The sequence below is a fragment of the Paroedura picta genome, chromosome 1, assembly GCF_049243985.1.
Source record: "Paroedura picta isolate Pp20150507F chromosome 1, Ppicta_v3.0, whole genome shotgun sequence".
Taxonomy (NCBI): domain Eukaryota; kingdom Metazoa; phylum Chordata; class Lepidosauria; order Squamata; family Gekkonidae; genus Paroedura; species Paroedura picta.
The window spans coordinates 179,203,722-179,275,810 of record NC_135369.1 but is presented as its reverse complement, the minus strand read 5'-3'; positions in this window follow the sequence as shown (position 1 = coordinate 179,275,810).

The window sequence follows — 72,089 nt, the reverse complement described above, 5'->3', positions numbered from 1 at the left end:
CTCCTTTGGGTAGAGAAAAGCGGCATATAAGAACCAACTCTTCTTCTTCCTCCTCTGGTCTTCTCTTGCCTTGAAAACCTTGTGGAATCACCATGATCTTTACCCTACAGAGGTCTTTGCACCAGACTTCAGTCTGGTGTTCAGGCTGGGGCAGGTTGCCCTACCTCTTACTACTCCTGCATGGGGGAGCATTTGGCCCACTGCACCCACACAGCAGCCATGTGGGTGCGGTTCCACTGTGCTGCAGGGTGGCGTGGACTTTTTAAAAATTATTTTTAAGGAAAAAAATATTTTTAAGACCATAGTATTGCATAGCAACGCAATACTGTGTTCTTAAAAAAACATGTCCCAGGCCTGAGACATTTTTTTTTGTCCCTTCAGGCAGTGGTCCCCAACCTTTTTATCACCGGGGAACGGTCAACGCTTGACAATTTTACTCAGGCCCGGGGGGGGGGTAGTCTTACGGGACGGCTGTTCAGACCTTAATGGTAGCTTTTAGTGAATAGCCTGGAGCTGAGGCCCGGTACCGACTGATCTACGGACCGGTACCAGATGGACCAGTACCAGTCTACGAACCGGGGGTTGGGGATCGCTGCAGGGACGCCATACTCAGGCGCGGGTGGGGAGGAGCCAGGCCAGGATGGCTGAACTCTTCCGCACGTGCCTGACTCAGGCCTGACATAGGCCCTGTTGATGCTCAGAGCCCAAAAAGGAATGCGGATTTATCAGCATTCCCTTGCCGTGAGGCAGATGAGCGCTTGAGTCAGCCCAGGCTGGATTGGCACCGACATCATTGTAAAGTGGGACTTTTGTCTGATCCATAGTTAGCTGAGAGTTGGGCCAAATTCCTAGTGTGGAAAAGGTCCAAAAGTTGTCTGAGGATGGCACTTCACATGCACACGCACGCACATACGCATGCCATATATGTGAAAGTGGGTCAAAGAGGAGTTAGACAGCACCATTAGAAATAGGAAGCATTGGTCTCACGGTAATAGAATAAGTACCAAAATGAGACTGGTCAGAAGGTCCCCTTAGCACTTTCCCAGGTGTGGTTCTGGTATTTTACATGGAGGAATCAAAGGTGGAAACCTAACACCCAGCACAATGGTGTCAGGCTTTTGCTGGAAAAACTGCACTGGAGATGATGTTATGCTCTCCAGAGAAACTCTCTGTCATGAGGAGGAAAGCGTACTCAGGTGTTGGTACAAACACCTCATATTTTGGCTTGCTGGCTGCTGAAATGGTGGAGAAATGTTTTCCAGACTCCTCTGACCTTTCTTAAATTATCTGAACGCAAATCGGAGAACCTGGTTTATAAAGCAGCTGATGATGGTTTCATAGGGAAATCACCCTGAAGAGCAAATATAGAAAGAAGAGCCAATATACCTGCTTTTCTCTACCTGAAGACTATTCAAAGCAGCTTACAAAAACCTTTCCTCTTCCCACAAGAGACACCCTGTGAGGTAGGTGAAGCTGAGAGAGCTCTGACAGAATTGCTCTGTGAGAACAGTTCTAACAGGACTGTGGCTAGCCCAAGGTCACCCAGAGCCTGTGAATGGCGGAATTTGGGACAGAGCCTGTAGATGGTGGAGTCTGAACATAATGTGACTAAAAAGGCAAATGGGATTTTGGGCTATTTCAAAAGAAGTATAGAGTCCAGATCACCTGAGATGATGTTACAGCTTTACTCCACTCTGATAAGACCTTGGAGTACGGTGTTCCATTTTGGGCAGCACAATTGAGGCCCATTCCGCACAAGGACCAATGTTGCCAATTGGTCACACAAAGCGGAAATGCTATTTTTTAAAGTCCAATCCCGACGTTACGCATACCTGATTTTTTAGTGGAATCCAGTAGCGTTTCATTCGTTTCCCACAGGTTTCCAGTCTTACAAAAATCGCTAGACAGGAAGCGATTTTTCCTGTGCTTTGTCCCGCCCCTGGCCGTCAGTCAAACGAAAAGCCAATGGGCAGTTGTTATCATGCTCCAGGAAAGCCCCTTTCCCTTTAAGAAAAGTAAAAAAAAAAAAAAAACACCACTATGCAACGAATATGCGTTAATTCGTTGCAACAGAGAGACGCATCTGGCTGGCAGCTGGCGTGTGAGCTGGATTCATCATTGCCACGCTCCCCTGAGTGAAAAGAAAAATCCCCCCTCCCCCGCACGGGCATGATTTTTGGCTGAAAATAAAGGAAACTTGCAAATGGGGCTGTGTTGTGCTTGGTGACTTAGCGGAGCTTTAAAGCACTTCTGTGAAGGGACTGTAGCCGGAGAAGCCTCGCTGGGTGAATGAAGGCTCGCCGGTTCGTTGCTGTCTGCTCGCTCCGAGAAAAAAAAATGGCGATCGCTTCGCCGGAAGTTCGAAGGAGAGAGCCAGGGGGAGGGACTTTGCTGGAACCGCAACAATGAGAACACACAGGTCTTCTTCGCTAGTGTTGCAGATTGTTTGCAAGAGTGTATCACTTTTCGGAGGCTGAATCCACTTTTCTGGATTTCCCTTTAAGCGCTACAACAAATTGCTTTTTGAGGGACTGTTTCAGGAGTGTGGCAGATTGTGTGCGACGTTTTGCGGAACTGCAGATTAGTAGCGTTTACAATTCGCATGCCTTTTCCAACATATAAGTCGTGCGGAATGGACCTGAAGAAGGATGTAGACAAACTGGAGTGAGTCCAAAGGAGAGCAACGAAAATGCGGAAAGGTTCCTGGTATGTTTAGCCTGGAGAGAAGATGACTAAGAGGTGATATGATAGCCATCTTCAAGTTCTTGAAGGACTGTCATATAGAGCAGCGGTAGTCAACCTGTGGTCCTCCAGATGTCCATGGACTACAATTCACATGAGCCCCTGCCAGCGTTTTGTAGTCCACGGACATCTGGAGGACCACAAGTTGACTCCCCCTGATATAGAGGATGGAGCAAGGTTGTTTTCTGTTGAACAGGCTTCCTTGGGAGGTGGTGGGTTCACCTTCTTTGGAAGTTTTTAAGCAGAGATTCTGTGAATTTAGGCAGATTGTGAGTGGGTGGGCAGGAGGGATTGTGTCTGAGCTTGGCTCTTGTGGCCCTTTCTTGCATGTCCAGGGAAATGCTGATCACCACTTTGGGGTCAGAAGGCGAATTTCCTCCAGACCCAACTGACCAGGGATTCAGGGGGTGGGGGGATCATCTGGACGCGGAATAGGGGTCACTGTGGGTGGGAAAGTGGTTGTGAATATCCTGCATTCTGCAGGGGGTTGGACTAGATGACTTTGGAGGTCCTTTCCAACTCTTTGATTCTATGATTCTAGGGGAACTTCTCTTTGTGATCTGAAGATCCACTGTAATCCTATAAGAGCTCCTGACCACACCTGGAGGTTGGAAACCCTAAGTTTATGTGATATATAGCACAGATATGTAGGTGGGAAAGAGGGTTTGCTAACTTCCAGGTGGTATGGAGAAAGCAACCTGTCAGTGGTTGTGAGAGCAATTTGAAGAAGAAATGTCTTTCATTCTTGTTAATATTCAGTCTGGGCCCAGGGCCAGAGAGACCGTCTCTCCGCCTATATCCCTAAAAGAGCATCACGCTCTGCCACCGCCAACTGGCTGGTGATCCCTGGCCCCAACGAGGTCCTCAACGAGGGCCAGAGCTTTTTCCGTCCTGTCCCCCCCCCGGTGGAAAGAGCTCCCTGAAGAGATCAAGGTCTTGCCTGAACTCCCACAGTTCCGCAGGGCCTGCAAAAGGGAGCTCCTCCACCAGGCATTTGCTTGAGACAGGTCCCCTCCTCAGACATCCCCTCCATGGCCTGAAGTAGTCTGACCTTTCTAGGGGGTTTAGCTAAGTTTCTGTTCTTGTTATTTTGTTGTTGTTTGGGATCACTGAAGTTGTGTTGTTTAGAACCTCTGTTGGATTGTTGTTGTTGTATTTGACTATGTTGATTCGTTCCATGCATCCCCCCGTGATGTTGTATGTAGACCACCCTGAGCCATATGGAAGGGCGGTATAGAAATCGAGTGAGTGAGTGAGTGAGTGAGTGAGTGAGTGAGTGAGTGAGTGAATGAATGAATGAATGAATGAATGAATGAATGAATGAATGACGCCAAAATGTGGAACAGTTAAAAGGAGCGTTTTCACAGCTTTCCTCAGTGGCTTCTCTACAATATAAAAATGCTACAATTACCAATAGAAGATTACTGAATAAACATTGCATAAATAAACATAGTGTGTTTAACTTACTTGAGTCGTATACATGTAGCCTTGTACTGGTTTGCAAAAACTCTAGGCAATGTATCTTAGATAAAACTTAGAAAACAATTTTAATCACAGAGTACAATAAAGACATACTGTATATACTCGCATATAAGCAGACCCACATATAAGCTGAGGCACCTAATTTTACCACAAAATCTGGGCAAACATATTGATTCGCATATAAACCAAGGGTGGGAAATGCTCCAACGTCACAGGCTCTCCCATCTTCCCCCCCCCCCAACAAATACAGAAAAGAGGATGAATAGCTGCTGGTTTTTGTATCTCTGCTTTTCACCCACAGAAACCAAAAGAATAGTTGGGAAGAAATGATTAAGAAGAGGAAGAAGTGAAGGCAAAGGGGAAAAATATATCAAAGTCCCTTAGTCAAACCATTGATGTCCTACAAGCTGCCAGAGCAACGATTGGCTGGCTGGAGCAGTCTTTTATTTCAGTTACCGTATATACCTGCGTATAAGCCGAGGAGAGCTCTTTCAGTGTGGATAAAGGTGCTGAAAAACTAGGCTTATACGTAAGTATATAGGGTAAATAGTTGTATGCAGAAAATTGCTTGCAAAGAATCACTTTTTCTGAAGACCAAGTACTGGTGACTTAGCCCACAAAGCTCGTAAATCCTTCGCTTCCAGGTGGTGGCTGGAGATGTCCTGGGATTACAACATGTCTCCAGGCAACACAGATCAATTCTCCAAGAGACAATGGCTGCTCTGGAAGGTGGACTCTATGGCATTGCACCTCACTGGGGTCCTTCCTTTCCCCAAACTCTACTCTCCTCAAGTCCCAGCCCCATAATTTTCAGGTATTTACCAATCCTGGCAACCATACAGGGAAGAGAGGTCAAAATGCCATCTGCTTTAGTCAAACAAATGGAGATATCTGATGAGGCACGTACAAATTGTTGGTGTTTCTTTTTCAAAATAAATTTCCTAATCAGAAGGAGAAACAAACGTGCCTTTCTCAAATGAGAGCAGAAATAGTTGGATACAAATGTTGTGCCAGAGATCAGGGCCTGTTCTGCACACATTGGCTAATGCACTTTCAGTGTGCTTTTGCAGCTGGATTTTCCTGCGTGGAACAGGAAGATCTACTTCTAAAGTGCATTGAAACAGCGTTCTCTAATGTGTGCAGAATGGGCCCAGGCTGAAGGCTGTTGGAACAGCAATCCGCAAGTAATTTGGTGAAGTCAACCTTGAAGGGCTATTAAGGTATTCAAGCAGCTGAGCTGTACCTGGATGCTCACTAGTGCATCAAATGGTCACAAGTGAGGTTGCAACAACACCAAAAAAAACAACCAAGCACATGTCCTGGGGATTCCTTTGTTTAAGGTGGGCTCCCTCCTTCTTCAGGAAGAGCAGATTCTGGAGTGTGCTTTGCTCAAGCAAGAAGCAGACTCCATTAATCTCTCTACTGATGTATAGGCATGTAGTCTGTCTGCAGCCTAGCCCCAAAAGACTTGCAATGTACTGTTTTTGTAATGATTCTTTAAGCTTTTGTCCTCTGCTTTAGTAAAGAGATCAAAGCAGATGAATATGATATATATGCAATAAAGATTCTCTCTTCTAAACTTCAAAGAGCTGTGAGTCTGCATCAGTGCCTCATTCACAAAAGTAACTAATAACGGCATACTTTCAAAACACTTGGTTACTCTGCAGGTTTCATCTGGAGCTTAGCAACCAGACCACATAGGGTTGCCAGCTCTGGGTGGGAGACTTTTGGGGTGGAGCCGGGAGTGGGCAGGATTTGGGCAGAGAAGGACCTCAGTGTATCATAATGCTATGGGATCCACCCTCCAAAGCAGCCCTTTTCTCCAGGGGAACTGATCTCTTAAGTCTGGAGATAACCTGTAATTCTAGTGGATTCCCCAGGTCCCCTCTGGGGACTAGCATTCCTAACCAGTTAAACTTCCACCAAAAGAGCAGACCATTTTTCTCCAGGCTAGTTGGTAACCCAATCTTCTTTCACGGTTTGACCTGCTCTCTTTAATTGAAAACACAGACGGTATTCTGTTAAAAGGCATAACCCTTAAAGTGCACTCTCTTTGTTTTCTAATTAAGTCATTTTGTTAGGGGAGGGGGGGGAGTGCAAGCGACAGGAGGAGGGAGAAGAAATTCCAAATCGATAGATAATAATCAAAACCATGCAGAGGGAGGAATGTAGTCAGCTTACGCCGCTGGAGGAACTTGGGAAGAGTGATTTATCGCAATCCAAATCAGGACCTCGCAGGGGGCAGGTTAGGGTCTTGTTTTGGTTCAAGGGGGATAGCTCGGGCACAGGGTGGGGGGAGCTTAATGGAAAGCACCCTTTCCCATGAGCCGCTTTCTAACCACTGAACTCCCGTATCACCCCGGAGTCATAGTTGCCACCCACAATGAAAACTGGGAGGGTGTATGGAAGCAGAGGAGAGAGACATCAGGGAACATTATTGCAGAAAGTGGGGCGAGAGTGGAAAGGGATATCATTCGGGAGCAGGAATAATAAAATCATAGAGTTGGAAGGGACCTCCAAGGTCATCTAGTCCCACCCTCTGCAGAATGAGAGAGAGAGAAAAGTGTGAATCGATTTGGCTGAATCCCCATTACCTGAATCAATTATTTAGTATAGGGATTCAGATTTGAGGTCGACTGAATCAATTTGGTACCATTACGGTGCCATTAAAATACAGTATTTGCTGGCGTATAAGACTACTTTTTGCCCCTGAAAAACATGCCTCCAAGTGGGGGGGTCGTTTTATATGCCGGGTGCACTTCAGTTGGGATAGACATAGCTGCCCCATAGTGGCCCATAGTACTGTATTTTGAGTGGAAATGTTGAGGGGTCGTCTTATATGCCCAGTCGTCTTATACGCCAGCAAATACGGTAAATGTTGCCTTTTCATCTATTCTGTGGGCTGGGTGGGGGAATTGAGATAGAGGCATCAAATTTGCAGTGTGGCTGCTGGAGCTTCTCCTCAAAAGAACACCCAAGTTTCAAAAATATTACGCCAGGGGGTCCAATTCTACGAGTACCCAAAAATGGAGCCCCCATCTGACCTCCATTGTTTCCTACGGTGGGAAAAAAGGACAAGACTAGAGGATCACAATGGCGGTTGGATGAGGACACCCTCTTTGGGTGCCCGTAGAATTGGACCCCTTGGTTCAATCTTTTTGAAGCCTGCGTATTCCTTTGAGGAGAGGCTCCAGCAGCTATGCTGCAAATTTGGTGCCTTTGCCTCAAGCCCTCACCCCTCCAGACCGTAGTGAAGGGTGGGGTGACTTGAATGATGTCATAGGCCAAAATAGCCTGTTGAAATCAAATCGCATCCAAATAACGATTTGGATACCACCAATTCGGCTGGTTTAAAGTATGATGAGCAATTTGTCCTGGATATGTCCCAAAAGTACCTGAGTCAGCATTAATTTGGCTACTTTTCAGCTTATCTGAACCGAATCTCTCAATCTTAGCCTCTACTGAGGCCCAACACACCCTCAGAACAGGGAAGGAAATTATTTGCAAAATACCATGAAGTTCCTTTCTCAATATGTCAATTACATGTCTTCCCAAATGCCACCTGTAGGATATTCTTTATATCCTATTGAATCATGCGCATCGCAGAATTTGCCTATTCCAACAATTACTAGGAGTTGTTGTTGTTTTGCTTTGTTGCAAGTAACAGATTGGTGTAGAAACATGTTGGCTAGGGTCCAATGTTAAATTCCTTTTTATGGGCAGCAACATCATGTCACTCCTCCATTTCTTACCAAGTCATCTCTTAGCTACAGCACAGCAAGGGTCCCCAATCTTTTTCAGACTTTGGAGTTCGGACATCATGTGGTAGACACAGCCACAAAATGGCTGCCACAGGAGGCAGCCATAACAAAACAGTTGCTGCAGCTGTGGGCCTTCACTCTCACAGTCCTTATGCTGTGGTGGCAGCTGTTGTTGAAGCAACATTTTAAAAAGTCTACACCGCCAATCAAATCTCTGATGGTCAGTCAGAAGCCTTGCTGGGCAAATTCTCCCCACTTTCTGAAAATACTTTGGTGGGCACCGCGTTGAGGACCTTTGTCCTAAAGAAGAAGAAGAAGAGTTGGTTCTTATATGCCGCTTTTCTCTACCCGAAGGAGTCTCAATGCAGCTTACAGTTGCCTTCCCTTTCCTCTCCCCACAACAGATACCCTGTGAGGGAGGTGAGGCTGAGAAAGCCCTGATATTACTGAAGAAGAAGACTTGGATCTTATATGCCGCTTTTCTCTACCCAAAGGAGTCTCAGTGCAGCTTACATTCACCTTCCCTTTCCTCTCCCCACAACAGACACCCTGTGAGGTGGGTGAGGCTGAGAGAGCCCTGATATTACTACTTAGTTAGAACAGCTTTCTCAGTGCTATGGTGAGCCCAAGGTCACCCAGCTGGCTGCATGTGAGGGAGCGCAGAATTGAACCCAGCTTGCCAGATTAGAAGTCCGCACTCCTAACCACTACACCAAACTGACAAAGAGACAGCTTCTTCCTGTGGCTGTTCAAACTGACACCTAATATGCTGGGTGAGTGCAATGCCGTTCTGGCCAGCGTCTCACCTTGAGGAAGCACCTGGCCTCATGGTTTCTCATGCCTTCGCCCCATTCACATCGCCGCCAGGACTATCTGCAGGACTCTAGTTCCAAATCTCTCTGTCGCCCTATGGAATTCCTATCTAAATACAGACATGCAATTCAGATTTCTAATTGCTTTTATTCCCTCAGCATTTGTATAAACAAACAGCTATTGAGCCCCACACACACGTCCTTCCCCACACACCTACCACCCAGCTTGAACTTTTCTACCTTAAACTATTCAGACAGGCACGGAAATGGGCCTGGGGAATGAGTGAGATCATGCCTGAACCACCAGGGAGAAAATGTGTCGGACAGAAAAGCAGGAGGATGGCTGGGGCGGGGGGTAGGGGGTAGGGGGTACGGGGTGGGTGGGCTTGATCCTGAGTCTGCTGCACCACACATATCGATCTTAAGACACAGTTGTGACGGGAAAGGATAGTTTGGACCTTAAAATAACACAGTTAAGGCCAAAACTAGCCTTTCCTATCACAAGTGTGTCTTAAGCTCAATATGTGCGGTATGGAAGACGCAGGTTCAAGCCCCCACACACCCCATACCCTTGGCCATCCTCTTGCTGAAGGAGAGAGCCAAGAACATTACTTTTCTGTCATGCGGAAGGTCTGACAGGTCCTCCTATGTAAAACTTAGAAATGCAACCCTTCCCCTCCTCCCCACCCAAGAAGTCAACCCTGTCTTATTACATTGGGAGGGAAATATTATGCTAACCTCTCCTATCTTTAACCTCTGCGCATTATACTCGGTCTGCGTCCTCTTCGCCTCCCTCCCACAGTCCCTTTCTAGGCTGGTCTTCCCTCGCTGGGAGCAGATTTATTTATTTTCCCTGTAGCTCATAGTAAAGTTATAAAATAAACCAGGAATGTTAGGAATTGAGGAGAAACAGATTCTCAGACTCACATGTCTACAAAAGCAAAAGACATGTCAGAATTAAGGCCCACATCCTTGTCCTGGTAAGAGAGGCTCCCTCTGGATGAATTGTGTTCACATGGGTAATGCCACGTTGTACAAATTACATGAATTGAGATAGGTGTCTCATGCAGACCTGGGATGGGTCTAGGCCTAGCTAATTCAGTGTTGTATGCTGGGTTGTGTGCGGCCATTCTGAGTGTTTGTTAGGGAGATAAAAGAAGAGAAGGAGGGTTATATGAAGAAGAGCTAGTTTTTTGTACCCCGCTTTTGACTACCTGAAGGGGTGTCAAAGCAGCTTACAAATGCCTACCTTTTCTCTTCCCGCAACAGATGCCCTGCGAGGTAGGTGGGCCTGAGAGAGTTCTGAGAGAACCGTGACTGGCCCAAGGTGGCATCAGGTGTCTCAAAGTGGCTTACAATCACCTTCCCTACCCCTACCCCCCACGACAGACACAGTATGAGGTAGGTGAGGCTGAGGGAGCTCTGAGAGAATTGTAAATCACCCAAGATCATCCAGTTGGCCTCATATCGCTCAAAGCGGCTTAAATCACCTACCCTTCCTCCCCCCCAAAACAGAGACTCTTTGAGGTAGGTGGGGCTGAGAGAGCTTTGAGAGAACTGTGACTGGTCCAAAATTACCCAGCTGGTCTCATGATAAGTGGGGAATCACACCCAGTTCTCCAGAGGCTGCCTCTCTTAACCACCACACCAGACTGACTCTCAGAGCAGGGATGTACAGAATTAGGATATTATGGCAATGATTAGTGTTGTCAACCTCCAGCTGGTGGCTGGAGGTCTCCTGGGATTGCAGCTGATCTTCAAACAGCCCTTTTGGAAGGTGGGCATCATACTCAATTGAAGCCCACCCCCTCAACCCCCCACCCTCCTCAGTCTCCACCCCCAAAATCTCCATGTATTCTCCAACCCAGAGCAAGCAACCCTACAGGGCAATGAGACCTCCCTCTGAGAGCCAGTTTGATATAGTGGTTAGGAGTGCGGACTTGTAATCTGGCATGCCGGGTTCGAATCTGCGCTCCCCCACATGCAACCAGCTGGGTGACCTTGGGCTCACCACGGCCCTGATAAAGCTGTTCTGACTGAGCAGTGATATCAGGGCTCTCAGCCTCACCCACCTCACAGGGTGTCTGTTGTGGGGAGAGGAAAGGTAAGCCGCTTTGAGCCTCCTTCGGGTAGGGAAAAGCGGCATATAAGAACCTTCTTCTTCTCTTCTTCTGAATCTGCTGTTTCCCCCAGGGGAAATGGCTCTTGGGGCCATTTTGAAACTGCTTATTTCTCCGTTAAAAGGATGTTGTCAGCTACAGGTTGTTTTTGTGCTTGCCCGCAACATGTCCTAGAGTACTGTGTGCAGTTCTGGAGGCCTCACTTCAAGAAGGATGTTGATAAAATTGAAAGGGTACAGGGGAGAGCGACGAAGATTATCTGGGGCCAAGGGACCAAGCCCTATGAAGATAGGTTGAGGGACTTGGGAATGTTCAGCCTGAAGAAAAGGAGGTTGAGAGGGGACATGATAGCCCTCTTTAAGTATTTGAAAGGTTGTCACTTGGAGGAGGGCAGGATGCTGTTTCTGCTGGCTGCAGAGGAAAGGACACGCAGTAATGGGTTTAAACTTCAAGTACAACGATATAGGCTAGATATCAGGAAAAAAAACTTTTCACAGTCAGAGTAGTTCAGCAGTGGAATCGGCTGCCTAAGGAGGTGGTGAGCTCCCCTCACTGGCAGTCTTCAAGCAAAGGTTGGATACACACTTTTCTTGGATGCTTTAGGATGCTTTGGGCTGATCCTGCGTTGAGCAGGGGGTTGGACTAGATGGTCCCTTCCAACTCTATGATTCTATGATTCTATGTCACATGTGTGTGGCATCTGTCTCAGCATCATCAAAAGCTTAGCTTTATTGACAGCATCTAGCTCAACATAGCTCAGAAAGACACATGATCCCTGAGGGCAGCAGAATTTCCTATGAAGTGAAGTGAAATTTTCCTCAGAGAGAGAGAGAGAGAGAGAGAGAGAGAGAGAGAGAGAGAGAGAGAGAGAAATGATGAATCAGTCTCTTCTGATCTTTTATATTCTGGCAAAATTATTCAGGACCAAGCCTTCGGCCTGCACATTCGACGGAAATTTTCAGTGAAGCATTAGGAAACTATTTGTGACTAACCCTGGCCTACTTTTTAACTGTTGCAGAACCGTCCCTTCCAAATCCCTAATGATTTCCCTGGGCCATTAAATTTTTGCTCTTATTTGACCCCCCAATTCTAGGCCGTGCTAAAGACGGGCATATCTTGCAAAGTTAAAAGTAAAGTGCAATGCGTGTAACCTGTGAGAGGTGGAGGAGTTTTCTTGCTGTGATGAAGATATACCTTTGAAGCCACAATGTTTTTTTGGGGGAAAAGACATCTCAAAAATTCGCTTTTTCTTTATGGAACACAAAAATGTCCCTTTTGCATTCTTTCCCTTCCCACTGTCTGAGATTTTCATTTGCACATTTCCACTGAAATATGTGCGCATTTATAAATTTTATTTACTTCATGTATTTATTTCATTCAACGGGGACCAAAAGCAGCTTACATCCTCCTCTCTGCCAATTTTTCCTCACAACAATCCTGTGAGGTAGGTTAGGCTGAGAAAGTGTGATTGGCCCCTAGTCACCTAGCAAACTCTCATGGCAAAGTGGGGATTAGAAGGTTGACAAAATGTCCCATTTGTCTGACACCTCTTAAATATACCCTCTGCATTCTTGTCAAGACCTTCGTTTTCACTGGCATTTGTCCATTCCACCAAAGGAGTGGGGAGGATGTGACCATTTCTGCACATGGGATATTGTTCAAATTTGCCTTTCTGAAATTTGAGTTTTCAGACACAGACCCAAATTGTTCCTTAGAAATCCAGTTTTCATTTTTTTAAGCAGGGTCTCATAGGGTCTATTTCAGGGCATTCAGTGTCGAAATGCATCCATTCGTATTTTCACAGCACCCGCCATTTTGGGTGTTTGGGCATGCCCCTTTTCTTGTTGCCGTCCTCCCCCCTCCCTCTCTTTCCCATGGGATTAGTGCCCTAGGACTCATGACCCTGTATCTCTTCCCCCCAATAGTGCCCCTTCATTCTGCATTCCTTTGATTGCCTCCCTTCCCCCCAAGGTGGGCTCAGATCAGGGAAGCAAGAGGACCTCCATGTCTCTCCCACCTGATGTTATCTGACAGCTGCCCCATGCAGCATCATGGAACCTTCTCCAATGCTGCATGAGGTTGCATGTGCTCGGATGGGGGAAGTACATGTGGATTTCTCTACTCCTCCTCACCCATTCTTCAGAAGCTAGCTGGGGAAAGTCTGTGGCTGCCTTCTCAAACCCTCCAGTGACAAAAAAGTCTTGCTTGTTACAATGCCATAGCGTTGTAACCTGATAACTTTGTTTAAAAAAAAACATCTTCGGGGGGAAGGGGGGCGATCATGGAAACAGAATCCCAAAAGGAAGGGGCACTATTAAATGAAAGTTGCAAGCAAGCATCATTTTGGGGAGGGGGAACCCTTTTGGAACAGGGAAGGGCACATAGCATTATTGGAGACTTACTCATTCCAACCCTAAAGCAGAAAACATATGGTGAATTAATGGGGGGGGGGGGAGCCCAAATGTGGAACGCAGAGTGCCAACTCACACCATCCAGTCAAAGTCCAAAGCGAGGCTAAAATGAGGTATGTCTCCTAATGCGAAAACGGTCATACTCAAAACCCATCTAAGCAAAACTGTAAAAATTAATGAGAGATTGATATATGCTGTCACAAAGGGCTAACTGGAGGAGATCAAATAAGGTGACAAGGAATCTGTAGCTGAGCAACAGCACCGTCCTCCTCTTCTGCTCGTAGGAGAACTACAGCTGCTTTCCTTCATTGATAGGACCCCGTAATATGACATTATTTACAGTTGTCTAGACAGCAGACCGGGGCCTTGTTTCACGTCACATAATCCATTTCCCATTTTCTTCAGCTCAGGGAGGCGTTTCTCAAGATTAGATAGAAGCGGGTAGGCCGAAGCCTACTAGGGAGTAATGCCACCCGCTGCCTTCTGCTGCCCGTCAGTTGGTCTCCTCAGCTGTTCCCTTCATCCCCTCCTCTTCCTTTCTGAAGTAGTTGTTTCTCCCTCTAGCTCAGAAGTCCCCAGGGTAGTGCCCACAGTAGATGCTCAGGATGCTCAGTAGATGCTTTAGGATGCTTAGGGCTGATCCTGCGTTGAGCAGGGGGCTGGACTAGATGGCCTGTGTGGCCCCTTCCAGCTCTAGGATTCTATGATTCTATGATTCTCACTGACTGCTATTTGTTGGAATATTTGGACAATGTTCCCTAAAGTTAGCAGAATGCACTAGGCTTACAACAGCAGGAGCTGACCATGCAGTCTGTGTGCATGCAAGAGAGAAGAAGAAGAGTTCATTTTTATACCCCACTTTTCACGATCCGACATCCTCATTTCCCAGGCCAACTTTTTATTCACGTTGACGGAAAGTGCTTGTCCCATTATCAGTTTGCGTCGCTCGCTTAGGCTTGCCTGCAGAACATTTTGGCTCTCATTCGTTTAGAATCGGGGCTGCCACTGAGGCGTTAACCTCGGGAAAATCCATGCAATGCATTAAGAGGTTGGGGAGGTGGAAGTCGCAGGCATACCGGTCGTATATCCGTCCTGTCAGCCATTCTGACATGTGAATTTTGCAGGTTTGGTTCCATCCGTGGCAGCGGTATTGATTGTCAGACACAGTATCCCATTTGGGGCCGGTCGGTACGCGGCAACTTCCAGATGGGGACCTCACCTGGGCATGGAGACCGGATGTCGGATCGTCTGGTTTGGGCACCGGGGGTTACAATGGTCAGCTTTGCTTCGGATCGTAGCAGATGAGGTTTTCCATTACGGCGCACCTGACTTTCTCGTGATTCATCTAGGTCAGGGGTAGTCAAACTGCGGCCCTCCAGATGTCCATGGACTGCAATTCCCAGAAGCCCCTGCCAGCAAACGCTGGCAGGGGCTCCTGGGAATTGCAGTCCATGGACATCTGGAGGGCCGCAGTTTGACTACCCCTGATCTAGGTGAAAATGACTTACCTGCTGTGTCAGGCTGCCAACTGAGTACTAATATTGCAGCCTTCCAAGGACCAGGCAGTTATGGTCTGACATGTTAGATCAGCTGGTATGGCGTTCTGCATTGCGGCCTGAACATGTCAATTAGGCTAAACACAAGGCCAACAAAGTTGCCGAGCGACAAGGGTTAAAGTTAGGGGGGGCTGTTATATCTCACCCTGAAATTTCTTTTCGTTTACCGCACATGTTTAAAAAGGATGGTCTACATCTTTCAGATTGAGGGTGCGATTTGTGGCTTTTTGACGTTAGGGGTAGGATTTCTGAATGTTTGTTTTTGGAGGGTTGGCGGGAACGGGGGTGGTTGGGCCCCGTTCGGTGGCGGGTTAACACAGGTAAAAAGCCTTTTGGTAGGGAGGCCCGTTTGCGTACGGGACCCCCTGAGGGAGGGGGTCTCCCTAAGGAGATCGGCCACACAACGGGCACGGCCAACCCGGCTGGGGGGCCAGGGGCCTGTGGCCAGGCAGCTGGGGGTCCCAATGGAGGCGAACGCCGGTTGGCCCCCAATAGTATCTTCCCATGTGATTTACACCATGATGCAGCATGACCTGTTCTCCTGGCTGGGAGCAAAGCAGGGATCCCAAGCATCATGGCTTGATACATCATAGCAGCCGGATGGCTGATGGGGCAGGCTTCCTTACCTGGATGTTGGTGTGCCAACCCTCCATTGAGGGTTGCAATAAATTGGGCTGCGGCCAATTTCAATGCCAGACGGAGTGTCGAGTCTTCTTTGAGCTGATCGCCTCCTGCTAGTCAATGTTCCCTAAAGTTAGCAGAGTGCACTACGCTTACAACAGCAGAAGCTGACCATGCAGTCTGTGTGCATGCAAGAGAGAAGAAGAGTTCATTTTTATACCTCACTTTTCACTATCCGAAGCACTCAAAGCGGCTTACAATCACCTTCCCTGCCTCTCTCCACAAAATAAGCCGAGACTTCTTTAGTCTATTTAAAATAATATAATAATATAGCGCAGGAAAGGGAAAGAGAGTCCTAGGCTGAATCTGCATGGAGCTTTTATTCCAATCCCAGGTCAATTCAATCCCTGCCATCTACACTGAATGCAATTTCCATTTTGATTCTGGGCAATTTAAATTTTCCCTCTGCAGCACGTATGATTGATCCGGAGTCACCCTACCTTTCCCCTGCGATATCCTGGAGTGGAAATAACCCTCGGTATATGAAAAATCTGCATGAGTATAGGTGCAGCTGTCTGCTTTCCCTGAACTAACTTGCTGCCAAGCCTCCAGTGCTGCAGAAAAGCCCTGATTGGCCAGGGCGTCAGTTCAAAGGCTTCCTCATTCCCAGGTTGCGAGGCATCCCTTAAAGGGGAAGCCCTAATTTCTCTTGGCAGAAACTCCAGAAGCCCTAACTTCTCTTGGCAGAGATTTGCCTCTTGGATTTATTTCCCCTTCCTCTGCTGTCTCCTCCCCCCACTTCAAGAAAAGAAAGAGGCTTCTGCTGTGCTTGGCTCCCCCCCCCCCTTCTGAGCTTCCCTAATCACATGCAGAATACTTTCTGTTTCTGCGCCTACATGTGCGCACCGAGTTTCGTACTGGCGGCCGAGCCCCCCTAACCCCGCAGCACGGCGCTGGCTAAATTGGCCTGGAACAGCCAATTTGGATGCCACTGTGCACAACCCTATTCCCAACCATGGTACTCTAGTACCATATGGTACCCCTCAACAGTACCATGGTGTGGAGTTTTTAAAAATGGCAGCCCTCCCACGCATCCAGCACTGAGCAAAGAGGAAAGAAAAAGATCTTTTAATTTAAAAATGTCTACCTCCCAAAGTGGCCAGTGGTGGGTGGACCTGGAGGGGGTATGAAGGGGAGGCCCCCCGGCCATTTAAACCTTTTCCACCTGAGGCTCCTCTCACTTCCAGGGGTATGTGGCAGGGAGGTGTGGCCAGTTGACATCACTTCTTGGTACCTCAAAGCCTGAAAAATATTTCGGCAGTATCTCTATGGTTAAAAGGTTGAAAAAGGCTGACACACACCTTGTTAAGGAGTGGCAGCCATATTGTGGCTGGTTCCATCTCCTCAGGGAGCCATTTTGTGGCAGCCATTTTGTTGCTGCACACATCATGTTATTTAAGCATTCCAAATGTGTCTGCAGGCAAAGGCCGGTTATGTTCTCCTAAAGTGAGACAAAAAGAAGATTTATTTTCTGAGAAGAATGTTGGCTCATTGCAGTGAATGTCAAGTACTTTGCATTCCCTTGTTGGTCCACAACAGTGTGAAGTAAGTGGTCTCAGAAGGGTGTAACTCTGTTTACAATTGCGCTGTTGGTCAAGTTTTCTTCCCTTGAGGAGAGGATGATAGAAAACACTTTCCTCTCTTTCCAAAGGATGGCTTCATGTACTAACGTAATACAAGATAGGAAGGATGTCTGAATATCTGGTTCCCATTCTTGCTCAACAAGAGGGGAATGACCAATCCAATCTCTCCTGAGAAGGTTTTGAGCTGACGTTGATAGGCCATGGTGACATTTTCCATTGCGCAAACAGTTGTGGAAAGTATAGCTGCCTATTTACTGGAATCGCAACATCTCAGACTAATAACTGAGAGGAGCAGAGAGAGTTCTAGACTGTTCTAGAAGAAAAGCCTAAGAACCACATTTTGGTAGCAGATAGGAAGAAGCCCTTTTGCAAAGAAGTACTCTCTGTCTATCTAGAGCAGGGGTAGTCAAACTGCGGCCCTCCAGATGTCCATGGAGTACAATTCCCAGAAGCCCCTGCCAGCGAATGCTGGCAGGGGCTTCTGGGAATTGTAGTCCATGGACATCTGGAGGGCCGCAGTTTGACTACCCCTGATCCTAGAGGATCTTATTCCTTCTCTTACATACACAAGTTATTGTTTTGTGGGACGTGGGTCAGAGGTCACAGGGCTGGGGTATAGAGAAACCCCAGGTGAGCCTACAAGGTGAGCATCTCCATCCTTAATGAGCACAAAGATCTGGCCGAGGGAAAACACAAGGCAGTATTGTAGCAGCAGCAGAATCACTGATTTTTTAATTCTCTGGTTTTTTTCTACCCAAAGATGTCTCCAAGTGGATTACAAAAACCTTTCCCTTCCTCTTCCCGCAACAAATACCCTGTGAGGAAGGTGTGGCTGAGAGAGCTCAGAGAGAACTGTAACTGGCTCAAGGTCACCCACCTGGTGGCATGTGAAGGAAGAGTGGGGAATCAAACTCCAGAGGAACTGGTTGGCCATTGTGTGAGACAGGATGCTGGACTAGATGGACCACTGGTCTGATCCAGCAGGGCTTTTTTTATGTTCTTGTGCTGTCACTGGTGATGCAAGAAATGACATCACCATGCCCTAGTGTTGCTGTTATATTCTGGTAAAAGATATATGCCTGTACTTTGTTCTTTTTCTTATAGTCATTTTCTAAGGTGTTCTATCCTATATTAAAATTTAAAAAATCATTACAAAAGAAGAAGAAGAGTTGGGTTCTTATATGCCGCTTTTCTCTACCCGAAGGAGTCTCAAAGCGGCTTACATCCGCCTTCCCTTTCCCCTCCCCACCACAGACACCCTGTGAGGGAGGTGAGGCGGAGAGAGCCCTGAGATTACTGAAGAAGAAGAAGAGTTGGTTCTTATATGCCGCTTTTCTCTAGCCGAAGGAGGCTCAAAGCGGCTTACATTCGCCTTCCCTTTCCTCTCCCCACCACAGACCCCCTGTGAGGGAGGTGAGGCTGAGAGAGGCCTGATATTACTTCTCAGTTAGAACAGCTTTATCAGTGCTGTGGCGAGCCCAAGGTCACCCAGCTGGCTGCATGTGTGGGAGCGCAGAATCAAGCCCTGCTCGCCAGATAAGAAGTCCGCACTCCTAACCGTTACACCAAACTGATGTATCTCTCTAGCCACTGCTTGAAGACCACCAATGAAGAGGCGCTGACCGCCTTCTTAGGCAGCTGATTCTGCTGCTGAACTACTCTGACTGTTAAAAAAAAAATTCCTGAGATTTAGCTTCAATTGGGAAGCCGTGTTGGTCTGAAGTAGCACGACAAAATTTGAGCCTATAGCACGTCTAAGACCAACAAAGATTTATTCAAGGTGTGAGCTTTCGAGTGCAAGCACTCTTCCTCAGACAAGGAAAAAGCAAAGTAGTCATAGCATCCAAATTAGTCATAACATCCAAATTATGCAGTATGATCATTCTTCGCTTCAAAAGCTAATCAGCCCTTTGGGTTCAGTTGCAGTTCACAAAAATGTTGGAGAAATAAAAACGTCAAGGTTATTAATTAATGGCAGTCACTTTTTCCCAGATGTGAAAAGAAACAATTAAGAGAGACCAGTTGCTTCATCCGTCTCCACCCAAGCTGATCTAGCTGATACCTACGCATAATTTAAACCCATTACTGCAGGCCCTCTCCTCTGCTACCAATAGAAACCGCCCCTTTCCTTGTGCTGGGGTACAAGTCTTATTGTAGCCACACCCTTGAATGCAGAGCATGTCTCTGGTTTGGGGGAGCTGAGATTTACAGCTTGGGAAGAGGCTGCTATCGCTCCTGGCTCACATTACTCTCCATGCATCTGTTCTTGATTTAAGGAACAGCCTCAAAGATTTCTCTGCCGGTTGAAAAAGACAGCAACTGGTTAAACGGTGCCCTTCTAAGCAGCAGAGGTGCGTGATGCCGACCTCTCTTCTCTCCCAGGTTTCGAAAGAAGAACGAGAAGAGAAATTAATGGGCTCTCCTCTATGGCAAGTAGCCAGGGTTCAACGGCATCGCAGCGCAGATCAATACGGAGTTTCTTAAAGGCATAGCTAGCTATCAGAATCCGTGGCAGGGTATTTTGCGAGGATGAGCCCCGTCCCTTTCCCACGCGGAGGAATCGTGACCGTGAGATCCGGAGAAGAGGAAAGAAGCAAGGGCAAAAGTTGAGCGAACGCAGAAGGGTGAACAGAGATCTTTCCCTCTCCCGGGCCCACTTCTGTGTTTCCTTAGATTGTGCTCCAAGCTATTATCTCTGGCTGGCCTCATTCTTCTCTCCGTCCTACATCTTCGCTCTCTGTTTCGGCGATGCAGGGGCAGGTTTGTCAAAAGTGGAACCGCACTTCCTGGGGTGACCCAGTTTTCCGCCAATGATTGCTTGAGGTTCGGCGTTTCCCTTGACCTGATCTGGACCCTCTTTCAGTTCTTCCTGCCCCTCTCCCTCCCGCCCCCGTTCACCCTGGGGCTGACTCGACAGCACGGCCTTCTCTCTACCCTGAACTGCAAAGAACGGCTTGAGAAAAGATTCTGAGCGCTTGGTTTTGACAGGCGAAAATGGGCCTGAGCTGTAGGGAAGGCCTGGAACATCAGTATTTTGGGGTTCATTTCATCAGCTGTAGCTGTACAGAGAAGTGCATCCTTTGGGATTCTTCTGTGTGGCCTGTGTGCTTAAACATAGTTGCCAAATCTTAGTTGGGAAATACCTGGTGGGTTTAGGAGCCTCAGGGTCCACACACCCTCCAAAGCAGCCATTTTCTCCAAGGGATCTTGATCACCTGGAGACCAATCATAAAAGTGGGAGAACTCCATTTGGGATCTGGAGGCTGGCAACCCTACTGTTTGGCTAGGGGTGACAGCCTCCAGGTGGGACCCGGGGAATCCCTGGAATTATAGCCCAACCCCAGACTAAAGAGATCACTTCCCCTGGTGAAAAGGGCTGATTTAGGGGGGGGGGGGTGGACTCCACAGCATTATATAACACTAAGGTCCTTCCCAGACCCAAATCCCACCCACTCCTGGCTCCACCTTCAAAGTCTCCAGGTATTTCCCAACCCAGAGCTGGCAACCATACAGGCAACCCTGGGCCAAAATTTGGGATGCTAGCCTCTAGGTGGACTCTACAGTGGACTGTTGCAAACTTTTGCACGCTGAAGAACATTTTATCCCGGTTTTCTTGCAGCCTTGGACAATCAGCAAAGTGAATTGCACCGCATTCTTCTACTCTGCCAAAGGCACAATCAGCAGGTGGGTCAGTGCAGGATGAGCCAATGTTCAGGCTCCTCCCCCTCCCCCTGCCTCTCGCTCAGCAGATGGGCAGACATGATGCTGCACGACCTGTGGATGGCCAGGCAATGGCAGGTCTCCAGCAAGGCCTGCATCTCAGGTGGCCTTGACCCAGACCCAGAGCATCCTTCATCTCCAGAGGAAGCATGTGTGCCAGGCAGACAATGCCCTGCAAAGGCTTCACTGCTGCCACTATGTCAGCCTCAGCGTCCGTGACGATGTAGCCGTGGACCATGTTGCTGCTGTTCACCCCCTCCCTCAGGTTCTTCTGTATCACGGTGGCAATGGGTTGCACCATGAGGTGTGCATCCATCCCCTACACATGGACAGAACCACTTTTGTAGCCTAAAGGCAGAACTGTTCCTTCCTGGAGCCTGGGTTTCTTGTTGCCTCCAATGTGCAGTGAGGGGGAGTTAGCTGTACTGCTGGTTGCTCCAGAGTTCTGCTGTGAAGGGCATAGTTTTGTCTTGCTCTCTGGAGAGCAAGCGCTTGACCATTGCCACTGCAGAGTGGTGCATGGTGGACAATTCACATAGGCTCATGGTCCGCTGTGAGGGGTCATAGTACCGGAAGACAGGTATTGCAGGTGTTGTTGCTAGCCCCCTGTGACATGACTCTGGTATTCCTTGGATGTTGCTGTTCTAAGTGCTGGCCAGGGTTGACCTGCTTAGTTTCCGAGTTCTGATAGAATCAGGCTTTCCTGGCTATCCAGGCCAGGTTATTTAAACACATGGCATATAGACAGCAATAGATGGCCATGTTAAGATATTTGGAAATTTATGTAAATCTATGTGTAGATCCATCGCCACTATTGCTGTTTTTTTCTTCATGTACACAGACACACATATATCAAATTTGAGGGTTTTTTTTTTTACAAGTGACATGAGTCTAGCAATAGAAGACTATCACTAGTCTCAGATCACTAAGTTTAAAAAATAAATAAATGAGGGGGGGTGTTAAAACGAGCTGTGCAAGATTTAGTTCCTCCTGGTACTGACTTGAAAGGGTGATCACAGAGGCAAATGGCAGTGTCCCTAAGGGGGAAAAAACCCACAAAAGATTTCAGCGCTGCATACAAACAAAAGAAGGAAGAGGGTTGTCAACATAGAATGAAATTGACATGAGATGTAAAGAGAGAGAGAATGGGCTGGGAAGCCTTGAGTTTTGATAAAATTTTTTCCCTTAAATGAATTTAGTGAATGAAGTCTGTGGTGAAAACAATTTTGGCAGTCTCTGGAAACCTAGGGCCATTCCGCACCAGGATCCATATAGCAAATTGTTTGCTGAACGAAAAATCGCCATTTTAAATTGTGGAATTCGTCGTTATGCATACCTGGCTTTGTAGTGGAATCCAGTTGCGTTTCTATCGTTTCCCACAGGTTTCCGGTCTCGGCAAAAATCGCTAGCCAGGAAGCGATATTGCCGAGCTCGTCCCGCCCCTGGCCATCAAGCAGCCAATGGGCGGCCATTATCATGATCCCAAAAAGCCCCTTTCCCTTTAAGGAAGTTTAAAAAAAAATACACGTTGCAACGAATCTGCGTTGATTCGTTGCAACGGAGAGACCCATCTAGGTATCAGGTGGTGTTTGAGCTGCCGTTTCATCATTGCCATGCTCCCCCTGAGTGGAAAAAAAAATTAACACACCCAGCCCCCCCGGCACGGGTGCGATTTTCGGCCGAAAATACAGTGAAAAATAAAGGGAAATTAAACCAGCAAATGGGGCTGTGTGTTGTTTCGTGCTTGGTGACTTAAAACAGCTCTGCAGCCAGGGAAGCCTCGCTGGGTAAACGAAGGCTCGCCGGTGCGTTGATCTCCGCTCGCTTGGAGAAAAATAAATGGCGATCGCTTCGGCGGAAGATCAGAGGAGAGAGCTAGGGGGAGGGACTTTGCAGAAACGGAGAGACCCATCTAGGTATCAGGTGGTGTTTGAGCTGCCGTTTCATCGTTGCCATGCTCCCCCTGAGTGAAAAAAAAATTAACACCCCCCCCCCGGCACGGGTGCGATTTTCGGCCGAAAATACAGTGAAAAATAAAGGGAAATTAAACCAGCAAATGGGGCTGTGTGTTGTTTCGTACTTGGTGACTTAAAACAGCTCTGCAGCCAGGGAAGTCTCGCTGGGTAAACGAAGGCTCGCCGGTGCGTTGATCTCCGCTCGCTCGGAGAAAAAATAATGGCGATCGCTTCGGCGGAAGATCAGAGGAGAGAGCTAGGGGGAGGGACTTTGCAGAAACCGCAACAATGGTAACGCACAGAACTTTCCCGCTAGTGTTGCAGATTGGTTGCAAGAGTGTAGCGCTTTCCAGAGGGTGAATCCACTTTTTGGGATTTCCCTGAAAGTGCTACAACGAAGCGCTTTTTGCGGATCGGTTTCAGGAGTGTTGCAGATTGTGCATAACAGCAACACTGTAGCGATTTCAATTTGTAACCATTGTGCTATTTTGGACGAGTGCGGAATGGCCCCTAATATTAAAATGGTGGATGAATTACATGGACCTTCTGTGAACCAAGAAACTTAAGAATCGCTTGGGATTGATCCATTTGGAGGACAAAGTGTAATCTGCACTCTGCAGCTGACTTTGCACAGGTGCACAAACACACACACTGGCACATATGTTAGCAGCATTGTTCCCCTATATTAGGAGGTCATGTGACTCTCCCATTTTCATAATCCCCATAATACTCCATAACATGGAAAACAGGGCTTCACAACAGCTTGTCATTTTCCTTTTGATGTGGAAACACATCTTATGCCACACTTGGTGAAATGGAAATATCAATGGATGTGAGATCTGTTTGTCCATCTCAACCCTGAGCACACCATAACAGGCAAGGAGGCAAACGGCCCGCAGGATGGCGCAGACCAGGCACATAAGGGGGGCTGCAGCAGAGTGAGCACAGCTCAGCATGGCCTGGGGCCCGGTGCCAAAGATGGGCAGCGGTGGTAGCGCAGCGAGTAGGGCTGAGCACAGCTGCGATCCAGGATGGGCCCAGCTGGCAAAGATGGGTGGTGGCTGTGGCAGAGTAAATGGGGTTCCGTTCCTGCCCTGGCCATCTGCAGCTGTGTCCATTATGCAGAATGTGTTTCCACATAATGGGCAACAATCTGATTCTCGCAATTTTTTAAAAGTCTGGTCAGTTTCAACATCTAGTTTTCCTTCATTTCCTGGGTTCCTTACATTCAACAGTCAACAAACTAATGCACAAATGCCTGCATTCAAATGGAAGGAACTTTCTGGACACTACTGCACAGTTGCAATAATGCAATTGCAAATTAAAAAAAAAGAAATTAGACACCACCACCCCCACACACACACACGTATCACCAATGATGTTCCACAGCAATTTAGAAAAGCTGGTTTTTATATGCCGCTTTTCACTGCCCAAAAGAATCTGAATGCGGCTTACAGTTACCTTCCCTTCCTCTTCCCACAACAGATACCCAGAGATGGGACTGAGATCTCTGGTAGAACAACTCTGCAAGAACAGCTCTAACAGGACTCTAACAGATACCCAGCTGGCTGCATGTGGAGAAAGACTGGGGAATCAAACCCGGCTTGCCAGATTAGAAGCCACCGCACCAGAGGAAAGATTGTAGCTCCAGCATAAATGCAGCAGAGGAAACAGAATGGTGTATAAGGCAGGCAAAGAAACCAAAGTCAAGATTAAAGGCTTACTGCTCTGAAAATCTGCACTATGATATGTGTGCATAATGGGCCACAGTCACGGTTGATTTGGAAAGAGGAAACCTTTCCAAAGCAGCTCCAGCATGGGATTGCTCTCCCAACCTGATCACACCCATCATCATAATCACAGTGTGATGGCCCATCCCCAGCTGAGCTGGAGCTGGAGGTCATCTCCTGGGGAGGGTGGGAGATGCTGGCTGGGCTTGGCACTCTGCCAGCCTAGGAGCTGGCAAAATTCCCCGCTGTGCTGTTATCCGTCTTGGCTGGAGGTCAACAGGACAGTGAAGGAATGTTACACAGTTTGAGCCAGGAGATAGAATACACCCAGAGTCCAGGCAGTCACTACCAGTCAGAGCAGATAGAAGTTAGGAGGGATGTGGCAAGGCAGCATACTTGTAAGGCGGTCCAAGGATCAATAAGAGGAAGAAAAAGCCTATCCCAAGGCTACTATAGATGTTACTAAAATTATTACAGAACTAGTATTCAAGCTCGCTGTATTCTGAATACAGCGGGCGCTAGGCAAGGGAGCCCCCAGCAGCTGGGCGCAGGGCGGCTGGCGGGGGCTCGTTGGGCTGCAGCCTGACGCAGCGAGAGGCGCTTCGCCCCCGGCAGCCGTGCTTGCTGGCGGGGCTCATGGGAATTGTAGTCCATGAACATCTGGAGGACCACAAGTTGACTACCCCTGCTCTAGCCCTCAAGGCTAGCGAGCAGCCAGCTGGTCAGTTCTCCATCTGAGAATTAGGTCTTGTCTCTGTCTCCACCACCATTGCTTGAGAGGTTTGCTACTCCCCCATAGCTCCCTCCTGTTCAAGGCTTCCTGGCTTGTGCTCATCTGAGTCTCCTCTTCCTCCCCTTCTGCCTCATCACCAGCCTCCACAGCTGAATCTTGACACACAGGACCTTTATTAGGCATTTGCTTACGAATATTTTGTCACATTCTTCAGGGGGCAAACATTGAAGATACTTTGGAGCTCACCTAGGTTCCGTGGGCCCACCCCACTGAGCAGTGGACCTCACTTAGACCTCTCCTGTTTTCCTCTCCCGCAAGTATGATGGCACCTTTCTTCCGGCCTCATTACCGAGGATAAGCATCCGGAGCTGCCGGCAATACATCAGACCTCTGAATTTATTTTGAAGCACAAACATTTTTCCTCCTCCTGCTTCGGGAATTAGCTCTCGCTTCATAAATCAACATCCCGCTGTCTTGTTTGCTCGGCAACATCGCCGTTCGGCTTGAGATACCGAGCCAGAGGCAGGCGCTTCCTCTGTTTATCTTCGTGGAAAAGTTGTAAATGCAAAACTGCATTTGGTCTGTCCGATAATATTTCTGCTATTGGGCTTTAGCCAGACAGGAACTCTCTGGCTCGTGTCTTGGAAAGTGGAAACCATTTACTCACTTGGAATTTACCACGTGCCCTGAACTGGGTTGCTTGGGTGACTCTGATCTCAGCAGATCGTGAGAGTTATCCAGAGTCAGCCTTGGCTAATATTTGGATGTGAGACCTCCAGGGAGTACTAGAGTCACTATGCAGAGGCAGTCAATGGTGAAGCACCTCTGAAACCCCCACCAGGGGTCACTGTAAGTCTGCTGTGACTTACCTGCACTTTCCACCACCAAATTAGAAACTGTTTCTGCACGGAGGGGTAAAACACACATAGACTCCTGCTTGCCAATGCGGGATGGTAAACCTCGCATTTGCAGCCCTCCTCACGCAAGAACCTCCTACGTTTTCCCTCTGCCCCATCACGGCTTTTTGCCTTCCGATGTGGCTGCAAGGGAATACAAGCTGAACATTTCTCCCCCACACCCCCCCCCCGCTCCTTGGCTTGTCAATCATAGCAAGCCACCAATCACAGCACAGCGGTTCTCTCATGGACTGAAACTTTCTTCCCCCCGAGCCCTGAAATTATTTTTTTAAGGCACTTCTGTATTATTATGCGGTATTGCTACAACACAGATGCATTCTTAATAAAAATCAACACTGCCACGTTGCTATGGAGAAATGCCAGAACTATAAAGCATCTTCCCCATTTGGGATTTTGGACGTTATTTATGTCCGGGTGGATTTCTGAGACTCTAAACATGGTTCCTGGAGCCCAAAAAGTCATTTTGTGTAAATGGTTGGCTTGAAAACAAAGTGCTCAGACCCCTATATGATCGGGAGAAGGCTGCCTGATCACCCACCCCTTTCCCAGCTCATTTCGCACCTCAAGAAAATGCAAATAGGACTGTGTTTTGCCTGCCTAATCCCAATAAAACCATGGACATCTTGCAGAATATTTTATTTTACCTTTGTAGCTTTGTGGTCACACCACAAAATGGACCGTGCCATTTAAATATATATATATATATATTTGGAGCAGGAAATGGAGGGGGAAGGTGGGGGAAAGGTGGGACAATGCTGCAGAGACTATCGTGCCTTTCCCCCTCCATACAGGCTTGCCTCTGGTTGCTCACTGGTTGCTCACCAATGGGATGCGAGATAAAAAGTGGCAAATCTACTTTTTACGATTTTCCGCATCCCGTGACAAATCTGGCCAAAATGCAAGCCAGCCTCTGGACAGCCTCAGGATGCAGGCAACATCATGTGGAGGGGGGCTCTAAAACCCACCAGTAACCAGAGGCTGTCCAGGGACAGATTCATCATGCAGAAACGGTCAGAGTGTAAAGAAAGGCATGTTACTAATTGTCACAGGGGTGTATATCTATATCTTATTGTAGCCTTTATCAAGTTTTTTACTGTTGAGAAACCCCTGAAACATTCTTCTATCTTCAAGAAACCCCAGCAGTGGTGCAATCATGCAGAATATGGTTGGGAAGCAGAGCTGTGGACAAACCTACCCGGGGCCTTACCACCAGGCACAGTATTGGCCATTTTGGCCATATCACCCAAGAAATGTTTAACACATTTTTTAAAAATAGATCAAAATGTATTTCCCACCCATTCTAGAAACCCCTTCAGGGCCATCAGGAAACCCCATGGTTTCATGAAACCCTGATTCAGAAAGATAGATATTCATAAATCCACACTGATTTTCACCAGAGGAGTGACTGTCTTGGAATATCACATCCAAACCCTTCCCCACTCCCTTTGCCCATCATTGGCAATTTGGAGGGGGGGGAGCAGGTCTACATGACCATACATGGTCATATCACCCAATAACTGTTTAACAAATTTGCAAAATTTTAAAAAAAATTAACTCTCACCCATTAAGGAAACCCCTCCAGGGCCATCAAGATAGCCTGATTCATGCAACATCTTTTTGGTCTTACAAAACAGGAGATTTAAAATAGCTGGAGATCTCATGGTGCCAGCTGGAGGTTGGCAACCTTAGGTTGTAGGGCAAAGGGGGCAGTTGGGAAGGACCCAGCCTTCTGTTCAGATATCCTCTTGTTCTTAGAATTAACAGAAATGCTTCAGTTTTAAAAAGCGACCTTTTAGGTCATTTGCGTCTGTTAGAACCAAGCATGGTACTCTTTAAAAGGTAAACATCTTTTTAGGTAGAGTAGATGGTGGCCTATTTCAGCCGGATTTTCTCACTAGCTACGCGAGTCTTGGAGGGAGAACAGCCGCATTGTTTAGGCTGCATGTGCACACTTTAAATTAAATATTCCAGATGTTTTTTATTTGCATTCCTTAGTGATACCTATGAAAAGTCTGTTGAACGCATCTTGACAACCTTCTCCAAAATTACCCACAAGGTTTACGAGAAGCAATTCTCCCTAGAATTTGCCAGGAGTAGATACTGACCTGGGCGGAAATTACACACCACACGGATGTAATTGAAGAACCGTGTCACAGTGCTCCTCTGTAAAACCAAGGGGAGTCTTTCCCCAGATCTCAGAAATTCCCGGGACAGATTCCATCCCACAGAATCTCATCCAACACAGAAAAAGCGAAGGAGATGTACGGAAAGATATTCAGTGATTTATGCACTGATGCCAGGAGTCAGAGATATTTTGAATGTTCAAATCGAGGAGGGCAGTGGGAGGAACAGAGAAATTGGGCTTCTGGTGGCCATTGGCCCAAGAAGAATTCGACTGGGGCATCGAGAAGGCCGTTAATGGTGAATATTAACTCCTCCCACCAATCATTTTCTAGGCCAGGGGCAGTCAAACTGTGGCCCTCCAGATGTCTATGGACTACAATTCCCATGAGCCCCTGAAAGCATTCCCTGGCAGGGGCTCATGGGAATTGTAGTCCATAGACATCTGGAGGGCTGCCGTTTTACTACCCCTGTTCTAGGGTATCGTCTGGGATGCAGTGCTGCCGTTAGTATATTTTTGGATTATTTGGGAACTTTTTACATGCCCTCAAGGTCAGTCACTTCCCAGTGCTTTTGCTGAGAGTGGTCCTTGGTTGCCAACCTCCAGGTGAGAGCAAGAAACCAACAGGGGGGTTGCAGAATGCGTGGGTATGAAGCAACAGTCACTGTGCAAAAAAGTCCAGCATGAGATATTCAAAATCAAAAATGTCTGTTTGTTTTACAAAAATTTACATTCAAATGCTTAGGGAAAATGTATATACATTTTATAAAATTGCTGTTAATTTCTTATTTTTCTGACAGCCCCCTGGGTGTAGTTCTGATCTGGCAAGCCGGATTTGACTCCCCGCTCCCCCACATGCAGCCAGCTGGGTGACCTTGGGCTAGTCACAGTCCCGATAGGGCTGTTCTCACAGAGCAGTCCTGCCATAGCTATCTCAGCCTCACCCACTTCCCAGGGCGTCTGTTGTGGGGAGAGGGAAGGGAAGGCGATTGCAAGCCGCTTTGAGACTCCTTTAGTTGGTGAAAAGCTGGGTATAAAAATCAACTCTTTTCTTCTCATTTCAGATGTCACACTGTTATCCACACGAAGACCCGGGTCTTTCCTGAATAATTGGGAGAAGATGCATCTAAGAACAGGAAAGACTGTGTTAAAACCATGAGGAATTCTTCTAGGATGGCTGTAAACGGTGAGGTTCCTTTATTTGTGCACCTATCTAGACCCTTGTCCTATTTCTGTAAGGCCACTGAAGAAGCAAAAAACTTGGCAAAGAGAAATTTCAAGCAGCCAGTGAGAGACTCATGGCAGGGATCGGGGGAACCACATCAGTCTTCGCGCACGTTATCTTTCCAAGCACTCTCGGAAGAGTGAAATCACTCAGCATCCTGTTTATTCACTGGTTGTAATTGAGTAAGACATGCGACAAACTCCTGTTTCATTTGTATTACTTTTGAGGCTCCACTTTCTCCGCTGCCTGACACGAACTCATTTGTCTTCCCGGGGAGCCGTCTGTCTCCTGACCTCCCAGCAGCGCACTCCCTGTTAATGGACACACTTTTCAAGTTCCCTTCAGCATCCCCAGGGATGGCTCATGACATTAGCAAAGGCCCTTCAACACCCACGGAAACTGCAGCTGGCCAGAGTCAAGGATGGCCACGGCATTTCTTTCGGGAAATTTCTTTCCAGTGTTCATGGCCAAGCGACCCAGGCCATCTGCAAACGGATTGCTCCTGTTTCTCTTCAGCTCTACATCAGCCTTTTCAAACTTTTGACCATGGAGGAGCCCCTGTAATAATTTTTCAGGCTGCACAGAGCCTCGGAAGTGATGTCAACGTAGGGTTGGGCCCGAAGCAGCTGGTCGCTCCTGATGCAGCCAGCGCCGCACCACGGGGATGGGTAGAGGCATGGGCATTGGAGTGCAGGCGAGCTCTTCTTCTTCTTCAGTAACATCAGGGCTGTCTCGGCCTCCCCTCCCTCACAGGGTGTCTGTTGTGGGGAGAGGAAAGGGAAGGCGACTGTAAGCCTCTTTGAGACTCCTTCGGGTAGAGAAAAGCAGCATATAAGAACCAACTCTTCTTCTTCTTCAGTAATATCAGGGCTCTCTCAGCCTCATCTCCCTCACAGGGTGTCTGTTGTGGGGAGAGGAAAGGGAAGGCGACTGTAAGCCGCTTTGAGACTCCTTCGGGTAGAGAAAAGCAGCATATAAGAACCAACTCTTCTTCTTCTTCAGTAATATCAGGGCTCTCTCAGCCTCATCTCCCTCACAGGGTGTCTGTTGTGGGGAGAGGAAAGGGAAGGCGACTGTAAGCCGCTTTGAGACTTCTTTGGGTACAGAAAAGCGGCATATAAGAACCCAACTCTTCTTGTTCTTGTTCTTGTTCTTGTTCTTGTTCTTGTTCTTGTTCTTGTTCTTGTTCTTGTTCTTGTTCTTGTTCTTGTTCTTCTTCTTCTTCTTCTTCTTCTTCTTCTTCTTCTTCTTCTTCTTCTTCTTCTTCTTCTTCTTCTTCTTCTTCTTCTTCTTCTTCAGTAAATTAGCTGCGTTTTCGAAGAATTTGTAGTCTGTGTCTACCGAACTTGCAGACTTAATAGTTGACAACTTCAGGTTGGGAAATTCCTAGAGATCTGCAGGTAGAGTTTGAAGGTTGTAGAAGGGAGGGTCCTCAGTGGGGCGTAAGGCCAGGAATCCCACCCTCCAGCTCAGCCATTTTATCCAGGGGGTGGATATATGTTGTATGGAGATCAATTGTCATTTGGGGAGCTCTCCAGACCCTGCTAGGAAGTTGGCAACCTTATCTGGCATGCTAACCAGCAGCCAAGCCTACATATTTGAATGGAACTGAGAGCTCTCCTTGGAGGCCAGGGCATGTGGCTAACAGTGACCACCAAAAAGGTGGTGGTGGAGGAAGCGGAGCGAAGGGAAGATAACATTTCATATTGTCCAGACAGAGGAGCCTTGTGGAACCTTTTCCATTCTCTTTGCCAGATGGGGGAAAATACCCGTGGTTAATACCGGAGAAACTATAGATTTCTCTGCTTATTGTCTTCAAACGGCATGAGTGGTTTTAGGGAGAGGGTTAGATTGCACTCTGGTTTGTGTTTGCTGTGGTTCTTTCTTTTTTGCTCCCCGTCTAAGCTTCAGGCATGTACTTGCTAGCCTGAAATGGCAGCTCTCTGAGTGCATTTGGTAAAAAGAATACCCAGGGGCTGTGATTGGGGGGATTCCTTAAAAGTGTGGTTTGCAGATCTTGCTAGAATCCATTGGCACTCTGCAGGCGTGTGGAATGAGCTTCACAGGTACGCAGACCCCCCTGTGTCTTTGGGGCAACAAAGCTGTCATCGAGCATCACTCAACTTCTGTTCAACGTTTCCTCTTTGAGAGCCAGCGAGGTGCAGTGGTTAAGAGCAGCAGCCTCTAATATGGAGAACTGGGTTGTATTCCCCCATTCCTCCTCCCCATGCATCCAGCAGGGTGACCCTGGGCCAGTCACAGTTCTCTTAGGGATCTTCTCTCAGAGCAGTTCTCTCAGGGCTCTCCTAGCCCCACCTACCTAACAATGTGTCTACCGTGGGGAGGGGAGGGGAAGGCGATCTCAAGCTGCTTTGAGATTCCTTCAGGTGGAAGAAAGCTGGGTACAAAAAACTGAAGCTCTTCCTTCTTCTTTGCCATCAAATCACAGCGGATTTACAGCGACCCCGTGGGCTTTTCAAGGTAGAATACTTTCAGAGGGGGTTTGCCATTGCCTGCCACTGCGTAGGGACCAGGGGTGGCCAAAGAGAGCCAGCTTGATGTAGTGGTTAGGAGTGCAGATGTCTTATCTGGCGAGCTGTGTTTGATTCCCCACTCCTCCTCATGCAGCCAGCTGTGTGACCTTTGGCTCGCCATGACACTGATAAAGCTGACGGAGCAGTAATATCAGGGCTCTCTCAGCCTCACCTCCCTCACAGGGTGTCTGTTGTGGGGAGAGGAAAGGGAAGGCGAATGTAAGCCCCTCTGAGACTCCTTTGGGTAGAGAAAAGTGGCATATAAGAATCAACTCTTCTTCTTGGACTTCCTTGGTGAACTTCCATTCAAATACTGATAAGTACCAACCCTGATTAGCATCCAGAATATGACTACACTGGGCTAGTCTAGGCCACCCAGGTCTGGGCTCCTTTTTCTTAGCTTCTCCACCACTGGCAGTCTTCAAGCAAAGGTTGGATACGCACTTTTCTTGGATGTTTTAGGATGCTTTGGGCTGATCCTGTGTTGAGCAGGGGGTTGGACTAGATGGCCTATATGGCCCCTTCCAACTCTATGATTCTGTGATTCTGTGATTTTTAGCCCAATATTTGTCTGATCAAACTGGTGTGACGCACGGACATCTGACCTCAACAGCTTAGACTTTTAGAGGGTGACACCATTCCTAGGGCCACAATAGCAGATCTCACTCACACCCCTTAGATTAAGGGAAAGGGGACAGAACACAATTTCCATTTTCCCCCTCTGTTGACTTCCTAATTCCCCCTGCTTTATGCATCCGAAAGGCAAACAAATCAGTAAGTGGAAAGTAAAACAAAGCCAAAGCATATGTATGAATAAAAGCCAGGCCTTTAATCTTCTCAGGGTGGAAAATTCTGGTATATCCTCCTCTCAGTCATGGAAGTTCCCTTTAAATAAGCAAGCATCTCCCCTCATTTCTCAACCCAATTTTCCTGAGGGTGTGACCTGTGGATGAGGTATTTGCTTTCGTTCTCAGAAGCCAAAATGCAGCTGGATGGATTTCGTTCGTTTTTTGGGAAACGTCGAAGGCCTCCGGACAGCAGCCACACCCGCAGGAGTCTGGAATATCCTGGAAGAAAGCATACTTCAGGGACGACATCAGTAAAGATGATTTACAGCCATTTCTGCTCTTTTATTTTGCCTGCTAAAGGCACGAAGCTCTCAGCTTCAATTCTATTGTCTCTGCAGCATGTGGCACATGGGTTTTTCCTAAATGTGTGTTGCATGCTATTAGCCCCAGTTGATATATTAGCACTTGGAGATAGCTCTTGCAAAAGATTCCTGAAAGGCATCAGGCATTTCATGCCAGAACAACAAGCAGGAGTCACATCATCGTGTTTTTGTTGAGGGCATTTCCGCACACGTTAAAAATAGTGAAATGCTTACCTTTCGTTGTCATTATATTCCAGCCCCTCCATATGATGTCAGCAACATGCAGTGTCTGGGCAGTAAATGGCCGGCTTCTTCCTCCATTTTAAAGCGCTAGTTGGAGAATCCCAAAATGTGGATTCACCAACCCTATGGAGAGCTATCTAATGGACAGCAACCAGCAACCCACCAGCCAAAGAAAGGTATGGATGCAAAGAAGTGCTATCTCTGCCTCCAATGTCCCACCCTCACACCCACCTCCCTCTCCCTTCTCCTGGGGATGGTAGTTTGTTTGTTTTTTAAGCGAACTGCCTGAAGCAATGAATAGGTGTACAAGTGTACAGGCAAAGGCAAAAATAATTTTCTCCCAAAGATGTAACACAAAGCATACCTCTCTAAAGTTCCCCTCCCTAAAATCAGGAACAATTTTTTTTATCTTAAATTTCAAGACTTGTGATTCCATAATGGGTGGCGTTTAAAAAGCATTATGCATCTAGATGCATGGAGAAGAATTGAATTAAAAAAAATTAGTGGGCATTGTAGGCCCTTTAAAATGTTGAGAAAGGGGATTGGTTGCCTGGCTTGATTGACAGGTAGAAAAGAGTCACGTGTAAAGCGCATTGTACTCTTCCGTCATTTCAAGCAGGCATGTGGAGGGTGAGAAGCATAAAAAGGTGGCAGAAAAGAGCGAGACAAGAAAAACATGAAGAGGGGCTGGAAGGCATGATTATACTTAGTGTCACACCATTTAGCTGGCATAACGCTATTTTTACAGATGTGCGGAAATGACCTCAAGGTTTGCAGAATCATTCTGCACTGTATTGACAGACATTTTTTTAAAATTCTTCTATACCAGCCTTTCACAACTTCTTGATAACTAAGAAACCCCTGAAACATTCTTCAGGCTTCGAGAAACCCCAGAAATGGTGCAATCCTGCAGAATATGGTTGGGAAGCCTAGCTGTGAACATGCCCATCCAGGGCCCCTCCCCTCCCCACCCCCTCCAGTCATATCATTGGCCATTTTGGGAGGGGGGGTGACTTGACATGACCATATATGGTCACATTGCCCGATAAATGTTTAGCAAATTTTTAAAAAATATTAAACATTAATTAACTACACACCTTTTCAGAAATTTGCTCAAGGTCCCACTTCCCCTAAGATGTGCTCATTCTCCTTCCCATTGAATGATGCTCACACTGCCTTTATCAGTTGTTAAGTCTCATTTCGAAGCTCAAAATCTATGGGGACCAGCATGCAGTAACTGATCAGTAACCTGGATCAGGTTCAAGATTTTGGTTTCGACCTTTAAGGCCTTACGCGGTCTGGGACCCACATATCTGATGGATCGCCTGTTGCCTTATGCCCCCTGCAGATTGTTACGCTCTGCAGGTTCCAACTTACTGGTCGTTCCTGGCCACCAGGAGGTTTGCCTGGCCTCAACCAGGGCCAGGGCTTTTTTTGTCCTGGCCCCAACCTGGTGGAATGAGCTCCCAGAAGAACTGAGGGCCCTGCAAGAACTTTCTGGGTTCCGCAGGGCCTGTAAGACGGACATCTTCCGCCAGGTCTTTGGTTGAGGTCAGGGCATGGGAGATCAGGTGGGCCCCTCTAGATTAGATCATCTGTAGTGGGCATCCATAAGTTCTCTCTGAGGCACAGGGAGGGGTAAGTGTCGCTTGAGTGGGAGGGGAGATTTTTTCAAAGGAAAGGCAGAACACATGGGGACGGTCAGACACAAATTCAATCCAAAATGTCTTGAAGTGAATGCCCCTTTGAGGAAGGGGAGTTGCCAAGTCAGAGCATCAGCTAGGGATTCAACTTGCTGGGAAACAGTGGTAACACTGAGGTCTTCATCTACTTGTCCACCCAGTGCATTGCGTTACAAAACCTTCATGCCCGTCCGGACGGTACCCCATTTCTGAAAAATGAAAACAGAAATCATCACTCTTCACACCCATATGTTGGTAACTTACCATATCATTCCAAGTCATGACCTTGGTGGCCAAAGCTAGCCTGATTTCACCACCTCTTGGAAGCCAAGCAGGGTCAGCCCTGGTGAGTACTCAGATGGGGGACCACCAAGGAAATCCAGGGTTGCTACAAAGATGCTAGCAATGGTAAACCATCTCTGAACATCTGCTGATAGTCCTTTTGGGTTGCCATAAGTCTAGGGATCAAAAGAATAAAGTGGAAATACACAAAGGAGGATGTATACAAACGGGGGATGGACGGACAGGTGACTCATTAAGTCTTGCCGTTAACAGAAAACTGCCTGTGTTCCAATTAGAGGTTAACATTAGACACAACAGGATGACCTTGTCTACAAAGCCTGTATTAATCATCAAAACAAGACTAGAATCCTAGGTAACGTCTAGTTTCGTTACTGAGGATTCTAGTCTTGTTTTGATGATTATTAAAGACTCTGAAGATGAGACCGTCTCTTTATGTTTAATGTTAACCTCTAGGTGGAACATAGGAAGTCTTCTGTTAACGGTAAGATTTATTGAGCCCCATGGTTTTGTCCTCTGTTTGTATATAAGTCTGTCTCTTGTGGGTCCTGGGGATCCCCTGGAATCACAGCTCATCTCCAGACTGCAGAGATCAGTTATCCTGGGGAAAAGGCTGCTTTGGCGGGTGGACTCTAGGACCCTGTACCTTACTGAGATCCCTGTCCTCCCCAAGCTCCACCCCCCAATCTCCAGGAGTTTCCCAGCTTGGATCTGGCAAAGTGGTATACTAATCCCTGCCAGTGGCTAACAAGGACCTGGCAACCCTACATGAGCCAGCTGTGACTTGATAGGCGAAATGGGACCATTCAGTATCCAGTCGTTTGATTGTTTAAGGTGTATTTAATAGCTCCATGTTAACCATCAATGCACAATAAGTTGCCAAGATGGGCACCTGTGCAGGGCAGCCCCAATCCCTTCTGCTGGGGCTCCTTGAGGACACGGCCAGAAGGAGTGTCCCATGATGGGGATGACATCGCTGCCCTTGGTTCAGCAAATGTCGAGCTGGAATGAAGCCCATCCCTACTGAATGACAGCCCTGTGCTGAAATTAGGGTGCTGCCAGTTCCCAGGTGGGGTGTCGGGTGGCCAGATTCTAGTTGGGGAACAGCTGGAAATTGGGGGATGGCACCAAGGAAGGACCTCAGTGGGATCCAATACCATAGAGTCCACCCTACAAAACTGGGGTCCCCAACCTTACGGAACCTGTGAGCACATTTGGAATTCTGAGACAGTGTGGTGGGAGCGGCCCAGAATAGCTGCTGGAGCTTACTTTCATTCCCATCGTGAAGATCCTTGTGCTCTGGAGGCAACTGCTGTCAAAGCAACGTTCATAAGAGTTTTGCACAGCCAATCAAATCTCCAGTGGCCAATCAGAAGCCTTGCTAGACAAAAGTCCCACCTGATCCCACCCACTTTCTAAAAACACTTGGCGAAGACCAGGAAAAGCGTGGGCAGATGCCACGGTGCCCCAAGGTGCCCTCTTGGGGACCCCTGCTCTAAAGCCTCCATTTCCTGCAGGGGAAGGCAGGCTGGAGATAAGGTGTAATCCCAGGGGATACCCAGATCCCACTTGGAGGCTTGCGTCCCTGCCTTTGACCCAACCCGCTGTATTTTCAGATCCCAGAATCCAGGACGGGGGTAGTCGAACTGCGGCCCTCCAGATGTCCATGGACTACAATTCCCATGAGCCCCTGCCAGCGAACGCTGGCAGGGGCTCCTGGGAATTATAGTCCATGGACGTCTGGAGGGCCACAGTTTGACTACCCCTGATCCAAGACATCTGCACCCAGGTCCAACAGCTCCCTTGCCCATTTCTCACCGCTGGTTTTAATCTCGCAGGCAAAATATGCATAATGGCTGGGCCATCTTTTATTTTCCCATTTCCCCCTTTCCCCCCCACTTCCCTCCTCCCAATAGTGACTGCCACCCTCATTTAAAGAAAATGAATACAAATAAATCAGTCTCTGCCGCTCGGTGTGCTTTTAATCAAAGGATTTGCAGGGCTCCTCCAGCATGGGAGACGTCGTTAACAACCTCTCACCTTCATAAAAGGCGTTACCTTTTTAATCATCGCTGGGCTTAATGTCAATATAATGTGTTCCGTGTGTAGATCCAAGGCTTGCCTTTTTTCGATACAAGTTTTATTTTGGCTGGAACAAAAAAAATATATAAAAAATAAAAAAATAATAAAAGTATTGCTCGACAGAAAAGGATTTGGAGAAATCTGCAGGAGAGTATTTGTCAAAGAAGAAACTGCCTATTGGAGATTAGAGTCTAATGAAGTTTGTCTTTGTTGCGCTCAGGGCTGTTTCTTTTTTCACTTTTCGTACAAAGTCAGGCTTATTAAAATTCACGGTGAGCCCCACACAAAAGCCGGTATCTTTGGATCCAAAGGCCTGCTTATTAATGCAGAATGTGTGGCTCGAAATTGTACCGAGCATGTCTATTACAGAAGAATTTCCTTTTTTGTTTGGGGGTAAAAAGAGAGAAAGACACGCTGGTCATTGTCTTTCCTGGTTCGGTGAGCGGGCGCCGAAACAAGCAGATGCTGCGGTTCGGAGACAATTCTGAAAGAGGCTCTGGTGGAGAAGGGACGCCAGAAGGATCAGCCAGCCGCATTTGGACATTGCAGTCATTAGTCCTTCGGCGATTGGGGCATCCCTCCCAAATTTCACAGCCCCAGCATTTACTCTTGAAAATTCCCAATCCATCTTGGCTGTTTCCTCTTATTTTCCACCCCATTTTGTGCTTCCTCTCACCAAATTCTTCACATTAAATTGACACCAATGGCTCATGTTATTTTGGGGAATTACCACAAACATGGAATGTATGGGGGGGGGGAAGACCCACAAAGCCAGCATCCAAAAACAAAACATCCCCAAAAGAAAATCTCTATCTCTATCTCTATCTCTATCTCTATCTCTATCTCTATCTCTATCTCTATCTCTATCTCTATCTCTATCTCTGTCTCTGTCTCTGTCTCTGTCTCTGTCTCTGTCTCTGTTTCTATCTCTGTCTATGTCTATGTCTATGTTTCTATCTCCATCTCCATCTCCATCTCCATCTCCATCTCCATCTCCTCCATCTCCATCTCCATCTCCATCTCCATCTCCATCTCCATCTCCATCTCTATCTCTATCTCTATCTCTATCTCTATCTCTCTGTCTCTGTCTCTGTCTCTGTCTCTGTCTCTGTTTCTATCTCTGTCTATGTCTATGTCTATGTTTCTATCTCCATCTCCAACTCCATCTCCATCTCCATCTCCTCCATCTCATCTCCATCTCCATCTCCATCTCCATCTCCTCCATCTCATCTCCATCTCCATCTCCATCTCCATCTCCATCTCCATCTCCATCTCCATCTCCATCTCCATCTCCATCTCTATCTATCAATCCTTTGTTATACCGCAGTTAACAGCCCAAACATATCGACTGAAGGTTTTATACTTAAGAAACCTCTTCCTGTTTGGACCACTTGGTGTAGTTTGAGCCAGTGGGTTGTAGTGGTGGCCTCTAATTCTAGAGAACCGGGTTTGATCTCCCACACTTTCTCCACACACAGCTAGCTGGGTGACCTCAGGCCAATCATAGTTCTCTCAGGGCTCTCTCAGCCCCACCTACCTCATAGGGTGTTTGTTGAGGGGAAAGGAAGGGAAGCCAATTGTAAGCCTTGAGACTCATGAGGCCTGCTAGGTGACTTTGGATCAGTCAGCATTTTCTCAGAGCTCTCTCAGCCCCACCTACCTCATAGGGTGTCTGTTGAGGGGAAGGGAAGGGAAGCCAAATGTAAGCTGCTTTGAGACTCCTGAGGCCTGCTGGGTGTCTTTGGGCCAGTCGCTATTCTGTCAGACCAGTTGTCTTAGAGCTCTCTCAACTGCATCTACCTCAGGGGATGTCTGTTGTGGGGAGAGGAGGAGAAGGCGATTGTAAGCTGCTTTGAGACTCCTTCGGGTAGTAAAAAGTGGGGCACAAATAACCAGCTCTTCTTCTCCTTGAGAACAGTCCTGAAAACAATTCTGAGTGTGTGCCTCTGTTCCAAGATGGATCAATGTCCGTCACAGGAGAGGTTTGGACAGAAGGCAAACAGAGCATTTTCCCTAGCGGTACACTCCATAGGGGATGCTCAGTAGGGTGTCTTGCTTAGCAACCTCATGGTCATGGGGACTCCCTCTTGTCTCTGATCTGGAAAAGTTGCCAGTCTAAAGTCACCTTCCGGAAAGTAGGATAACCCACAAGGAAGTTGTGAGCAAAGCAAAAGCCCTCAAGTTTTCATATTTCCAAACTCAATATCAATTTGAGCATCCAGCTAGTTTTCAATGCCAGTTTCTGGCCAAACATAGAATGGCTCCAGACACAATTCACTTTGCACCTTTGCAAGTTGTTTGAATTGGCTCAATTGCAGGTGAAAGAGCAGAGAACAATCTCTTGGATCCTAAGGAGTCCACTGCAGGCATGACAAGAACAGCCAGGTCCTGCTTTTAAAAGTTTCAGCCCAATTTTGGAGAGATTTCTAGCCAGAAGGGATTGCGTATACACACACGCAACAGCAACAACGAAGAGTAACAGGCCTGCAGAGTATAGGGCCCATTCGGCAAACATAGGATAATGTACTTCCAATATACTTTTATAGCTGGATTTTCATATGCGGAACTGGAAAATCTACCTCTATAGTGCACCGAAAATGCATTTTTCAGTGTGTGCAGAATGGGCTTAGATCTATATCAGCTTCTGCAGTTAACCCCAAAGTCAGAGCAACATGAGACAGATTCATTCTGATTCATACCTGGAGATCTGGCAGGGTGTATTGGTTAAGATCCGTATTCTATAATCCAGAGAATCAGGTTGAATTCCTCGCTTCTCCTCTTCTCCCTTTCTTCTTCTTCCAAGTGAGACCTATGAATTCCCATGATGATGAATCTGCCATGAAACCGAGGACTCAGCAAGACTCACACCCCAAAAACTGATTAGGTTTCCCCTAATTCCATACTTACACACATGTTTATGGCATTCCTCCATGGAGGTTGTAGAAACCCTGAACTGGTGTCTGGAGGCTGCAGGATAAGAAACTGAAGCTTAATTTCGACACGAGTGAAGTGCTATTGGCTTGACTTGCAGGAGGGCATTTAGGCTGGAATAAGATGTGACACAACAATGTTGGCTATAAACATGGCCACAGCTTTATTACCTCCCATGGGAGGGTTGGCGCAGCATGGGAGAGGGAGCCTGACCTAGAAGTCAGCGGACTGCACCAAAAACTCACAGAGTCTAGAGGCGTCCTGGGGATCCGCAACTCTTACTCTCTTCTTCTTCACACTGTGGCTCTCCAGATTGAGAAATACCTGGAGATTTGGGGGAGGGGGGGATGGAGCCCGGGGTTTGGATTAGGGAGGAACCTTATTGGGGTACAGTGCCAGAGACTCCAAAGCAGCCATCTGTTTCAGGGGATCTGTAGTCTAGAGAACAGTTGTAATTCCTGGTCACCTCCAGGCCGCTTCTGGGCCTATTCTGCACACAATAGATAATGCACTTTCAATGCACTTTAGAAGTAGATTTTCCTGTTCTGCACAGGAAAATCCAGCTGCCAAAGCACATTGAAAGTGCATTATCCTAAGTGTGCGGAATAGGCCCTAGAGGTGGTCATCCCTACCCCTCAGGGATACTCTTTGGTCATTGTCATCCACTGGTGGAAAAAAGACTCTGTTGTTTCATCTGGCATTCTCTCAAAGATCCCTTCCTTCCTGCCTGATGTTCTTCATTATGGATTTTTTTTTCTCTGCTTTTAAATGCGCACTTTAGTTTTGGCTTTAATTGTTCTTCGGCTGTGTGTTTATAATGCTTGTGAGAAGGGTTAGCTGCCTCGGTGGCCCTGACGGAGCAGAAAAGCAGGGTAATAATTTCGGTAAATAAATAAATGAATGTCTCTAAGGGTGAGGAAAAGCCACTTAGGCTCTAATTCAAAAATCCTGTACCTTTCAGACTTCACGGCTCAGCATGGCCTATTTCTCTCGAGTTCCTGTGCCAGGACTCTGCCTCTGACTGTAGCAACTGTAATATAATAGCCGTTATATGACCTAATTGGAACCCACACAGCTCCTGAATACAACTAAGCATTTTGTTTTGTTTTACTGCAACAGCCTTTTAATGAAGCACCTTTATACCTAATTCTGAACTTGGCCCCAAGGGAGAGGTTAAAAAAACAACCACACAATGGGGCCATGTACAGATGGGGGGAGGGTTCTACAAATATGGGAGAATCCACAGATCAGGCAGATTGTGAGTGGGCTGGCAGAAGAGATTGTGTCTGAGCTTGGCTCTTGTGGCCTTTTCTTGCATGGCCAGGGAAATGCCGATCACCACTTTGGGGTCGGGAGGGGAATTTCCTCCAGGCTATTGGCCAAGGATTCTGGGGGGGCATCATGGAATTGGGATCACCATGGGTGGGCAGGTAGTTGTGAATTTCCTGCATTCTGCACTGGGTTGGACTAGATAACCCTGGAGGTCCCTTCCAACTCTATGGTTCTAAAGAAAAATCCTCCCCCAAATTTTTCAAAATGACAAGATAAATTTAAAAAAAATAAATAGAATAGCAAGTTAAAGGGGGAAAAATAAGATCTCATGATGTGCTGTTTATTTTCTTTCTTTCTTTATTCAATTTTTATACCACCCTCCCTTGTGGCTCAGGACAGTTCACAGCTTAGAGTCCCAAGTTCCATTAGAATATGAGGGAAAGTACCCCAGAAATTAAACTCAGTAACTTGTGTCAACATTATAAACGTTGAAACTGTTAACCATGTAACCATTTAACACAAACTCTTTCTTGACAGGTTGGCTGCGTGATGTATCTAGGTTGGCGTACGTGGTGGGGCGGGGTTCTGGGGGGGCTTGCTAGACTGGCCCCAAATGAAAGCTTGGCAGAAGAGCTCTGTTTTGAGATCTCAGCAGCCATTTGGAGGGGTCGCATAGCCAAAGTGGGTGGTAGCAGCTGTGGAGGAGGGAGACATCCAAGGGCAGAGAGAAAACGGTGATGGTGAGAGAGACGGAGACGGAGACGGAGACGGAGACGGAGACGGAGACGGAGACGGAGACGGAGACGGAGACGGAGACGGAGACGGAGACGGAGACGGAGACGGAGACGGAGACGGAGACGGAGACGGATCAGAGAGGGAGGGACCAGCTGCAAAGGTGGGGTGGGATGGAGAAAGAGAGAAAGAAGTAGGAACCAGCTAGGGGGGGGGGGGGGTGGAATGAACACAAGTCTTTTCATGCCTGGCTGCTGGCTAGTTGATGCAGGATTCAAGGCTTCTGAGGATGAAATATCCCAGAGACAAATTCCAGCAAATTCCAACCCAAGCCCAAACACCAGCAGAACCAGACAGGTATGACGTTAAGGAATGGCGGACTCTACTTTGGAGAACTGGGTTTGATTCCCCATTCCTACACATCTAGCCAGCTGTGTGTTCTTGGGCCAATCACAGTTCTCTTAGGACTGTTCTCACAGAGCCGTTCTCTCAGACCTCTCTCAGACCCACCTACCTCACAGGGTGTCTGTTGTGGGGAGAGAAAGGTGTTTATAAGCCACTTTGGGACTCCGTGTAGGGAAAAGTGGGGTATAAAGCCAGCTCTTCTTCTTCTTCTTCTTCTTCTTCTTCTTCTCAATTCCTCCTGCCAGTGTCCCTTCAGAGTGCCTGCATTTGGTGTTTTTCCACCTGTCAAGTCAAGCTACTAGCACCCTACCTGGCCCTAGGAAACTTACCACAGTGATCCAAGTGACATTCATCTCTAGACTGGGTTTCTGCAACTCACTCTACATGGGACTACCCTTATTGCTGATCCAGAATCTCCATCTGGTACAGAATGCAGCAGCCAGGATTCTTCTGGGAACACCTTGGACAGCTCACATCTGGCTGCGCTCCAACAACTGCACTGGCTACCCGTTGACTACCAGATCAGGCTTAAGGTTCTGGTAATCATCTTCAAAGCCATACATACCTGAGTATCTGAGAAACCCTCTCTCTACCTATGCCCCCCAGAGAGCACTATGCTCCATTAACATCAACAAATGGCCCCAAGGAGCTCATCTGACGTTGACCAGAGCAAGAGATTTCTCCATCCTGGCTCCTACCTGGTGGAATGAGCTCACAGATGACAGTATTATTATTATTATTATTATTATTATTATTATTATTATTATTATTTAGATTTATTACTCGCCTCTCCCCAGAGGCCCGAGGCGAATCACAACATATAAAACCCCAGTAAAACCATACAATAAAACCCATAAAAATAACAGCATACACATCTACCAACCATGATGAGACAAGATGCGGTGAAAAAAGAAACACAACCCTTATCTGCACTCCCCCTAGATAACCCGTTCAAGAGGGGAGGGAGACAGAGGGTGCTGTTGGTATTTGCTACTGCAGCTTAATTCATCCCTGTAAGGGATCAAGGCCCTGCCGGACCTAAAACAATTCTGCAGGCCTGCAAAATGCAGTTCTTCCACTAGGCTATTGGTTGGGGCAAATGAACCTGCCACAAACCAGAGCCCAAGCCCCCTCCTACCATCAAACTGCACCCACAAAAGCAGAACAAACCCCACAGTGCAGTAAAACTGAATCAAATATTCATTGTTGAATGTCAAACTAGGGCAACAGTATCAGTAAGTATCCTGTATTACATTGTGTTACAAGTTCTTACGTTCAATTGTCCTTACTGTCAAGAAAATTCAAATGTGACACAGTTTACTAATGTAACAGAATTAATTTTTGCTATATATTCCCACGGTCATGTAGGGAGTTCTTAGCCTGACGAAGAGTGCTTGCCCTCGAAAGCTCACGCCCTGAATAAATCTTTGTTGGTCTTAAAGGCGCTGCTGGGCTCTGATTCTATTGTGTCAAGAAAATGTTATGTATTCAAATCAAAACGTTATAATGTACCACATTATGAAAGTTTCAGTGTAAACCGCCCTGAGCCACAAGGGAGGGCGGTATATAAATATAAATAAATAAAAGAAATGAAATGAAATGAAATAAATTGGACTCCTAAGCTTGGATCGAAATAGCAAAGCCCTTTTAAACCACACTGCTTTCAGCGGAGTGAGTTAAGCAATTGTATCATTTTCTTACCTCAGATCAGTGGGCCTAAAAGGGACTTAGATATGGCTGGATTGTCCCCTGTGAGAACATTGATGTATAGACCCCTGGAAGGTCCACTCATTGTTCTCACTATAGAAGGCAAAGCGGCTGAAGCTACCTCCTCTTTGACGATGCAGAAGACCTCACAGTATCTTACTATTCCAGTAGATGGTGCTCTATGTATTCACTATCTGAGAGCAATACAAGATTGTACGGAAATGATGTACCCGCTGATTTGGGAGGGGAGCATCACCCAGGCTAGGATATCCTTGCTGTAGTTAGGGTCTCCAGGTCCCCCCTGACCATTGGCGGGATATGGGGGGTGGGATTGCTAGATTCAGGTAGGGAAACTCTTGGAGATTCAGGGATGAAGCTGAGAGTGGTCATGAGGTGGGATATTAGGAAAGATCCTCGATCTTTTCCTCATTACTTCATTGCAGAGAGAGTGCTTCACCAGGCAAAAACTGAATAGGAATAAATTCCCACAACCCATGTTACCATCTGTTCCACTTAATATTTCTGGTAAGGCCTTGGAGGAGGAGTTTGTCTCATGGATTAAGTGCCACTCAGCACTTAACACCCACTCAGGGCAGCTGTCCAGCCCCTGAGTGCCTCCTCCTCCAACCGGCTTGCCTGTCTGTCCAGCAGCCAGCCAATCGCCTTCCATTCCCCACCCCTGACCATCCCCTCCTCCTTCCACCTCCTGCAGATCCCTGCTGCGTGAGAGCTGCCCCTGCTAAGTTCCATAACAGCTGCCTGCAGCCTTTCCAGGTCTGGGGGGGGGGGAGGCTGTCCACTGAGTTCTTCCACTCCACCCCCCCTAACCTAGCGCCCGTTGTATTCCTGGATGCAATAGGCTTGGGCCCTAGTTCAATGATAATAACTTCCGTAATCAAAAAACACAGGGGCCCTTTCCACCAATGATTTAATAACCCGTTTTTCCTTATCCGGTAGCCTGAATAGCCTGGCTTAACCTGAAACTGAGCAGGGTCAGCCATGCTTGGAAAAGAGACCACAAAGGACGATTGGGGTTGATATATGAATGAAGGCAATGGCAATCCACCTCTGTTCAACTCTCAGTTGGAATGCTCCATGGGTGGGGTTACTTATGAATTAATGGCACATTCTCCTTTCTTCATCCACTTCTTCATAGGTCTGAAGGGGAACTCTCAAGTTGAATGTAAAAGATAATTGCCATGAAGCAGACTGTCTTTCTTCTGAGCAGGGAGAAGGCAGAAAAATCAAGCTTATTAAAGTGGGAATGTTGATATAATCTCAGTGAAAGCATCATACGATCTCTCTTGGGTAAAAGAGATATTTGGCTATTCTTAGAGAATTATGTGCTGCATCATATATCTTATCCTGTGTTTGTCCCTTGTGTGAATTAAAAAACACTGAGAGTGGGGCCAGGTAAAGATAGGGTGAACAGACCTGGGTGAACCTCGGGTTTACAGCAAAGCCCTCAGAAGAACAAAACAAAAATAAATATTTGCTATTTTCAGGAAGGAGTTGAAATCTCATAACACTATGTCATGTGAACTTGGCCACCATTTGGAGGAAAAAGAGGAGCAGAGATCAGAACAGAAACTGGATATAATCATTTTAACTCCCCATAAAAGGATAAGCAATTACAATAATGAAAAGATACTAAAATCAGAATCGACCTTACTTTGACTAGCCTGCCTGAAGACAAGAACAGTGATAACCTCAGCAAAAGAAAGAAAGAAAGAAAGAAAGAAAGAAAGAAAGAAAGAAAGAAAGAAAGAAAGAAAGAAAGAAAGAAAGAAAGCTTGAGTACAGTTGGGCATAAACTGGTTCATCAACAAAAGTTTGTCATGAATTTTGGTTAGTTCGTTGTCCTCAAAGCAATGTTCATGGAAGGATGACTGGCATGAAGATTTCACCAGCTTTGGTGCTGTTGGAGGTGGTTCGTGAAGGTTGTTGGATGGCCACATTTCCAGACAGGCTGTCTCCACTTAATTATACCGTTTACGGAGCTCCAGTGGGGAGGGGGTGAAATTTTCCATCTTTGGAAACAACAATAGGACTCCTCCAAAGCTTAACAGAATAACAGAGTTTTCATTCTCCTCTGAGGTCAGAAAGCCATCTATCAGCCCAGTTCAGCTCCGCCCCCTTTTCTTTGTCCGCTGTTTGCATAGAAACAGGGAACTTGTGAAAAGCCAACTCCTGATCGTGAACTCCTCTCCCCTCCTGGGGTTTGGGTGTTAGGTGGACTCAGAGCTCTCTGCTCATACTGAGCTAACTTCATCCAGCTTAACTACTGGGAGCTTCGGCTGAACGAGGACCCCCATTTTATTGCTAACTGGTCTCCCCTGGTTGGTTTGCATTTCAGGTGGACTCAAGGCTGATGGCCACACAATCGAGGTTGGGTAAGGTGACAGCCTAAGAGCCTCTTGTGGCGCAGAGTGGTAAGGCAGCAGACGTGCAGTCTGAAAGCTCTGCCCATGAGGCTGGGAGTTCAATCCCAGCAGCCAGTTCAAGGTTGACTCAGCCTTCCATCCTTCCAAGGTCAGTAAAATGAGTACCCAGCTTGCTGGGGGGGGGGGTAAACGGTAATGACTGGGGAAGGCACTGGCAAACCACCCCGTATTGAGTCTGCCATGAAAACACTAGAGGGCGTCACCCCGAGGGTCAGACATGACTTGGTGCTTGCAAAGGGGATACCGTTACCTTTAAGGTGCCAGCCTAGCATGACCAGAACTCCAGGGGACGGGCGTTGGCTGTCTCAGGGGACTTGGCAAGGTGCTTCCTCACCATTGCCTCTGCCAAATCCCCCGCCATCTAACACTTGGCGTCCCTGCCTCTGCTGACCTCCTGGTTCACTACTGACAACCAGTTGTCAGGTTTCTCTCTGGCTGAGCTCTTTGAGGCGGCGGTGCTAGGCTCCTCCTCCTCCTTTCCAGCCTCTTCCACCTGCTGCTCCCTCTGGCCATGTCCGTTGTCCTGCAGCCCCTGAAAACTTTACAGAGGTCATATTTCTGTTGCAAGAGGTCTACATTCAGGAGAACAATGCTGCCTGTTATCTGGGGGGGGGGGTCACAAACCATGCTGCAGGGATGGCCGAACTGTAGCTCTCCAGATGTCCATGGACTGCAACTCCCATGAGCCTCTGCCAGCACATCTGAACAGCCACAGTTTGGCCACCCCTGCCATACAGGCTAGCTTGTACTCCCCTTGATTGCAGAGAGGAGGCTACCTGATAGTGATGCCCACCTGCGACCTCTTTGCCCATGGGAGAAGAGCTGGCTCCAGTGTGGAGGCCAGCATCCCTTGGATCAGGGGGATGACTTGCCCTGGCTGGCCGTACAGGCGCAGAGCACATCAGTGGCCTCCTGGAAGGGCTTGCGGAAACAAACCGTGCGGTTGAGGGCCAGCCAGTCATTGGAACTGCTGCTCAGCTCCTCTTCCCTGCAGGATGGTCATGGAGGAGATGACATCCACTGGGTCTTAAGGTTACAGAGTTTGACCTCTCATGGCTTAAATCAAGGGTAGTCAAACTGCGGCCCTCCAGATGTCCATGGACTACAATTCCCATGAACCCCTGCCATCATTTGCAAATGCTGGCAGGGGCTCATGGGAATTGTAGTCCATGGACATCTGGAGGGCCGCAGTTTGACTATCCCTGGGTTAAATGCTGATCTGGGGCTTCTGACCTGCTCACCTAATCACTGAATGTAGAAATAATGCTGTACTGCAAAAAAAAAATAATAATAATCATTTGCTGCAGATAGTTGCAGAACCAGATACAAGTTCTGGTCTGGTTTTACTTCAGGTATATTATATATTTCTACTGTTGTTTCATTTCCAGTGTATAAGTTTATTTCTCTCTCATGGTAGATTGACAAATATGTATCTATTTTTTGTAATCATAGAGTTGGAAAGGACCTTCAGGGTCATCTAGTCCAACCCCCTGCACAATGCAGGAACTCATAATTACCTGCCCACCCATGGTGACCCCAGTTTCATGCCCAAGTGATTCCCTCCACCAAAAATCTCCAGAATCTATCCTGCCCTGGGGGAAATTCACCTACCATCCCACAGTGACGATCAGCAATTCCCTGGGTATGCAGGGCAGGGCCATAAGAGTCTAACAGTGGGACATCCCCTCCTGCCCACCCACTCACAATCTGCCTAAGTTCATAAAATCAACATTTCTGTCAGATGACTATCCAGCCTCTGCATAAAAATTTCCAAAGAAGGAGAACCCACAACCTCCCGAGGAAGCCTATTCCACTGAGGAACCGCTCTGTCAGGAATTTCTTCCGTATGTTTATCCAAAAATTCTTTGGCTTAATTTCAATCCACTTTTTCTGGACCAACTGGACCTCTGAGGCAACAGAAAACAACTTTAAAAAAAAGTGTTGGTCTTATCTTTGTAATGTTGTTTTTAATCATTTTGGAATAATTTTATGAGGGGCTCCTTCTATTTTGTGTATTGAATATAAAATTGTCTTTTTATAGATTCCCATTGACAAAGTTGACATGGCAGAATGCGTTGCTGGGGGGGGGGGCACCAAGCTGTCCCACCACCTTCAGTTTCTTCTGCAGAGGTTCTCTGGGGCTTCTATTGTCCTTGCTTTTTTCCCCCTATCCCCCCCCCACACACACACACACATCACATTTGAAAAATCCTGCAGCTCAGGGTCACGTGTGGAGGATTGTAGGTTGATGCAGTCCTTCCCTCCGTATCTTTTTCATATACGAATCCTTCCCATATATTAGCTCTGGTGGGGAAAATGGTCAGCATCTATATCATACCAGCCTTTTATTCTGATGCAGCAAACAGCTCCCTCCTCCATTTGATTCCTTAATATCACTTTTAAAAATCTCTAGATCACTATTCCACCCCTCCCCAGTTCTAATTGCCTCCCCCCCCCAAAAAAATAGAAACTCCACGAATTAAATCAGAGCATGAAAAAGAGGCCTGAGGTGCATACAGATTAGATCACAGAGGGGGGAAAGGAAGCTTAAATACATAGGATCTGTTTTGTTGTTTTTGTTATTTGCACTGAGTTTTCATTTTTGCATGGCTTTAACCATGTTGATATCTGCAAGGGAAGAAAACAACCCAAGAGGAAAAATGAGGCAAACCATGCTCTGAAAGTAATCTGCGTAAAAGCTGGAAGAGCAGAGAGCCCAGCAGTGCAAATTCCCAAGGTAACAACAATGGGATGGGATGGGAGGCAACTGGCTCCTAACCAGAGCTGGGAGTAGGGTTACCAACCTCTGGGTGGAACCTAGAGATCTCCTGCTGCTACAATTGATCTCCAGACTGGTGTACAAAGGAAAGAAGATGACCCTTCAAGAGGCAGCAATGAGACAATTAGATGGGATAGTGAGGCCAGCACCTTCTCTCTCCTGTTAAGTGTCATTCCTTGTCTCTCTCCGGATTGCTACTCTTAGGGTAATTTCCTCCTTGGAAATGCTGCATTCAGTCTTGCCATCTCTCTCAGCTAGAGATGTAGTTAGGAACCTACCTCTGCCTCCCCTCTTTCCGGTCAGTTCTGTTAGTTCCTAAATAAACCCGTGTCTGCTCTTTAATCGAGTTCTGCTGTGCTAATTACTCTGCCAACACAGATGACAAAGAGCGGAGAAAATGGCTGCTTTGGAAGGTGGGCCCTATGGTCTTGCTTCCCGCTGAGGTCCCGCCCCTCCTCAAACCCCTCCCTCCTCAAGCTCCACCCCCCAAATCTCCAAATATTTCCCCACCAAGAGCTGGTAGTGGTTAGGAGTGGCATGCCGGGTTCGATTCTGCGCTCCCCCACATGCAGCCAGCTGGGTGACCTTGGGCTCGCCACAGCACTGATAAAGCTGTTCTGACCGAGCAGGAATATCAGGGCTCTCTCATCCTCACCTCTCTCACAGGGTGTCTGTTGTGGGGAGAGGAAAGGGAAGGCGACTGTAAACCGCTTTGAGATTCCTTCGGGTAGAGAAAAGTGGCATATAAGAACCAACTCTTCTTCTTCTTCTTCTTCTTCTTCTTCTTCTTCTTCTTCTTCTTCTTCTTCTTCTTCTTCTTCTTCTTCTTCTTCTTCTTCTTTCCCTGCTTTGATAGGTGGGATCAAATGCCAAAGAGAAGAAGAAAAGGGCACAGGCAGGCCTCTCTCCAAGCTGGGGGTGCCCGTTCCAGGAGGAGAAAGTTTGGGAAGGGGGAAAGTGAAGCGCTCTCAGGGCAGGGATGTGCAATGCTGTGATGGCAATTTAGGGCCATCAGCCTCCAGCTGGCACAAACCGAAAGACCCGCCAGCTGCCCGTAGGAATGAAAAGGGAAGCTGATGTGTCCGACTCCTTCAGATGAAAGAATCCTCTTTATTTTCGCAGTGCCAAGAAGAGCCATCTGGATTGCAGCTCGTTTTCAAAAACATTTTTCCATCAGCGGCTCAGTGTGCTTGTATTTTTATATCTTACCATGGATTCTTCCGTATATACTAATATCTTCGAAATTGTACAAACCTTATTCATACCCACGCAGCCGAAGGTTCTCAAGATAAGAATCTGAGGGAGTCGAAGTGGGGAATGCCTGCTATAGACAGTGGAATTCTGAATCCTCTTCGGGTTTTGGTTTTGAACTTAAGTCTATCCGCAGCCTGGGTCCAGTATATCTGAGGACCCGCTTCCCTGTCTATGTCCCCCCAGAGAGCACTCCACTCTTCTAGCACCAAAAGGTTGGTGATCTTGGGCCTGCAGGAATCATAGAATCATAGAATCATAGAGTTGGAAGGGACCTCATGGGTCACCTAGTCCAACCCCCTGCACTATGCAGGACACTCACATCCCTATCGCTCATGTACTCTAACCTGCCACCCCCTTGAGCCTTCACAGAATCAGCTTCTCCGTCAGATGGCTATCCAGCCTCTGCTTAAAAATTTCCAAAGATGGAGAACCCACCACCTCCTGAGGAAGCCTATTCCACTGAGGAACCACTCTGTCAGGAACTTCTTCCGGATGTTTAGACTGAATTTCTTTTGAATAAATTTAATCCTATTGGTTCTGGTCTGTCCCTACAGGGCAAGAGAGAACAATTCTGCTCCATCATCTATATGGTAGCCTTTTGAAGATGGTTATCAGATCCTCTCTCAGTCCTCTCTTCTCCAGGCTAAACAGACCAAGCTCCCCCAACCTTTCCTAATACATCTTGGTCTCCAGACCCCTCACCATCTTTGTTGCCCTTCTCTGGACACGCTCTAGTTTGTCTACATCCCTCTTCAACTGGGGTATCCAAAACTGAACACAGGACTCCAAGTGAGGCCGAACCAGAGCAGAGTAAAACGGTACCATCACCTCCCGTGATCTGGACAAGATACAGCCCAAAATCCCATTTGCCTTTTTGGTCTTGGCCCCCACCTGGAAGAATGAGCTCCCAGAGGAATCTCAGGGCCCTGACAGAGCTGTCTCTGTTCTGTATGGCCTATAAGAAGGAACTCTCCTGCCAAGCATTTGGTTAAAGCCAGCTTAGCAGCTCGGGTCATCTTGGCTCCCTACCCAAAACCTTGCAACCTGGAAAACTCAAATTTATTTCCTTCCACCTCCAGAGAACACCCATCTGGTTGCAGTTTGGGCTTAATGCTGTTCACTGCTGTTGTTGATTCATGTTTTATTTAATAGCATTTATGTTTATATTATTTTACGGGTTTTTAAGGTCGGTTTATATTGCATATTGCATTTTTAAAACGTCGTAAGCTGCCACGAGCCGGCATTGCCGGAAGTGGTGGGTTAGAAATGGAAATCAATCAATCAAAATAAACCTTGAATAAAACTCGGTTGGTCTTAAAGGTGCTGCTGGACTCAAAATGAGTTCTGGTTGCCCCTGGGTAGTAACAAAGGCCACGAAACCAGGCCATGCACAGAAAAGGCATGGGTTTGTACGTGCTTGGGGGAATTTTCCAGGTATGCCAAAGAAAAGAGGACTCTGAAAATGAGCTGAAAAGCAGGGGGGGATATCACAAACAGCCTGAGGAGGACTGAAAAATCCTGCCCTAGCGATGGAATGCAGAGAGCTGCGCAGAAACAGGAGAAAAGAGCCCAGCTGAAAGAACACTGGAATGTTGAAAATATCGCTCGGGCAAGATCCCGAAGGGGGTGAATCCTGTGCAAAGGTGGGCCCCCATGCACCATGATGCAGGCACCTTGGGATGGACCAGCTCCTCAAGGGTACTCAGTGCCAAAATCCTGAGCTCAGGCCGCTACATCTTTGGGGCCTTTGGACCAGGCATCTATGAAACCCTGGGGTTTCTTTGACGGCCCTGTAAGGTGTCCCTGAATGGGTGGGCATTAATTCATTTTTGATATATTTTTTAAGCTTTATGAAACATTTATGGGGTGATACGACCATACGTGGTCATGTCCACCTCCCCCACTTTCCAAAATGGGCAATGAGGGGCCAGGAGGGGGTGGGAAGGAAAGGGGCATGGACACAGCTCTGCTTCCCAACCATATTCTGCATGATTGTGCCACTTCTGGGGTTGCTCAAAGCCTGAAATATGTTTCAGGGGGTTCTCAATGGGAAAAATGTTGAGATAGGCTGCTTTGGACTTTCTGTCCCCTGTTCTGCTATGCAGGGCTACGGGGGGGGGGGGGATCCCTATTCAAAAGGGGACTTTTCAACAGAGAGCCAGCTTGGCATAGTGGTTAGGAACACGGACTTCTAATCTGGCAATCCGGGCTTCATTCCCCGCTCCTCCTCCACATGCAGCCAGGTAGGTGACCTTGGTCTCGCCACAGCACTGATAAAGCTGTTCTGACTGAGCAGGAATATCAGGGCTCTCTCAGCCTCACCCACCTCACGGGGTGTCTGTTTGTGGGGAGAGGAAAGGGAAGGTGACCGTAAGACGCTTTGAGACTCCTTCGGGTAGAGAAAAGTAGCATATAAGAACTAACTCCTCCTCCTCCTCCTCTTCTTCTTCAAAAAGGACTCTCCTGACCGGTGTAAAAATGATTGTGTGGCTTCAATAAATGCCCGAAATATTGCTGCACACCCAATTTGACTGGCAAAGCGGCATCATGCTGTCATTCCAGTCGCTGTGATCTCTGACAGGTGGAACGAGGCATACAATTGGTAGGAAGGAGAAAGGAAAAGCATTCAAGAAGGGGGAAGGGTTCTGATGCTTCAAATACCCAAGGAAGCAAGGGGGTGGATCAGACTTTGGAAAAGGTGAAAGATTCACACTATGTCTTTTTTTTTTGGAGGGGGGGGCAAGAGTCCCGTTGAAACCCCCATTTTCTACTCAATAACTGAAGACTTTTAAATGAAATTCTAAGACTGTGGCAGCTTCGCTTATTTTCTCACACTTTCGACTTCCCCTCTCCTTTTTGGCAGCCAAACTATTGCAGCCCGGTTTGAGAGACAGAAGACGAAGCAGCATTGTTTATTATATCCTGCTTTTCATTTCCCCAAGGAGTCTCGAAGGGGCTTACAATCGCCTTCCCTTCCTCTCCCCAAGGCAGACACTGTGTGAGGTAGGTGAGGCTGAGAGAGCTCTAAGAGAAACTGCTGTGTGAGAACAGCTTCTAACAAGGCTGTGACTAGCCCAAGTTCACCCAGCTGGCTTCATACGGAGGGGCGGGGAATCAAACCCGGCTCTAAAAAAACGGGTTTGATTCCCCACTCCTCCACAGGAAGCCTGCTGGGTGACCTTGGGCCAGTCACAGTTCTCTGAGCTCTTTCAGCCCCACTTCCTTCACAGGGGAGGAAGGATAGGTGATTGTAAGCCGCTTTGAATCTCCTTTGGGTAGTGAAAAGTGGGGTATAAAAAACAACTCCTCTCATGGCAACCCCTTATGAGGATTTCAAGATTCAGAAGTAGTTTGCTTTTGCCTGCCAATTCATAGTGCCCCTGGTATTTCTTGGAGGTCTCCCAACCAAATACTGTCCAGGGTTGACTCTGCATAACTTTGGAGATAGGATACAGTTGGGCTAGCCTGAGCAATCGAGGCACACAGGTTGAATGTGTAATTTTATAGGAGTTTGGTCTCTGTCAAAAGGAGGTCAGATTCCCTTTGCTTTACTAATTATCTGCAGGGGTGGAAAACTGTAAGACGCTAGATAAATATTCTGCTTGCAGTCTTCTTCCACTCTGTTTGTTTCCGCGTTCCAAATGGCCTTCTCCCTTAGCTATTCCAGTCTTGTGAAATTTGCAAAACATTCACGATTGAGACCCATCTACCTTCCAAAACCGAAATCCCTGACAAGTTTCAGGATTGCATCAAAAATAATAACCTCTCGGCCCCCCCCACCCCCAAAAAGGGGCAAATTCTTCCGTATGAATTGCAGGATTCAAGACTAGGTAAGGGTGTTCTCCTGTATTCTCACCCCGGGGAGTGATGCTAAGCAATATTTCCAACTGCCAGAGGAATGTTTTCCATCTTGGGTTTATTGCGCTATACGGTGGCGCAATCATGCTCCCCCAGAATCCATCTGCAGTGCATCTGAATGTTCATAAACATATTTTTCACCATCATTACGCTCAATATCAATACGGGGAATTTCAATTTGCAAGCCGAAAATGATTTCTTTATCTGTTCTCAAGCTGTGCCATCAGAACGCGTCCCTGTGATCTATGGTGACAATTACTCAATGCTGGATTAAGTGCGGCTACATTATGCAAATGGTCCCTGTGATTAGGAAACTGCCTGAAGGCTAACGGGCTGCCAAAGCACATCGGGCCCGTCGGGAGCATGCCTTCTTCCCTCTCTGCAGATCCAGATACGAATCACCATTTTGGTACATAACAAAACACATAATCCATCGCCAACTCAATAATTGTGAATGGCCTAACTAATGCATGCCAGATTTGATGCTTGTTTCCTTTGCAAAGACCACCTTGGGCGCCCTCTGGCCTTCACCGCTGGCTATATTCTCCCTGTTTCAATGACGATAGTCCTTCTCTAGTCTGGTGGCAGGAGTGCCATCAAGTCACCGCCAATGAATGGGGATCCTTTAGGGCAGCAGTCCCCAACCTTCTTGTAGCTGGGGACCGCCTCCGAGGGTGGAAGAGAGCCGGCGACCCGGCCACCGCTCATGCACGTTTTCGCCACTAGGTGGCGCTAACGCGCATGCGCAGAGCTGCTGCACATGCGCGTTTTTGCCAGCAGGGGGTGCAAACACGCATGCGCGGCAGCTCTGCGCGTGTGCATTTGCGTCGCTGGCGTTCCGGCGGACGTGCCTGCCTCTTCCCCCCCTCTCACTGCGGGGGGGGGAAGGCAGGCGCGGCTGCTGGAGGCCCGATGCCATGGCCTTTGCGGCTTGGGCCGTGGACCGGGGGTTGAGGACCCCTGCTTTAGGGCAGGGGTAGTCAACCTGTGGTCCTCCAGATGTTCATGGACTACAATTCCCATGAGCCCCTGCCAGCAAGAGCTGCTCAGACTCTCTTGTTACCAACTGAATAGCTGTAGCGAGGCAGTTATTTATATACTGCTGAAGTTGTACCGTGAAGGATTTCTTTTGTGACTTCCCAATTTCTTTGGAAGGGGTGGAGGGATGTATTCATATAGTCTGACAGGGCCAGGATGGGAGCCTTAAAGCTGCTCATTGTGGCCTGCGTCTACGTAGCATCCCAGACTTACTTGGTGGTCTTCCATCCAAAGATGAAGAAGAGTTGGTTTTTATACCCAGCTTTTCCCTGCCCGAAGGAGTCTCAAAGCGGCTTAGAGTCGCCTTCCCTTTCCTCTCCCTGCAACAGGCACCCTGTGAGGCAGATGGAGCTCAGAGAGCTCAGAGAGAACTGGTCTATGTAAACAGATCTAACAGGACTGTGACTGGCTGAAGGTCACTCAGCTGGCTGCATGTGGAGGAGTGGGGAATCAAAGCTGGCTCGCCAGATTTGAAGACACCACTCTTAACTGCTGCACCATGCTGGTATAAATTGTATATGTAAAAAAGACAAAACCAAACAGAAATTGTCATTAACCCACAGTGAACTGTGGCACATATACAGGGGCCCAGGATTTAGCTTTCTCGGCAGTTAGGTCTTCTCTAATGTGGTGACAGAAAGTGCCGTCAGGTTGCAACCAATGAATAGAGACCCTTTTAGGGTTTCCAGGGGAAGAAAATTTTAGAAGGGATTTGCCATGGCCGGCCTCTGTGGGACAACCCTGGACTTCCTCAGTTGTCTCCCGACTAAGGGTGAGAGAGTACTAAGAGAACTGCTCTAAGAGAACAGTGACTAGGCCTAGGTCAACCCGCTGGATCCATGTGGAGTCAAAATGGGGAATCAAGCCCAGTTCTCCTTCCCGCCTCCAGTTTATCCTCACAGCAGTCCTGACTGGGAGGCTGGGCTGAGGGTGCTTGGTATTTCTCAGCCCTTATGAGCAGCATGACAGATATACCTGTGAGTCCACTGGACATTCAATGCCTGGTTTAGTTTGACTCCATCTTCAATACAAATATCGGTTTTCATTTTGGATGGCCCTCAGGATTCCTCTCCCCCCTCCCCCAGTGACTATGAAAGTTCTAAATCAGAAATTAGATTCAAGCTATTGGTATGCTCTGGGGTGCCAGCCTCCAGGTGGGACCTGGGGACCCCTGGAGTTAGAGCTCATCTCCAGACTAAAGAGACCAGTTTCACTAAAGAAAAGGGCTGCTTGTGAGGGTGGACTTAGGGATGCCAGCCTCCAGGTGGGACCTGGGGATCCCCTGGAGTTAGAGCTCATCTCCAGACTAAAGAGACCAGTTTCACTAAAGAAAAGGGCTGTGTGTGAGGGTGGGCTTAGGGATGCCAGCCTCCAGGTGGGACCTGGAGATCCCCTGGAGTTAGAGCTCATCTCCAGACTAAAGAGACCAGTTGCTTGGGAGGGTGGACTCAACAGCATTACACTCCACCCCACTGAAGTCCCACTCTGCCCCAAGTTCTGCCTACTCCCAGCTCCACCCCCAAAGTCTCCAGGTATTTCTCAGCCCAGAGCTGGCAACCCTATGCTCCCTAGAAAGCAATTCATTCCCTTTCAGTTGTGAGAGATTTACGACTGGGAAAGCATTAAGAGGGAGGGAGGGCTTCCTGCTCCATAAGCATTACAAGCTCTGCCAGACGATTGTTGTCTATCCACCAAGAGGGGTTCCTACTGGCCACCATGGCAAAGGAGGATTCCTGGACCTCACGCCACCAGCCCTTGTAAATTAACAACTTCAGCATGACCCCGGACGCATGGGCCATTCATTTCCCACCAGTTCTCCCTGAGATTTTTGGAAACTTTCCTGTTTGCTGCCAACATGCCCCAAATCCCTATCATAGAAATTTATCAAAATGAGAGGGGCATAGAATTATAGAATCATAGAGTTGGAAGGGACCTCCAGGGCCACCTAGTCCAGCCCCCTGCACAATTTCCTCCCCATCCACAGTGACCCAAATTCCATGCCTGGATGAGCCCCCTCCCCCTCCCCCTCCCCAATAAAAACAGAATCCCTGGACAGTCTGGCTTGGAGGAAAGGAGACTCCTGACCCCAAAATCCAAATCAGCATTTCCATGGGTCTGCAAGAAAGGGCCACAAGGGCCACAATCTATTCTGCCCAGCCTATTCTGCCTAAATTCACAGAATCAGCATTTCTGTCAGCTGGCTCCCTAGCCTCTGCTTAAAAACTTCCAAGGAAGGAGAACCCACCACCTCCCGAGGAAGCCTATTCCACTATCATCTCTTTACTGTAATTTCCACATGGACTCAGCCCAAATGGTGTCTAGATGGTCCTTCCATTTTCAATTCAGTATCTTTCATCAGGGCCACCCGCTTGCCATTAATGGTACAGATATTCTCTGGAAAAGGCTGGAAACAGTTTATTGAGGTATAGGACAATTGTTTGCCTCTGAGTTCCTTAGAATGTCTGGTATCTTTTCTTCCACCTGTCCCCCCCCCTCCATATCTTATTCTCCCTTCAGAGCTCCCATATACACCCCCCTGTCCACTTTAAGGCTCCCGTAAATTGCAGAGTTAAACTTGCTTTTTTAAAAGCCTCTTTTCCATCCTTACCTCTTTTGCTTAACCTCCAGTGGGATTAAGAATTCTGAACAACTTTGAAAGCCTGCACAGTTCTTATCACTCCTGTCTGGGGCTCTTTGACGGTCTCATGTAAGCTCTGCCATGGGATGGGTTCAGACGACACAATAAGGTTCACTCCTGCCATTGTGTAAGAGAGCAAGCTTGCCAGCTAAATTAAAGCTTTGGGATCTTTCCCCCCACTAAGGATCCAATGCGGATGCCTGGAAATATGCAGTAATGGTCTGCTCGGAAATCTCTTTTTCTACGACAACTGCACTGCAAGGATTGTCTGCGGAAGAATTTTTTAAAATCAAATGTTCCCTGTACCCTCGCTTCTCCCATAGAATTTTGCTGTGTCATTTCTATGGAAACCGAGGTGAGCTCACACACAGGAGAAGGACCTTAAAAAAGCAGGCCTTCATCTGTGTTTCCCCGGTTGCTCAGAAGGAAAGATTGGCAGCAAAGTCAAGCCAACCTGAATAGCAAGCGCCAAGGCTTTGTTTAAGGGAAGAGTCTGCAGAGGTGTAGGGTCTGTTCTTAATTAGCTAAGCAAACTACTCACAACCAGTTAGCAAAACAGCACAAACAAAGGAGGCAGTTTGCACCTGGGACTTCCAGATGTGCATGTGTGTTGTGAAAGGTTTCTGCTTCGCAGCTGTGCTGTTTTTAAACTAATGAAGTCCTGATGTTACGTATCTTGTTCTTGCAAGGTAAGGCCTTTCCCTACAGGTGCACCTACAGAGAATGGATGTTTTCTTCACTGATTCCTAGTAGGGTTCCCATTTGCCTACTGATGGGTGGGAGACCTCCAGCCCATTGCAGCCTTTGGTCACAGATACTCAGATGATTGGCAGGCAGAAACTGGGGCCAAGCAGGGAAGCCAATCATCCTGGGGATAAAAATTTAAAAGAAAAATGGGGCCTCGGTAACTGACAGGAAGTTCTGACCATAGAGTTACTTGCAGTTCCTAGAGTTACCCAGCAGTGGCAGGCGTTGCTCTAGCAATTGCCAAAAACTCTAAGGCAAATGTATCATAATGTTTTAAATTTGTATCCTGAAATGCTACTTCCCCCAACCCTCCCACTGGCCCTGCCTGGCAACCCAAATTCCAGGTCACAGCTGATAGATGAAAGGCAGGACAAGAGCCTTGGTCTGATGCCTCCTTGTAAGTTAGAAATATTTTTACGAGAGTGGTTTTGTTGACTTACAAGACAAATAGCCGAGACCAAAGATGGAAATATATGACACAGCCTTCCGTATAAACAGGGCCAGGGACTATCGTTACGACACTTAGAATGCTGTCCCAGACCCATCAATCTGGCCCTAGACTCGGTGTAGAAATGCCAGCTTCTGGTTGGGACCTGAAGATTCCCCAGAATGACAGCTCATGTCCTGATGATGGAGGATCACTTCCTCTGGAGAAAATGAAGACATTGGAAGGCAGACTCGATAACGTATCCCACCAAGATCCCTGTCCTCCCCAGGAGCCATCCCCAAATCTCTAGAAGTTTCCCAGTCTGGTTCTGACAACTCATCTCCCCCTGGTGGTGAGGAGGAACCTGGCAACCCTTCCTCAGTGTGATCCTGCCATTTGATGCTAAGCATCCTAATTCCCTCAAAAGAGTTAATGCGAATTTTCCAAGGCAGGAGTGGTCAAACTGTAGCTCTCCAAATGTCCATGGACTACAATTCCCTTGAGCCCCTGCTAGCAGGCTCTTGGGAATTGTAGTCCATGGACACCTGGAGAGCCGTTGTTTGGCCACTATGTCATAGTTTGGACTGGGGGCAAGTGGGAGGCTGGATCAAGAACTATGGAAATGAATTCATGGGAGCAAATCATCCCACTTGTGTCCCAGTTCTTCCCTCACTCCATTGCAGTAATTCCCTTTTGTAATCTTTGTAAAAATATTTCTTAGGAACCGGTGTGTTCCATCTAGACCAGAGGTTCTCAACTGCTCTGAGTTGGCGTGTACGTGCGAGCATGCACATGTGTTCACACGTGTGCACAGGTGCACAATGGCCGGGCAGAGTGGAGGTGGCCATTGACATGGCTCCTCTGCCTCTGGCCACCACCTGCTGCTGCCACCGTGGCAGCAAGCAACCTGGGGACCCCCCAGAAGAGGCCAGGTGACCCCAAATGAGGACCCAACCCACAGGTTGAGAACCACTGATCTAGACCAGCACCCTCTAGGGTCATCTAGACCAGGGGTAGTCAAACTGCGGCCCTCCAGATGTCCACGGACTACAATTCCCAGGAGCCCCTGCCAGCGTTTGCTGGCAGGGGCTCCTGGGAATTGTAGTCCGTGGACATCTGGAGGGCCGCTGTTTGACTACCCCTGGTCTAGACTAACCCCCTTCAGAATGCAGGAAATTCACAACTACCTGCCCACCCACAATGACTCCAATTCCACAGTGACCCCAATTTCATACCCAGATGATGCCCTCCCCCCCTCCCACACCAAAAAAAGCCCAGATCACTGGCTAGCCTGGCCTGGAGGAAATTCACCTCCAAACCCCAAAGTGGCGATTGGCATTTCCCTGGGCATGCAAGAAAGGGCCACAAAAGCCAAGCACCAAGACATTCCCTTCTGCCCACCCACTCACAATCTGCCTATGTCCACAGAATCAGCATTTCTTTGAGGTGGCTATCTGGCCTCTGCTTAAAAACTTCCAAAGCAGGAGAACCCACCACCTCCCGAGGAAGCCTGTTCCACTGAAGAACCGCTCTGTCAGGAACTTCTCTGTTTAGCCCAAAATTATTTTGAATTAATTTCAACCCATTAGTCTGATCCTCTGAGCCAACAGAAAACAACTCTGCTCCATCCTCTATACGACAATCATTAAATTACTTGAAGATGGCTATCTTGTCACCTCTTAATCATCTTCTCTCCAGGCTATACAAACCAAGCTCCCTTAACCTTTCCTCATGCGTCTTGGTCTCTAAACCCCTCAAAATTTTCGTTGCCCTCCTCTGGATGCACTCCAGTTTGCCTACATGCTTCTTAACAAATACAATAAATGTAATTCAATAAATGTATTTTGTTCAGAGGTGTTCAAGGTTCTGAATGGGGCACCCACAATCCTCTGACCACTATCCTGGCCCTTTTATGACCCCCACACACACAAAAGTGTAATGATACCAAGTCTGAGGTTTTGAAAACATGGAGTAACAAAAGCTCTCTCCAGACCTCTTTTCACATTGAATCGATGCAGGACGGTACAGGAAGTATTCTCGGCTATGCCTTTAAAAAGTCATCCTGTTTGCCCTTAACAGCCATTGAGAAGCTACCCCTTCCAGTATTTCAGATCAAGGCAACTGGCTCCTTTGCTGCAAAAGGGAGGGAAGAGGCCCTCCAGGTGGTGTCATATTCTGAAGTTTGCATGCTCTAGTTCATCAGGAGTTCTCTGGTAATGCATGCATTTTGTAAGAGCAATGCTGACATGCCTTGAATGTAATTAGCATCACACTGACCCATGTGTGTAGTGAAGATAAATCTCCACTCGGTTGCAAGACTGGAGTCTCGGGAACAACAACAAGAGCAGTCTATGGTCCCCTCTTCATGTCAAATCAGCCATTAAAGCCATTAAATTTCACTGGGAATGGTAGAGAAACTCTTCTCAAATGTGCCTTGAAAGAGTTACCCTGCTTGCGTTTGACGCAAACCTGTTTGGGGAGTCCAGTTTTCTTTGTGCGCCCTTTCCAGGGGGATTCAGAGGACTGGCAGTTCTGCTGCGCTGGAAGACGTTTCTGGCCTTGAGATCATTGAAATTCCACCCAATGCTTATGCACCACTGACACAGGCACAATGAGCCTTCTGTGAGCGCCCTTCGTACAAACTGAAGGGGGCTATTTTCCCTAATGAGCACATCTGGCCTTTATCAAGCACGGGCTGGGCGTTCTGCGCTTCAACAGGCAGCCATGCCGTTCGTGAGCTCCAGTCTGGATATGTTCTTTATCTGGTTTCCAAATCACCCTCTGCACCAAAGCAAATGGAACGACATGGCATGAAAGAGCTTTGTAGAAACTAAATGCCAAAAGATAGATAACAGTAACAAATATATAAACTTTTTAGAAGAAAAAGAAGAAGAGTTGGTTCTTATATGCCACTTTTCCCTACCCAAAGGAGGCTCAAAGCGGCTTACAGTTGCCTTCCCATTCCTCTCCCCACAACAGACACCCTGTGGGGTGGGTGAGGCTGAGAGAGCCCTGATATCACTGCCCGGTCAGAACAGTTTTATCAGCGCCGTGGCGAGCCCAAGGTCACCCAGCTGGTTGCATGTGGGGGAGCGCAGAATCGAACCTGGCATGCCAGATTACAAGTCCGCACTCCTAACCACTACACCAAACTGGCTCTCTTTAAAAAAGGATATGTACAGGCTATGCAAATATACTACTAAAATCACCCGCTCTCTGTCTATTTGAGCACAATCCACCTTACTGACAATAAGGTGTTAAACCCCAGAAATAACATCATGTCTGGTGATTCCTGGGTTTTCAATGTAAGTGACATTAGTCCTCTCTAGGAATTGGCAAGAACTTTGTGGTTTTGTCATAGACTTTCCACAATTCCTAGAGAGGCACAATGTCACTTCTGGGTTCCTCCAAGCAGTGACAGCCACCTTATTGACAATAAGGTGGATTTGATAGCAGAGTTGCAATTTCTCCCTGAGACAGAGACTCTCTTACCACCAGTGGGTGATTCCCACTTATCTGACTGGTGAAGGGGGGAATGGTGGGAAACGGGAACATTGGCAGTGTCCCAGCATGTTGACCTTACTCTGTATACCAGGCTTTCTCAACCAGGGTTTCCTCAAACCCATGGGAATTTTGATGGCCCTGGAAGGCTTTCCCAAATGGATGGGAGTTAATTTTTTGTATATTTTTAAAAATTGTCAAACATCTATCAGGTTATATGACAATATATGGTCATGTCGACCTGCCCCCCTTCCCAAAATGGCCAACGGTGGGCCTAGAAGGGGTGAGAATGGGAGGGGCTCCAGGTGGGCATGTCCACAGCTCTGCCTCCCAACCATATTCTGCCCACTTCTGGGTTTTCTCAAAGTCTGAAGAATATTTCAGGGGTTTCCCAATGGTAAAAAAAAAGTCAAGAAAGGCTGCTGTGACTGATACAGAAGTGATGGCTGATTTCACTGAAAAATGCTGGGGATATTCTGGTATTTGGGCAAAAATCTATGGTTAAACTCCAGAAATAACATCATGCCTGGTTTTCATTGAAAGCCACATTAGTCCTCTCTAGGAACTGGCAAGAACTTTGTGGTTTTGTCATAGACCTTTCACAATTCCTAGAGAGCCATTATGTCACTTCTGGGTTCCTCCAAGAAGTGACAGAATGCCATCACAGTGGCCTGTCACCACCTGTGTCTGCCCCAGCTTACCAGGTAGGGGACAGGTGAGGGAAAGGAGACCATCCTGGCAAACCAGTGCAATAAAATGTGCATGCAGAAAATATTTACAACCTAGAGCCAAATGAACATGGAGTCAACCATGCAAAATGGACAAGGGAAGACTAGAGCGACAAACCACAAAGCTTTTCATCCTACCCAGCTGGATGGGAAATGCTCTTTGATAATTGGCAATCTGTGTTTTTGATGTGGAACATATCTTCTGGCGCACCTCCTGCGATGGAAATGGATACGGACATGACATTCGTAGTCCCCAGGGAATGTGCCAGAAGACATGGGGAGGCTGCCAGCAGAGGAGACCGAGGCCATGGCCAAGACACCAGCCGCGAAGCCAGCAGAGGTGGAGCCAGGGCTCCTGAAGCCACTGGGGGCTGCCCCGCAACCTGCAGGACTGTTGTGCAGTGAGGTGCTGCCCCTGAAGTTGGCTGGGGACATTGCACGACTGCTGCAAGGTGAGACACCACCCCAAAGCCAGCTGGGACCACCCCATGATATGCCCAATGACTATGGAGTGGGACACCACCCTTGAAGCTGGGTGGAGCCACCCTGCAACCTGCTCAACCTCTGCAGGGTGGCTGCTAGGGCTGCCCTGTGACCTGTGGAGCCATCGGGGTGTCTCCCATACTGCCGGAGGAGGCTGGGGCACTCCTGCCATGACAGGTAAGGAGGGAGGGGGAGGGGGAGGGGGAGGGGGAGGAGCGTCTGTCTGTCTCTATCTGCTTGAGAGGAAGGGGGAAGGGACCAGGGAGGAGACCGAGGAAGCTACAGGGAAGGATGGAGTGGGGAGGTGAAGATGGGAGGGAGAATTCTGTGTGTTTGTGTGTCTGTGTGTGTGTGTGTGTGTGTGAGAGAGGGGGGAGGGGGGGATCAGCCCCAGAGGAGATATGTGTTTCACATCCCTATGAGAGGCAGGCTGCCACAACTTGTATTATTAGTACAGGACAAGGGATTGGAGCAGGGGTAGTCAAACTGCGGCCCTCCAGATGTCCATGGACTACAATTCCCAGGAGCCCTTGCCAGCATTCGCCAGCGAATGCTGGCAGGGGCTCCTGGGAATTGTAGTCCATGGACATCTGGAGGGCCGCAGTTTGACTACCCCTGGATTGGAGACTGCTATGTGGAAAGCAGCACAGAAACACCTTGCACAGCATTCAGAACAGTTCTGAACATTTTTTTCAAGTGTCCGAGTGTGCTGCTCACAATTTGTGATCAAGCTGTCCCCCACACTGAGTAGTGCGCAGCAAAATCACGCCCAATCGTTCCTGTTTCCTGACTTCTAGGCATTAGTCAGAGCATTGGTACAGTTATTTAATATACTTACTCAATTTATATGCCGCCCTTCCCTGGGGACTCAAGGCAGCTTACGACATCTATAATAACAGGGTTAAAGCATTTTCACATTAAAATCGAAACCGAACATTAAAAACAGTTAACATGAAAATCTTAGAAGCTCATTCAATTTATTTCTTATGCCAGTGGGGTAGGGAATAAAGTACTGCATGGTTGTCAGTAGGTGGCATCTAGATACTATCATCATAACATATAAAATTGTATCTGTGCTTCCGACCTGTTGAATTTTCCAAAGCCCCCAACTGGCCCTCAGTGAAGAGAATGCAACCAATAGAAAGAGGGCACTGCCCCACCCAGAACCAATCAATATTCTTCCTTCCTTTCCTTCTCCGCCTGCTTCCTGCCCCTTCTGGCCACTTCCCCGGCTGGGTGAAGAGCCAGCCCTGTTCCATGGCAAGACACCCAAGGTAAGCCAGGAGAGTGGATCAAGGCTCGGCTCCACTGCTGGGCCACTGTGGTTCTGACAACACCTCCTGCATCCTGATCACTGGGGAGAAGAGGGACAGCCATGCTCCAGGCTGTCAGGAACTTTTTCTGGAACTCCGATAAAGGGGAGAGACCCAACACATAGAATCATAGAATCAGAATCATAGAGTTGGAAGGGGCCATACAGGCCACCTAGTCCAACCCCCTGCACAGACATCCATTTGTCTGTGCCCAGACTCTTTATAACTGCTGTTCAGCACGAAAAATGGGTGAAATCCTGTTCCACTCATTGATTTGGTACAGGATGTGAGGTCTGATGAGGGCTTTGTTTTCAAGACCCTCCCACCCCTCCACTTTGGAGGCCTGGTCTATATCTGCAGTTTCCAATAGCTGATTGTTTTGTTTTTGGGAGGCCAGGTTGTCAGTCCCTGGGTGGTGGGTTCTTATCCCTGGAGAAAACACTTGCTTTGTAAGGTGGGCTTTGTGGCATTAACCCCACTTGGGTCCTTCCCTTCCTTATTCATGGATGCTTTAGGTTGATCCTGCGTTGAGCAGGGGGTTGGACTAAATGGCCCACCTGGACCCTTCCAACTCTATGATTCTATGTCCTCCCCGGGCACCATCAGGAAAATTTTAATGAATTTCCCAACCCAAGTCTGGCAATCCCACACACAAAAAAAGGGGGGGGGCAGGTCTATCTCAGTTGTTTCAGCTTTCTCTTTCAATTATAGAGAATGAGCTTCTTTCTTTAGGACACTGGTGAGTACAGGCTTCTCTGCACCCCCAGTTCTGCAGCACTAACTTCTTCTTTCATTCCTCCTCTTATTTCTCCTGCCCTCGTTATGCTCTACATGTTGACAGGGAACAGCACACTAGATCAGCTTTTCTCAACCTTTTTGCCGTGGAGGCACACCAGAAAGCTCTTTCGGGCTTCAAGGCATTCCAGAAATAATTTCCGCTGCCCACGCACCGCAGAAGTGACATGTCACCCAAAATTCACACCCACGTACCAATCCTGCTAAACTCCAAACTCTTTTCATGCCGATCATCAAAACTAAATAGGGTTTTCTTCAACAGGCCCGTTATGCACACGTTGGGTAATGTACTTTCAGGGCACTTTAGAAGTAGATCAAACTATTTCGCATGGGAAAATCCAGCTGCAAAAGCACATTGAAAGTGCATTATCCAACGTGTGCATAATGGCCCCTGGGCAGAACTGGAAAATCTACCTCTAAAGCAGCGGTCCCCAACCTTTTTATCACCGGGGACCACTCAACGCTTGATAATTTTACTGAGGCGCGGTGGGGGGAGGGGGATAGTTTACTCCTCTGCTCTCAACCACTGCCCTAACGCTCTCTGATCGCTATGGTAATGTTTAAACATCTCTTCAAAATAAGATACAGACACGCCACAACAATGAACATAAGGAACATTTTATTTTCATGGAAATTTTAACTCATGACAATGACAAATCAATGGGAACCCTGAGCTTGTTTCTCTGCAACGAGATAGTCCCATCTGGGAGTGATGGGAGACAATGACACCCGAAGTGTGTTGTAAAGGGCCGGGGGAGATGAAGTAAAGGGCCGGGGGGGGGGGGAGAAGGTGTCCTTCGGGGCCCACCTCCAATTAGTCGACGGACCACATGTGGTTCGCAGCCCACAGGTTGGGGATCGCTACTCTAAAGTACATTGAAAGTGCATTATCCAAGCTGTGCATAATGGTTAGATCCAACCCAGTGGCAAACGGATAATCATCTCCCAATCTGGATATTTAGGATTCAAAGTACCTGCCTGAAACTGAAATAACCGATTTCAACTACCTCCCAAGTGAAGGCAAGAATCCGCCATTCTTCTGACCCGTCTCCATTGATCTAGTACACAAGAATAATAACGGAATCACAAAACGGCTCCTTATTTTGAATTTTAATTACGGATCCCCAGAGCAACTCATTAGAAAGGCACCTTGGTATCCATTTTAGCATGACAATGGACGACCCCCCCTTTCCCACGTGTGCATCCTTTCAAAATGGCCCCACCATGCTTCCCTTTCATCCCAAGTCTAATGAGCAGCTGTAGAATGGTGGGTGAAGAGACTGTAATTTTGAGATCAAACCCGGCTCCAGTACAGTAGCTTCCCCCTCTCCCCCCCAAAAAAGACACAAGGGAAATTGGACGGGATTAAAGGGAGGAGAACAGCTGGATCGTTAGATGGCAAAGACGGAACAGATGGCACGAGGACGCCAGGCAGGCGAGAGCTTGTTTAACAACAAGAAATCAGCAGGGAGAGAGAGAGGCAAGGCCAAAGGAACGGATGGCATCAGCATGGGCACAGCGGACACGCATTTCTGGCAAGAGAGACCCACAAGGACTTCACAAGCCTGGCGGAGGGAGAAACTTTGCTTTCTTGGTTGTGCCATCAGGCTGCATTAGCACTGAGCATTAATTGCAGTCTTTTGGGGCAGTTACCTCTCCTGGATCGCTTCGCTCCCATCTTGCCCCTTGCGACCAGAAGGAAGGACTGAGCATTATGCAGAGAAGAAAAGGCAGCTTTCTGTCCCGTGTGGCGGGATTGTATTGGAGCGAAGACGCATCGGGAGGAAGTGATTAAAAGAATTTCGATAAGTTTAGGGAAAGAGATTCATAGGCCACCAGAAATAGTATTATTAGACTCTCTTCCTGAACTGTAAGGAGTAGGGCTCTCTGTGGTCCTCTGTAGGTCGAGAGCAGCAAGGATGAGTTTTGCTAAAGTTCAGGAGGATAATTTGAATACTTGGGCCAGGAGAGCTAAGGGATCTTATTCCTTTATTAAACTGACAGTATAGCAGAAGAATAAAAACACAGATTTGACCCACTATGTCAAGAATAGAAAAGGGGTTAAATGGCTTAGATTCAGATGAGATTGATGTAGCTAACCAGAGTTGGGATTGTTGCTAAATCTGCTTTTAAATCATCCTTTTCTTTTTGTAATTTTTGTAATCGTGTACCAATTACTTCTTTGTTATTTTAATGTAGATGGGATGTTGTTCTTAATAGATAGTTTGGGGGGGAGGAAGAACTGAGCTCCTATAGAGAAAAAGAAGAAGAAGAAGAAGAAGAAGAAGAAGAAGAAGAAGAAGAAGAAGAAGAAGAAGAAGAAGAAGAAGAAGCGTTGTTTTTTATACCCCGCTTTTCACTGTCCCAAGGAGTTTCAAGGCGGCTTCCAGTCACCTTCCCTTCCTCTCCTCCTGTGAGGTAGGTGGGGCTGAGAGAACCCTGATATTACTGCTCTGCAAGAACAGCACCATCACGGCTGTGAGGAGCCCAAGGTCACCCAGTGGGCTGCATGTGGAGGAGTGGGAAATCAAACTGAGCTCACCAGATTAGAAGCTGCCACTTTTAACCACTGTGCCACACTGGCTCAGACAGAGGGCATTTAGCAGGGTGATCCTTGATGTACAGAGAGAAGGAAAGTCGCCCATTTTTGCCGTTCCCTGTTTGACACACCAGACTGCCTGGGTTAGCCCGGTCTTGTCAAAACTCGGAAGCTAATCAGAGTTGGCCCCGGTCCGTCCTTGGCCGAGAGATCGCTGGTTCAAGGTCACATCAAGGAGGCAGGCAAGGGCAAACCAGCTCTGCTCATCTCTCGCCTTGAAAACCCTCTAGGATGGCCAGAAGCTGGCTGGGACTTGGCAGCATTTTTCACCACCAGAAGCTCCACATCCCGGATCACACATAACTAGGGGAGCTTGAGCCCCCGCTGGCTCCCATTCTGCTCACAGGCAGCAAGCCAGGAGCAGATCGTGGCAATTTGCATTGGAGCTCGTATTGCCTCTAACCGAGAGAGTCAGGCAAGAGAAAGTTGGGGACTATCTTCTCTTCTCGTCACAGCCTGCCGCGTGCTGTAGGGTTGCCAACCTCCAGGAAGGAGGCCTGGCAGTCTCCCAGACTCGCTACTGATCGCCAGACGACATGCACCAGTTTTTGATTTGTTTTTAAAAGATTTATTTTGGAGAAAATGGCTGCTTTAGCAGCTGGACTGCCTAACGTTATTTTATTTTGTATGTTTGTTTGTTGCATTTTTATACCACCCTCTCTGGCGGCTCAGGGTGGTTTACAGGGAACATGAAATCCAGGTATGACAGATACAGCCTGAATTCAGTAACTGCATCGATAGCAGCAGCAACAGCGTTGAAATTCAATTATTCATTGTTTTAACTATTGACATTTCAACCCTAACGCTGCAGATTGGTCAGATCGGAATTCTTCCATGATGTGTCTAGTGGGCATATCTGGTAGGAGAGGGTTCTGGAGGGCCCAGTGGATGTTTTCAGTTCTTTTGGCATCAACAAAATGTTTGGCGGAAGAGCGCCATTTTGCAGGCCCTGCGGAACTGTGCTAGCTCTGACAGGGCCCCGATCTTCTCCAGGAGCACATTCCGCCAAGTGGGGGCCATGACAGAGAACGAACTGGCCTTCGTTGAGGGCAGATGTGTTTCCTTGGGGCCAGGGATCACCAGCCAGTTGGAGGTGGCTGAGTGTAGCACACTTTGAGGAGCACAGACAGAGGCGGTCCCTCAGGTACACTGAGCCCAGACTGCATATGGCCTTAAAGATGATGGCCAAAACCTTAAGTTATCCCCTCCCCAAACCCCAGGCTCTGCCCCCAAACCTCCAAGTATTTCAGAACCTGGAATTGGCAACTCTAGCCTGAAGAATCCTAATCCTAATTTGAATACTCATTTCCTGTTCTTTGTTTTGAAAAGTTGTTTTTTTATACCCTGCTTTTCACTACCCGAAAGAGTCTCAAAGGAGCTTACAATTGCTTCCCCTTCCTCTCCCCACAATAGGCTACCCGTGAGGTAAGTGGAGCTAAGAGAGCTCAGACGGAACTGCTCTGTGACAACAGCCCTAGGAGAACTGTGACTGGGCCAAATCCACCCAGCTGGCTGCATGTGGAGAAGTGGGGAATCAAACCCGGTTCTCCAGATAAGAGGATGCCGCTCTTAACCTCTACACCATGCTGGCTCTCAAGTGAAAACGACTGCTGGAGAGGGTGGATTCTGCGGTATTTATACAGTATAAAATTGGAGGGGGTGCTTGAATGTGAAAAGATGGTGCTGGATGGTGATTGGGAGTTGATGTCACGGGACTTTCACTGACAAGTCAAAACAATGGGGGGAAGCGGCGGGATGCCCTGGCTTCTAGTCCATCCGCTGACTCTCACAGAAGCACATCCGGGGCAAGACAGGGGCTGAAGAAGGCCAAAGGCTCCTGCGTGGAGGGCCCTGGAAGTAGCCTTTGCAAACCATCCAGGTATTGACAGAAGCATCCCAGCCTCCTTTGCTTCTTCCTCTTGGGTGTCAGCCCCGTAGACACTCAAATGGAGACAACGTCCCGAAGTTAATTTGAATCATGCCACAAAGCAGATGTGTTCTCTGGTGCGCAGACAACTTTTAATTTCGATCCCAGCCCCGGCGGTGCCGCATCAGATCATCTCTTATTAATTACGGTGGAGGGAGTTGACGTGGCATAACAAGGCCCAACACAATCGTACATCACGGCAGTCGGGTCGTGACTCACATCACGTTAGGAAGGGCAAGCCTGCCACTCTCCATGGAGCGGCGGATCCAATAAGGAGATGAGGCTTTTGCTGTGACAGTACCGAGCATTCTTGTGAAGAAGAAGAAGAAGAAGAAGAAGAAGAAGAAGAAGAAGAGCTATTTTTTGTACCTCACTTTTCACTACCTGAGAGCCTCTTGTGGCACAGAGTGGTAAAGCAGCCGACATGCTGCCTGAAGCTCTGACCATGAGGCCGGGAGTTCAATCCTGGCTCAAGGTTGACTCAGCCTTCCATCCTTCCAAGGTCTGCTTGCTGGGGGGTAAAACGGTAATGGCCGGGGAAGGAAATGGCAAAACCACCCTGTATTGAGTCTGCCATGAAAACACTGGAGGGTGTCACCCCAAGGGTCAGACATGACTCGGTGCTTGCACAGGGGTACCTTTACCTTTCACTACCTGAAGGAGCCTCAAGGCAGCTTGCAAGTGCCTATCCCTACAACAGACGCCCTGTGAGGCAAGTAGGTGAGGCTGGGAGTGCTCTGAGAAAACTGACTGGCCCAAGGTCCCTCATGAGTCTCAAAGCAGCTTACAATTGCCTACTGTTCTTTTCCCCACAGCAGACACCCTGTGAGCTAGGTGGGACTGAGAGCTCTGAGGGAACTGTGAATGGCCCAAGGTCACCCAGCTGGCTGCATGTGGAGGAATGTGGAATAAAACTCAGTTCTCCAGATCAGAGGATGTTGCTCTTCACCACTACACCAAGCTGGCTCTC